At 38.2% G+C, this 72,089-nt stretch overlaps 3 protein-coding genes across 3 annotated transcripts in view; 1 reads left to right on the top strand and 2 right to left on the bottom strand.

The window, feature by feature from the left end:
• LOC107779051 (uncharacterized) overlaps nucleotides 1–8,824 on the bottom strand; it is a 10,361-nt gene extending 1,537 nt beyond the window's left edge. The window contains exons 1-13 of the mRNA XM_075231263.1: nucleotides 8,530–8,824; nucleotides 6,835–7,438; nucleotides 6,415–6,727; nucleotides 5,985–6,131; nucleotides 5,769–5,857; nucleotides 5,570–5,662; nucleotides 4,261–4,387; nucleotides 3,191–3,255; nucleotides 2,850–3,024; nucleotides 2,266–2,460; nucleotides 2,137–2,184; nucleotides 713–850; nucleotides 401–483 (exon numbers count right to left, since the gene is read on the bottom strand). Of these exons, the coding sequence (XP_075087364.1) occupies nucleotides 401–483; nucleotides 713–850; nucleotides 2,137–2,184; nucleotides 2,266–2,460; nucleotides 2,850–3,024; nucleotides 3,191–3,255; nucleotides 4,261–4,387; nucleotides 5,570–5,662; nucleotides 5,769–5,857; nucleotides 5,985–6,131; nucleotides 6,415–6,727; nucleotides 6,835–7,424 (2,063 nt within the window). The 5' untranslated portion in view covers nucleotides 7,425–7,438; nucleotides 8,530–8,824. The remainder of the gene's footprint in view (nucleotides 1–400; nucleotides 484–712; nucleotides 851–2,136; nucleotides 2,185–2,265; nucleotides 2,461–2,849; nucleotides 3,025–3,190; nucleotides 3,256–4,260; nucleotides 4,388–5,569; nucleotides 5,663–5,768; nucleotides 5,858–5,984; nucleotides 6,132–6,414; nucleotides 6,728–6,834; nucleotides 7,439–8,529) is intronic.
• An 11,065-nt stretch (nucleotides 8,825–19,889) lies between these two features.
• Nucleotides 19,890–21,301, top strand: LOC107779050 (epi-neemfruitin B synthase L1AT-like). Its single transcript, XM_016599396.2, has one exon. It carries the CDS (start codon nucleotides 19,890–19,892, stop codon nucleotides 21,234–21,236), a length of 1,347 nt encoding a protein of 448 aa, XP_016454882.1. The 3' UTR covers nucleotides 21,237–21,301.
• Nucleotides 21,302–55,016: 33,715 nt separating this feature from the next.
• On the bottom strand, nucleotides 55,017–56,518 carry LOC142169929 (acetyl-CoA-benzylalcohol acetyltransferase-like). Its single transcript, XM_075231872.1, has one exon. It carries the CDS (start codon nucleotides 56,319–56,321, stop codon nucleotides 55,089–55,091), a length of 1,233 nt encoding a protein of 410 aa, XP_075087973.1. The 5' UTR covers nucleotides 56,322–56,518; the 3' UTR covers nucleotides 55,017–55,088.
• Between the last annotated feature and the right edge of the window lie 15,571 nt (nucleotides 56,519–72,089).

Genomic DNA, 72,089 nt, shown 5'->3' with positions numbered 1-72,089 from the left:
CATTAATGAGAGAAAAATATAAACATGATTAATCATTACTTCCACTTATGATATGGTAATGTTGCATGGCTCATGAATAATATTCTGCCAATTCATCTTAAAAGATAATAACATAGATGTCATTCAAATTTGCAACATGAGAATCACTCTGGGGGAAGGCATAAATTTCTGCTCGCATCACTGCATGGTTGTGACCAGGTAGATTAAACAATAAGAAAAGGGAACATCATTTCCCCAACTTCGACCTCTATTTAAAATGGTTTTTACACAAGTATATTCAAGATACTTATAAGTGCAACCAAAACTGTGAGATGTATGAAAAAGAAAATGTCAAAGCCCAAAAGTGATCATCAAGCAAATTGTTTTGATAAGGATCACCAAGCGAAACACTGCTATTCACCTGTCAAGTATTCGCCAATGGTCGCCAATTTTGGCATCGACATCATCAATTTCCTTCTCAAGATTTTGAAGCATGGAATCAACCTGAAACACATTAGCCAATAAATAACTAATTTCAAGTCAGCTGCAAGAAAACATCCTTGTCCTCTGTTAGTTTCCCTTGATTATCTTCTCCCTCCCTCTGTATAATTGAAACCTAGTGCATATTTCTCAATTTCTAGGCTACCTTATCTGATGCTTTATTCAATTTATTTTGGGCTATAGAGGACAAAATATATGCCTTCACCGACTTAATTTAGGAAGAATGTCTCACCTTATCTATGAGTGCAGATGAAACCTCATCATGTTCAGCAGCATGATCATTCTCATCATGAGCAGCTCTATATGCCTTGATAGCATCCAATTCACCACCTGTACCCTCTTTATCTACCATGCTATTATAAAGTTGGATCTGACAAGAAAAGGAATCCTCCATGAGTCACAGATTCTTGTTGAAGAATTACCTGACCTTACAGCGAACCAAAGATATACTCGCTATATGCATCGCACATAAAGAAAAATACCAAAAAAACATCAACAGCAAAGAGAGTCAGGGAGCCCACAGGTGGGATTTCTTTCTTTTATTTTATTTGGATTTATTTTTCGTTTGGAGGAGACGGGTAGAGGGCGAGACAGAGGATGATAGCTGGAGAAGAGGGACGCCCAATTAATTATCTGTTAATAATTGAATGTTCTGCTGCTTAAGCATGTCAAATATTGTGCAAAACCTAATTGAGGTAGCATAATCTTAACATATCAACATTAAAGTTATGCTTCAATATATGAATTTTCTGGATTTATTAGGAAGACGGATGTAGTAGTTTGCTTCTTTTTGGCTTCTATCTGAGTGATGTACAAGTTTGTACCATCTTGATACATTATCAATAAAATCTTACCTTATCAGCAAAACAAAAAAAAGTTAAGTGGAAAATTAGCCAATGCTACAATCATCAAAATTACTACTCCCTCTGTCCCAATTTATGTGGCACTTCCCGAGATTCAAACTATGTGAGCTTTGACTATCATTTTAAGATATACTTTTGCATCAAATTGACATGAAAGAAATTGCAACTTATGGTGCTTTTCGTATAGTTTTTGAATATCTAAATTTCAATTTTAAAATATTGCGTTAATCTAATCCAGTTTAGCTTCAAAGATTAGTCAAATTGACTCTCGATAAAAGTGTCACATAAATTGGGACGGAGGGAATACTTATCTCTTTTACCAAGAGGAAGAGGAAAAGGAAAAAGAAAGCAGGTTAAGGAGCAATTTGTATCTTTGCCCAGAAATTATAATTTCAGTATAAACAATAACCAATACTCCCTCCATTGGAAAGTGAACAATCACCTTTACCTTTGTTTCCCATTTAAAAAAAACATAGTTCAACTAAAACCAAAAGAGAAATTTAGCAGGACAAAATCAAGATCCACATGACGTCCATCAATAAAATTAATCAATATTCATTAACAGATAAAGGAAGGTCAACATGATTAAAAGCTATAGAAAAGCAAGGGATAATATTTTAGGGAGTGAATATTGAAACAAGGAGAAGAAAAAAAGAAGCAGCAGCAAGTACATAATAAAATGCAACATAACAAAGAATCATTAAGAGCTATAGCTAGTATTAACACAAGTAAGAGCTTTATTTTCCTTTTCTTGGTCTGATTGCTCGTACAGTTTAGCTTCAGAATGGCATACCTCTTTACTTACAAGCCTCAGGAACTCTTCACGCTCTTGGCTAACAGACTGCATAAAATAAAGTTATAAGAGATTGATAGAAAAGACCAGGTACTAAACAGTCCAAAACTTTTTCGAGCCCATCCTTACAGAAGCAGAAGCTAGAACAGCCAAGGCACGGCTAATTTTACATAGCTGCTCTTGTTTGTCAATTGCTCTTGCTCGAGCTTGCTCTTGTGCTTCTGTAGCAGTTGGAATAGTCATCTCTTTCAATGCCACATCCTCTTTACTACAGACAGATTCCTTCCTTCTGGTTTTCTCTTCTTCTTCTTTCTCTTCCTCCTCCTGCAGACAATTACAATTACCTCTAAGGAGAAGACTACTGATGTTTACACAACTTGACATAGAATACACATGCCATAAGAGGCAGATTTATTTCCTGATGGATACCATAGTCAAAAAATAGAAAGGATCTTTACACAAATAGCCGGTTGGATTTACTGTTTACATTTCCTAGCCGGTATACATAGATTATACACTGATTATACATGGATTATACATCTGCCGGATATTTTACGTGGTTGGATGGGCAGCTATTTAGGTTAATTCAAAATATAGAATCCCAGTTAAGAGAACAAAGAAGAACCACAAAATCCAGCTTTGGGGAGGGGGGGGGGGAGCAAAAGATAAGCAGCATCGGACACTGTTCATTTCACAATAAGAATAAAATTAACCTTGATAAGCTCCTCCTGCATTTCAAGAAATTCCAATTTCCTCCTCCTTTCCGATAGCGAATCTTCAGATGGCAGGGAAGTGATGCCCACAGTATCCACAACCTCATCTGGTAGCGAAGACAGTGTAGCTCCAACAGCCTCCTCTGGCTTCAACCTTCCAGAAACAGTGAAAGCTCTGCTCACAGAATGGGAGGAAAAGCAGGTCATGTGTGCTGAAAGGTGAACAAACTATGTAGTTGCAAGTTGAATAATCTTCAAGAAAATGTGTAATCTGGGAATGCATATACTAGTTTGCAGGTGCTAAATTTCAGAGAGATTGAGAGAGGGAGAGACTAAGATACCTGGAAAGGATAAGAAGTGAAGAAGGCACTGAATGATTAAGTGACAAATCCAACCAATCTCGGAGCTGCACATAAGAACAACAATATTAGAACAAAGTATTGTATGTATTCAATGATTAACTTTGACGTTCATTCCCCCTAAAGTACGTATATATTCTTCTCTTCAAGTTTTCCTGTAACTGGAAGGAACTAAAGACATTTCTTCTTCTTATTGTCAATTTCTGCGAGGGGTTAAAAATGAATATGTGGAAGTTATAACATAAACTTCTCCTCCCCTTTACCCTCATACTTTCTTATAAAACAATGGAAATGGACCTTGGCGTCACCCTTTTACTTCTCCACCTGCCCATCAGCTTTTGTGTCTATGAAGAAATCGGTACAGCTAATTGAGTGCTTCTACAAACTTATTTCTTCAAATCCATTTGAGATCAGAAGGATCATAACCACTTAATTCCATGTCGTATAATGTCCTTCACATTCAAAGTCTAGATCAAACAGACGATTCCCCCGTCACTATAAACCAGCTAACTTTAGAACGGAAAAGTGATAGTCCCTTCATCCCTGTTTATTTGGCACTCTGTCCCTTTTGTCTGTGATTGAAACATTTTCATATTTAGAATTATATTTGAGCCTTACATTCCCATTTTGCCCTGATTGAAATAATCTATGAGAATTGGCATGACTTGATGCAGATCCTGCTGCATAGAAATATAATGTGCTACTAAGAGTACTTTTGATATTTTATGTATATTTGGTTCATGTGTCAAACGCCTTCTTTCTTTCTTAAACTTGTGTCTACTCAAATATCCTAAAAAAATTGAGATCAGTACTTTTCATTGATAACGAACATTTTCAACAAGAAAATCACTAAAATAATGAAGTCAACATTGAATATCTTAGCAAAGATAGTCCGAAGAGCAGATATTGCAAGAGCAATCCAATCCTACATCTATAATTTAGCTGAAAATGTTGCTGCAATTCGGCAAAAAGTATTGACAGGATATCCACATAATATCAAATTGAACAAATACTTTTTTATTGATTTTTTTGCACAAACGTTGACCAAGAACCTGTTGGCGCATTTCTTCAACGGAAAGTAAACCAAGCATGCCTCGCTCTCTACAATCTTCACGAAGTTCAGCTTCTGAAAGAGACTCCACTCCTTCAGCTTGAATCAATTTGTCATCATTTTTAATCCTATGAAAATGATAGGATCTCAAGTGTCACATATATCTTACTAGATGCAACTGTATGAGAACTAAACTAGTCACTTCGAAAGTAGATAGCATGTCTATGTATGACATGTTAATGAACATGTATACGTGTTCCTTGAGAATTTGCTTGGCTGTTAAATCTCCAAGAACATGTGTTACTTCACCTTTTCCCAGGCAACTACTGTTTGTTAGAGAGAATTATTACTGACAGAGACAGACTGGTAAAATTGCAATGTTTGTGCTACTGATTAATGTAGATTCTTGTTAGAAGAGTAAAGACAGCTTTTTCCATCAACAACAACAACAACAACAACCCAGTATAATCCCACGTGTGAGGTTTGGGGAGGGAAGTATGTACGCAGACCTTACTCCTACCCCGGAGGGTAGAGAGGCTGTTTCCGAAAGACCCTCGGCACAAGGAGATGAAAAAGAGGCAATGGAACAATAACAACCACATACGTCAAGAAGACAGTGCCAGCAACCTAAGAATCAAAACAAATAAATGGAAAAAGCAATACCAATAATCAGAATAATGGACCGCTTTTTCCATCAACAACAAAACAAAAAGACATTTTGGGATCTTTTAGGGGTCACAAAGGCAGTGAAAATTTTTGTTGCCCTCAGCAAATAACTAGTCGATCACATTATATTTTTTTCAATAAAATGAATATATTTGCAATTATTTTCTTGCAGAGTCTCTGCAGATTTAAGCTTGTCTGAGCTACATAACTTGTCAATAGCAAAGGAAAAGCAAATTAAACAAACTGTCACCTCTTCCCAGTGAGTGTTCAAAAGTCAAAAGGAACTGAACATACATCCACGTGAAAGATCATTTTCTTATTTCTGTTGACAAATTAAACAGACTGATATACCAAGTTCCTCTTGCTGATGCAATTTTTCCAGACAATGCCTCAAACACCTTACTCAGAGTCCGAACACCATCAGCAAAAGAATTTCATGTCATACTAGAGATTCAAAAAGTGACTCACTACTGAGCAAGGTTAGTGAAACTTGTACCTCCACAAACGTCAAGAACAAGTCAAAATATGACCTACTTCCACAAACTGTTATTGACTAAATAGAAACTTACATTCAAGAAAATCTATAAGAGTCTCTAACATATATTTTCTTAAAACAATATCCTACATGGAAAGAAGTGGCATACCTTTGCAATCTCTTCCGAAGCATAAAACGCAAATAAGCATCTGTACCATAAGGACTGATCCCCATATACTTGCACATACTTACTAATCGAGGCCTGAGAATAGAGAAGATTCAATTCCTTCCATATTCAGAGATTAGATTATATATCACGTTGATTAGATAGAACTGTAGAGTATAGAAGAATTAGTTATAATACCAACCTGCTTATATTATCTAGGGTAAGCTCATCATTGAACAGCTTGGCAAAGCCTAAAATTTCCTCATTCGTGACTCCTGCACCTCTTCTAACCTGCATGAAGTCCCATATTTAGACAAGCAGAATGCTATTGATCTTCATTGGCACTTTCTATTTCCATATTTTTAGCCTCTGGACGCATGTAGGGGATAGCGATGGTTGTATATCAAGAGTGAGTCACCTTGATCAGAAATTCATCAAGATCTTCAGCTGTTTTCTTTAGTTCTCCACTCCGAGAGTTTTGGACCTCTTTAGCCATTTCCTTGACGGTGTCTTGAAGAAATTTTGCATATTCTATCCTCGCAATCAACCTTCTCTTTAATGCTTCCTATAAATGAAGCATTCCAAGCAAGTAAATTGATAATCTAAAGGAGGATAAACTCTTAGCTTAAGCAAATGCAAAAGTAACAGTCTGAGATTGTTAAAGCCACTGCAATTTGTTTGAGCACAAAAATTATTTAACCAGTACAAATTACGAAACCTAGATGGAGATATCAAGGCCTAGAATTACGTACCAGTATGAAGATACGACATCACACGAGTAAAAAAATTACAGACTACTTAGCCAATAACATAGATTTTACTTTACACTCAGAAAGAAAATATTTGACCTGTTCTTTCATTTTGTCTTGAAAAGTAGATGGCAACATGTTTGGAAACAGCTTTAAGAATACAGGCAGTAAAAATTCCATGAAGGGGACAATGACGAAAACAGCAAATGGAACCAGCCTGAATATATCAGCTGTAGTCCGTGTGAGCTGTTGCCTCTCTCTTCTAGAAAGACTCTTTCCACTAGCTAGCTTTATCAACAGTCTTGAACTGATCCTCGTATCAGCCCAGAGGAGCTTAGAACCTAGCCAATAATGCTGCAGAGTAGATATAAACTCATGTCTCCAGTGAGCAAGCTTTTTGGCCCAATCTTCCCTGAATAAAGACCACAAAAAAAGAAAAAAGGAAGCATGCACTAAGCACTATCAGAGACACTTCTTGTTTAACCAAAAATAAATCTTTAGGTTCTAACAAATCCTAACCTACTCATCGAGGCCACCACCCTCAAAGCAGGACCAATCCCCAAAATTGTCGCCCATACTCTCTGTATAATAGATTTAGCAACCTTCTGAGATTCTTGCAGCTGTTTCGCTTTTGCTTTGGCCTTTGCAGTACTTAGTCCCACAACAGCTTGATCACATTCCTCGGGAGATGCTTCACTTTTCTTTTTGGCAATCAACTCTTCCTCATCATCACTTCCCAGATCAGGTTGCTTTGCTGTTGCTGTAGAAGCACAACGTATAGAGTACGGCGACAACCTCACACCAACTGAAGAAATAACATTGACTCTTCTATTTACATGGCCAAATACTGTAGCATTAAAATATTTTGGCTGGACGAATTCTAAGCCCGAAAATCTCGAAAATCCATCATTTATTGCAGAAAAATCGTCACTATCCTTTCTTTGATCTGAACCTTGATATATAGAAGTCACAGTTGAGCTAAAACCGCGGGAATCCAAATAATGAGCAGATTGCCCATTCCCCGCCTGAAGAATTCTAATAGACCGAGCAGAGACATTCAAATAGTCAGAAAGAAGCCTCCTCCTCCGTAGAATTGCTCTAGAAGCCATTACTTGCCTCTACACTGAAAAATAAAAACCATCATGTTCCAAAAGTGACATACAAGTTATTCAAATTAGATAAAACACCAGCAATGAAACTGCAAATCTTACGCGATTAATTGCATATTATAGGACAATGTTCGTTTCTTCCATTTCTTGTAAATATATAAAATTGCCTAGAACACCACCAGTAAAACTGCAAAATACTCTATAGAAAATATATATTTACACACACACACACATTGATCCTTCTAGAAGGTTCCATGGCATGCCTTCAAGTGTGTATATATGTATAGCATCCAAGGTTGTGGTTTAGTGGTCAATAAAACTGAAATTGTAAACTAGAGTTCAAATCCTAGCAGAAGCAGCAAAAAGTATTTAAAAAAAATAATGATTTCTTCACATCCGTCTATACTAGGCTAGATGGATTTACTCAATATTTGTGTTGGTGGAAGGACCAGGTAGCTGGTGGATTAGCCGAAATGCGTGCAAATTGGCAGTGACATCACTACTACACACATACAATATATAAGCATGTGTTTTTTTGTGTGTATTAAAATACACCAGCATTAAAACATCATACTATATTAATTGACTATTATAATACAATGTTTTTCTCCTTTTATTTCATCTTAATATATATAATGCAAATTTGTACTAACATTTAGAAAGGAAAAAAATTTGCAAAACTTAAGTAAAGCTAAAATTAAATTACATAGGACACAAGCATCAAAAAACCTAATATACTCAATTAATCTTCTATTACAAGACAATCATTTCTCCTTTCATTTCTACTTAACATATACTATGAAAATTTCAGCTAAATTACATAAAACACCAGCGGTAAACACTGAAAACACACTCAATTGATCGCCTATTAGTATATATGTTTTTTTCTTAACATCGCAATTTTCTGCTAATATTTAACAAAACACAAAAACTTGCAAAACACGAAAATCTATAAACAAAACTGTTTTTCACAAAATTAATACTCCAAAATGAAACGACGATTCGCGAAATTAAAAATAGAAAATAAAAAGAGGAAGAATAAAATTGAAGAATTGTCCGCAGCTGAAAACATTCAAACTAGTGATGAAATAGCTTTGATACTTACAAATTTCGCCTCGGTGATGCGCAGAGAAAATAGTTTTGCTGAGAAATTCACACTGTCAACGTGTATATATATGTATGAAGAATTAAAAATGATTATTGGATTTTATTAAATGTATCTAGAGAGAGAGAGAGAGAGAGAGAGAGAGAGAGAGAGAGAGAGCCAAAAAGTTGAAGCTTGGGTCAGAATTTATACATGAAGGTCTCAGCCTCTCAGGAGAAAGGAGGAGCTGAGATTTTGGGGGAAATGGGGGGTTTTAGGAATCAGGTGTAGTGCAGGTACACATTATTCGGTGTACAAGCAACATTATGGACCAGTTGATTTTCTTTTTCTGTTTTTGCTTCTTCGTCTTGTCCAGTTATATTTTAGCACGTTTTCAGAAAATAACTTCTTCTTCAAATTTTTTTTTTTTTTTATAAGGTTGAAATAACTTCTACTTCAAGTTGGGGAAGTTAAAAGTAAGCTGGAAATAACAATTTGTTTCTAGATAAAGATTTCCATGAAATTTTGATTTAAAATGAAATTGTGTTTGGATAATACTTACTTATTGAATAAAAACATTTGGAATAAAGTTGATGGTCGAAGGTAATTTTCAAAAACATGAAATACAACTTATACCCATAATTTTAAATTAATTATTAAAAATTACCAAGCTTTATATATTTCATTATTAATCATTACCGAGTTACCAAACCTGGTCATTTGAACAACGGAATTTTGATGAAGCCTTTAAAGTTTAAAATAGTGCTTGCTAATATTAAAATACTTTTAACATCGTCCAACCATCCAGCGGTTAATCTAAAATGTTAATTTAGTGAGTTCAATTTTTAAATTCTTACAACTGAATTTTATTGTGCTTTTGAAATTATGAATTCATATTCAATATTTGTCAAAATTTTAATGATTTTATGTAATGGCTACTCTAACTATCATCTAACCTGTCTTCAACAACAAAAATAAAAGCGAATTGAAATATATTGGTGAAGATTAAGGGTCGTTTCTATAATGCCATCACTAATTATCAGCTAACGACTTTAGCATTTACTTGTAATAGTAGGAGTCTGAATATGCCGGAAAGGGGGAAAAAAAACAATTAATTGAATGCTATAGTAAATTTAGTAAGCATTTGGACATAAAATTGTAATTTTTTAAAAAAATAGTAATATTTAAAGTTAATTGAAAAATGATATTTGGACTCATTTTCGAAATTTTTTCAAAAACTTGCAAAATTTCATGAACAAATAACATTATTAAAAAAAAGATTTAAAAAAATAAAAAAAAGAATCATGGACAAACGGAGCCTTATAGCATGTTTGGCCAAGCTTTGTTTTGGGCCAAAAATGCCAAAAGCACTTTTGGCCAAAAATTGAGGTGTTTGGCCAAGCTTTTGGGAAAAAAAAGTGCTTTTGAGGAGAAACAGAAGTAGTTTTTGAAAAGCAGAAAAAAGTAGCTTCTCTCCGAAAGTACTTTTCTGAGAAACACTTTAGAGAAAAATACACTTAAAAGTAGTTTTCAAAAGTGAGAAAAATACACTTAAAAGTAGTTTTCAAAAGTTTGGTCAAACACTAATTACTGCTTAAAAGTATTTTTCAAATTAGTTACCCAAACACAAACCACTTTTCACCAAAAGCATTTTTTTAAAAGTACTTTTGAGAAAAGCACTTCTCAAAATAAATTGATTTTAGAAATTTGGCCGCTATTAGTCTTTCGTAAAATATTGAAATTAGTGTTGTTTCAAAAGTTTATTCCTTAAACCATTCAATGGTTCAGCGTGTTCAATCTATCGTTTCACACATCATTTCATTGTTGTTGAGTACATCCAATGCAAGACTGACTACATTAAATGGTTCTGAGTTTTTTTTTTTTTAATAACAAGTTCAGTCAAATAAAATAAAAGGTTTAAAAACTTACTCTTGCTAGGTATTTATACCCATCAATGAATATATAACATATGTCTTCACATACAGTACTATCACTAAATCATATAGCTTAACCATGATCAATAAGTATAATTAATCGTCATAACACTCCCAACCAAAAAAAGAATTTCATTTTAGCTAACACCTCACCATCATTTAGATCCTAGGAATATGAATCCGGCAGAACACAAGTTGGAAATTTGTCATCCTCCAGCAGATATATATTGTCATATTGCCTGGAAAATCATTTAACAAAGAAGCATCATCAAAACTTAAAATATTTATATTGGGAGAATAATAAGCAACAATGCTCAGGACGTTAATGGTGTTGCCATGAGCAACGATTAAAGCTCAATTTTTGAAATCTTTCTATTGCCAACCAAATTCTCAGCTGATCAAATGTACTCAGAGACATAGCACCAACCTAAAAACAAAAACAAATATTTTTCTTAAATAGTAGTAGTATAAGTTATGTACAAATGGTAGAATTATTTTCTGAACTTCTGTTTCCAAATATTTTAAACAATCTTAACTTCCCCTACTACAAATAAAACTTAAGGCAATCAAAACAAAGATAAATGCCCTGTGACCTGTGAACAATATCATCAGGTACCTTATACATGATGTTATGAATAGATTAACAAGGAGCATAATTTTATTTTTTTGTCTTGGTTACTCAAACCGTAAAGAGAGGAGTCCTGTCTATTCATATGTGAAAGCAAAGAGACGCAAAATAATAGAATTCATGGAGATCTTCAGAATTGGTGGGAATGTCCAATTCATCTTTTGTTTTTATGGAGGCTAGTTTTTATGTCCTCTTGTATGTATTCTCCTTTAGATAACCCTTTTGGTAGCAAAGTAAGAGGGTTTCTTCTCATGATCCAATCAAAGTCATGCATCCTAGTTGAGTAGTTGGTGCAATGAGAGCAGCTTGTCTCATTTTCCCTGGCTATATTTCACTTTTTCTTTCTCTTTCTTGAAGCATCGTCAATCGTCCTGGTTGGGCCATCAGAAACTCTAATCAGCACAGCATTCTGAGAATTATATATGTTCCTTTCGAACTGCCATTGTTGCATGATCCACCTCTAGAGCTTTATTCTCATACTCCAAATGTAGTACCCTATCTGTTGCAGCGTTATGTTCGACAGATGCTTGCAAATGACTACAAGTGCATGATGCCTCTAGTCGTTCAAATGCCATAGAGCAGCAAATTTCTGTTGTCACTGCATTATCCTTTTTGCTGAATTGAGAAGTGTTAGGAACTTTGAGTCACTCGTTGCATCCTTCTCCATCTCCGTCCTTGATTCTCATACTCCAGGTAAATTCTCCAACATGTTGCAATCCCTCGATTGGATACCTCGAATAGGCAATAATCATTTGGGTTCTTCCCTTCTTTACTTGCAGAAGCATCCCAAAATACTTTAAATGGTATGTATACGATACTTAGAAAAGAAGCAACTCATATGGCCTAATGCAACAACGCAAGTGATGTTTTCTTTCGCGGTCTGATAATTTGCAGTACATAGCTGATGCATGAAATGGATTATTAACATGGCAACATATCAAAAAACCCATGAATTTATCAGTATACCAAGATGAGTTCAGATTAATTGAGAACTCATCAACAAACGATTCTGGAGTTCTTCTGCCTAGGGGAAAAGAAATGTGAATATGTTCCCTTTGGTGGAAGTGGCACTGCAACAGAAATAATAATAATAATTATTATTATTCAATTGACAAGAATCAACATCTATAAATGTGAAGGGAGAGATAAGAACCTGGATAAATGTCCGGAGAAAATGACCTATGAACTTCAATAAATTTAGGTTAGTTGAGGCAGGTTTGCGTTCAGTGTTTTCAGAAAATGAGATCCTTTGCAACTTAACATACGTAATGAGTAGATCTATGATGGTCTTCAAGGCTAAATGATCATCTGGATGTGGGCACACTAAATTTGGGGGTAGCTTTCCTGGCAGTTCATTAAGCCTCTTACAGAAATTTCACGTTCAGGCATGTAAGGCTTAAAGAGTTTGTTGATCTTTTGGGTAAACAAGAAATATTGCTTTCACTTAAATCCAAGTATTCCAAAGAGTGCAAAGATCCTATAAACTTTCCAACCAACGATCTTCCGAACCTACAAATTCTATAAATTTTTGAATCCGTAAACTCTATAATTTCTAAACCCGCAAACTTCCAAACACATAAACCTCCGAACTCATAACTTTGTAACTCGTAAAATTTCGAACTTGTAAACTGAAAAATAGAAAACCAGAACTGAAAATATTAAAAAATATATCTTTTTTGCCGCGCGGGCGAAGGGGATTGGGGGGTCTGTAGGGGTGCTGCAGAAATTTTTTTTACAGAAAAAATTAAAAAACAAATTTCGGGGAGGGGTTAGCAGGGTGGATGGTGACGGAAAAAAAAATGAAATCTGAAAAAAACTTTTTGGAGGAGAGGGGGTGGGAGAGGTGGGGTAGGGGAGAGAAGGGGGAGGGGGTTGGAGTTATATTTTGGAAAACTTTTTCCTAACTTTTTCTAGAAAAATTATTTTTCTCCAATTTCAGAAAAATGTAATATCTAAGAAAATATTTTTTAAACTATTTTGTGCAACCAAACAGTTAAAAATGAAAAAATATTCAGTGCCATACCAAACACACCCTTTGTTTCTTCTCGTTCTTCTACTTTTCTTTATTTCTTTAAATCTTCATTCTTCATCTTTGCATTCCCCCTTTCTCTTGGTCGCCATTATTATTATTATTAATTATATATTTACTTCCTTTTTGTTTTTTCTAGATCTTTATTTGAACATGATTTTAATTATTTCTCTTTGAATCCTTCTAATATATTTTTTTTCTTTGGTTTTCAATTTTTTTAGAATGATAGTATCAATAGAGATAACAATAATCTTGCTATATGTAAATTGACACGGTATATTTGTTTACTTTAAATTTTAATTTTATTTATGTTTTTTAATCATATTATTTAAGAATTTGAAACAAGAAAATCTAATCGCATTGGACAAAACATATTCAGATTGATGATTACCTATTTATTTATGCAGAAAAAGCCTTGTACAACTAATTAAATTAATTCAAAATACCTTGAACTGACCCGGACCGAATTAATTCAAAATGAATCGAACCGACCGGAACTGAATTAATTTAAAACAGATCGAACCGACTAATGTACCCTAATTTAATTTATTTCTGTCACGACCAAAAATCACGTGACCTGCACCCGACATACTACCCAACTCGAGCGAACCAAACCATGTGATGTACCCAAATCATATGCCTGAAAACCAATTTAACTGAGGAAGCTCCTTGAAAATAATATACTTGTTCAAGTAAAATGATAAAATATTTTTCAATTTCAAAATCACACATGACGCATTCCATGATAATAACAATTAGACTAAGTAAAATAAATATTTTTTCATGTATGTCGTGTACAACCCCATTACTATAACTTTTCACAAGTATCTATGGAGCCTCTAAAGAATAGAATTAAATACTTAGGCTAATATCCAACTAGCATAAATTAAGAAAACAACATTATAGTTACCACGAAATAGGAGTGGTATCTCACCATATACCTCAGGAAGAGAGTCATCTTAGGCATGACCACATGCCACGTATCATACATCATATTGAAACATATAAAGTAAGTGGGACCCTAGAGGGGGGCCCTAAGGGCTAAATACACCGTAGCGGTACTCAATAAGTATCATAGACTCTCTCTAACTTAAGTTCTTAGGACAAACTTTATAAAAATAATGCATCAATATTTGATATAAAATGATAAGAAATTTTATCAATTCATGATCCTTGTCATTTTAATAAAAGCCAAGTGAAATATAACCCACAATTATAAACTTTTAAAATATTTATGATAACTGATGATAGGCTATAATTACGTATTTTAGTCACTTATTACACTCTAATTTACTGCACTTTAATTGAGTTTGAGCTTTAATCGCTAGTGTTTTACACTAATTATGTGTTTTATGCCTTGTAGGAGTGATTCCGAGCTATGTAGATGTTATGGAATGAATTCAAGTGATTTGGAGCTTTGAAGCCTGAGTAAAAGCCCAAGGAATTAAGTTGGGATCGTGTCCGGGGATCAAATTTGATAGTTAAGAATGAACGAAGAATCGAGTAGGCATATTATGTACTGTCTAGTAAAATGCACATAACCTTTCGCTCAGAACTCCATTTGGTCTCCACAATATATGGTTGGAAAGCTAATGCAAAGGTCTACAATTTTTATGTTTTACGTTTTTCCAAATTCCACACATAACAGGGTGAAAAATGCAGTCGAATCCGCGGCCACGGATTTGGCCCCGGATATGAGGCAGAACACTGGGTAAAATCCGCGGCCAAATCCGCGGTTGAATCCGCGGCCGCGGACGTCCTGACCTGGAAAAGTGTCCTTTTTCTCGTAGGAGAAGGTATAATTATTTGGGGCCGACCCTACTTGGTATATATACATGGAAAACGGTATTTTGAGGACCTTTGACATACCTTTGACATATTTTTGACACAAATTAGACCTAAGGAGACTGGGGATTCGACCTAAGGAGGCAAGAACATATTAGGAGCAAGGCGGAGAATTCTTCTACAAGTTTCTCTCTTCCTTCTTCCTATTTTTATTATTGGTTATGAATTCTAATATTGTAGTTATGCATACTATTATGAATAGCTAATTTGTTATCTAGGGTTTTGATGGAACCTCTTGGAGGATGAATTCTTGTTATGTTTTAATATAATTTAACCTTTGAATTTGTCTATTTGTTCAACTACGTGCTTATTTCAGTTGATTTAATGGCCATCGATTGACTGTACCTATTTATTATGTGTTGCTTGAGAAAGGATACATATTTAGGTAGTTGTTGAACAACGTCACTCCTAACGTATGTGAGAAATTAATACAACGGGTTTAAAGGTAGGTTTAGAAATAACAAAGTCTTGACATGGTCATAATGAGCGGTTAGATAAATTCAACTAGCGTAATTCGAGAGAATATGTCTAGTAAATTATTGTAGTTGCTCGAGAGAGAATTATGGCACCTAAAGTGCTCACGATCAATAGAGAATACATAGGTGAAATTGTAGGGAACATAGCGGGAAGGATTCCAACATTTGAGAAAATCATAACTCTAGACCTCCTAAATTTAATCTCCAACCCTTAATATCTTTAGTTGTTAATTTACTGCTTTAGTTTATTAGTTAGATATAAGAATCTTAATCTGTATAACTTAAAAATTTATTCGGGCTTGTCTTCTTAGCGATATTGACAATTATGGCGAAATCTTAGTTCTCTGTGGGATTCGACTCTGTATTCTTAGATCGGATTATATTTGCAGCGACCGCTTATCCTTTTTAGGACTAGAGTTGGGCGTGATCAAATTTTGGCACCGTTGCCGGAGAACTAACGGTGTAGCTGTAGGTGTACATATTTCTAGGTTGCAAGTTTGAACTTTTATTTTTATTTTCTTGTATCTGATTATTTTTTTAATTTTTATTTTTGACTTAAGAGACATGGAATCTTGGAATTATGAGAGTTTTGATGTTGGTAATTCTACTTTTGATCATCCTTATGCATATTATAGAGGAAGCCACCCATTGCAAAATTATCAAAATATTTCCGAGAGCGAGTTATGTGCACCAACTCAATCTTATGTGTGGAATGTATGTGATATGTGTGGTGGTCAAGATGGTCACTTTCATGGTTGTGCTTATACTTCTTATCTTCCCCCAACCCCTTACTATGATAGTTTTTCTTTTTCTTGTGAAGTTAATAGGAACAAAAAACCCAAGGATGATGACCTGAAAGAGATCAAGGATATGCTAAAGTGCCTTGTGGAGCAAAATAATGAGAAACAACTTCCCATAAAAAGGCAAGATGATGCTATTCGCAACCTGGAGGCACAAGTGCGTCAATTAGTTGAAGCATTTAATGCTCAACCAGCTGATTTTGTGGATAGTGGCCAAAAGGAGCTTGTATTAGATGCAAAAATTGAGGTGCTAAGGGAGGAGGACAGAGTAGAATACCAACAATCAATTGAACTAGATTTTGAGGATGTCGATGTTGTAGAAGAGATACTAGAGTCAACCAAGGAAGTTTTGGATATAAATTTAGTTGACTCTAGCGTGATTGGTGTTGAGGATGTCGAAATCATTCCATTTGCTTTAAGTCATTGAAATCACTTTCGGCTCCTTAGGCCTAAACATAAGAGAATCATCCTTACCTTTCACTGGGAGTACTATACCATCACCGACATAAGAATGTCAACTAGGTTATGTACCTAGAGGCAAGTATTATATACCCTACTTGCTCAGGTCGTCTCATCGTAGTGCCATACGAATCGACTCAGTCATGCTAATAATAGCACAAAATAGTATCCTCTCGAGGGATAGCACTCTGTTATAGTCTATACCACAAAGTGGCCATCTACACCTACACCGGCACGTGCAGTTTCATGACGACGAACACAATATATCTGAAGTCAATCTCGGTGAACACAAGTAACTCCCAAAAAATTTGATACTTCAAAAATAGATTCATAGCATAGTAGCTTCAAATGATCTATTTTTATCAAATCATAACATTAAAAACAAATCTAAACCATTTGAACAAAATTTAAATAAACAACTTTTTAAATTTTAAAGCCTTTAGCAATTTAACTTCAATCTTTAAAAGATACAACAAGTGCTATTCTGCTCATCAATTTTCAAAAAAAATAAATACTTTCCATGAAAACTTATCTTTGGCACTTAAATATGTATACTCTTGTCAATACGTAAGTTTTGGTAAAAACTTATAACATTTACCTTGCGTGTCATTTTTCCAATAAGATTTAAAATAAAATTTTATAAAACAACATCACACTACATATGCAACATAATATTTTAGTACATGGAGACATCCGTACTTGTTTGTCCCCATAAGCACGAAAGCACATTTGCAAACAACTTAAGCATTAACTCAAAACAAGCTTTTAGAGAAAGTCCCTCAAGAAGAGTAAGTTTTAATCAACTTACCTCGCTTTTATTTTATTAACATTCACAAGCTTTCAGTCCTCTTCCATCATTCTAATGTTGATTAAAATGCTCAAACATCACCAACAAGTCGATATCTACAATTAGATATCCTATTTACATCAAAATATGACCTAAGATATTGATCAATATACATATATGGCTCATAAGTTGGCTACAAGCCTCCAACAACTCAATTCGCCAAATAGATTTACATACTAGACCATTCAACTTCATTCTTATATTTTAATACCCATTTGAAGTCATTAATGATACTACATCAATCGTCCAATGCCACCAAGTTACTATTCATCGTCTTTCATAATCAACACTTGCAAAATACACAATTCGGGTGATTACTTAGTTGATCACTTCCAACTTTTGCTAACAAACAATTCCATAGGTTCATTGTATTCATCAATTTCATCGCCAAGATTACTATTTATCTTCTCTCTTTTTTTCTCAAAAGTACTATTCATGCCATGAACTAGAGTTTTATTATTCAATCTTTCAACCATTAAAACTTGTAACAAATACTTCAAATACTTATAACTACTCATAATAAACGAGTTTGAAGTATTGGAATTGCCTCTAGTAGATCAATCTTGACAAATCACGACTTTGGTGATTTTTGTGTTCTTAAGGATTTGATGATGAAATCTTGTATTTGGATGCAAGAATGATATTAGAACTCATGTATATTTAGTAAGAATCAACCCAAAATATCATTAACAACTTACCTTTGTTCGTTGGACTTGATTTGAGCTTAAAATCGCCCCTTCACCTCAAGAACCCTAACCCCCAATACTCAAAATACTCTCTTCTCCCGATTTGTACTTATAGGCCCAGATTTCTGGGTTTTGAACGCGCCCCCGAATGCTTCGCATCCCCAGTTCACTCCTATTCGAAGCTCGGACGCGGACTCGGACGCTATGGTTGTACTTTACCGCCAGCCTTAGGTAAGTAGATCATAAATTCTTGTATGAATATCAAAATGACAAGCGGTTTGGAGCGTTAGAAACTAGACTCGAAGACCTTTCAATTGATAGGTTGTACTCTATATAACTTCTTATATACATATCTAGATTTGCTCATCTAAAGTTAAGTCTTGTGCGTACTCATTTGGAACTTTGGTTTATCATGAAATTTCCAACTTGACTTGGGCTTAGGGTTATTCCTAGACCCCATATCACTTATAATATACCCCATACACTTATTATCATATCCAATTAATATCCATCATATTAATAGTCCTCATCTGCACATAAAATAATATAATTAGCACACATCAACTTTCTTAATAGAGCTTAAACACTTTGAAATTTTTCGGGGTGCTACAATTTCGCTATTGGTAAGTTGCATTAAAATAATGGCGCTCATAGTCATCAAATCCTAGATCTGCCTCTGCTATTATATATCTACCAATCTTGTAAGCTCAAGTTCGTTACTGAAAAGGTATGTGCGCGCGCGCTTGAAAACTTTACTTATTTATTTTATTGTTCTATATATATACACACACACTAGATAATTCATTTTTGTTTTTTGTATTTTATAAATAAGCTTTAATTAAGTAATCATAAAGTTGTTGATCATTTGAGAAACTAACTAGGGGGAGAATCTTGAAATTTCGTAAATTCATGTTATATTCGCAAAGAGATCAAAGACAAATATTATCTTTTTCAAAGTCGCCGAAGTAATCACAAAATATTCTTCCTTTTCATAAAGATCAAATACATCCCAAAGAAGTCTGCATCATCCTATGTTCGAGAAATACAATGCTTAAACCCTCGAATAATGGAGAATATTTCAAAATGGAAAATCAAGAGAGCAAACAAAGTTATGCCCATAAAGATTCATCAATAATATTATATTTCATTTAAAAAACTAAGGGGAGAATATTTGTAACATACCGTAACTTTGCCATGCCATAAATACCAAAATCCAACCTTGTTTTTGGTGTGATTTTGCATTCTTGAAAATTAAAAACATACCAAACATAGAGGATTACTATTCTGATACAGAACCTACATACCAGGTGGTCCCTAGAATATATTATAGAAACTCATCAAACTGCTGATGTCCTATTACAGAAGTTTATTTATATCATTTGCAATTTTTCCTTAGTTAAAAGGCTTATTTTGGACTACTTTCAAATTCAAATCTAAATTTTTGGAACCAAATGTTAAAAACTACATATATCATAGTAATAACAAAATTAATTAGTATGCATATGCCTATATTATAGGAAATCCAAGATCCTGATTACATAATTTTGTCAAGATATTAATTCTTATTTGACCAACCTGGAATTTTCCCTATATAAAGTTATGGCATAAGCTACTGAAATATATCATTTTGAGCCTCCTTCACTCTTCTTTTCTTCCATTTACCAAATTCAATTAAACATGGAATTTGGCCTACAAGTTGAAATCATTTCCACAAAACTCATAAAACCATCTACACCAACTCCAAAACATCTTCAAAATTACAAATTATCGTTCTTTGATCAATTAGCTGAAAGGGAACATATGCCTCATGTACTTTTCTATCCTCGTGACAACAAGTCCATCATCGAATATGACAAGTTCGATGAAAAACTCGAACAATCCCTGTCCAGGATTTTAACTCATGTTTACCCTGCAGCCGGAAGGTTATCAAAAGATCAACTCTCAATAAATTGCCTAGATCAGGGCGTTACGTTTACTAAAGCCAAGGTCAGTTGTCAATTCGACGATTTCATCAATCAGGTAAAAAAGGATCTTAATCTCGCCCTGTTTTTAATTCCAAAAGGTATCAAAGATTTGAGTGACACTGATTTTGACATCACTTCACTTGTTGTTGCACAAGTAACAGAATTCCAATGTGGTGGTTTAGCACTATCTGTTAGTGCATCACATCCTGTAATGGACGGATATAGTAATTTTAAATTTGTTTATGAGTGGGCTAAAGTGTGTAAATTTGGAATTCCAGCTGAGGAAATTAATTTCCTAAGCTTTAATTTTGGTGATATTTTCCCAGCAAGAGATTTATCGAGTATTTTCCCACCTCGTATTTATCCGAAAAATTCGGATGAAAAATTCGTTGGTAAAAGGTTTTTTATTGATGAAATTACTATGTCAGGGCTCAGAGAAAATTTAACAAGTGCTATGGATTCAGGAGAATTGAGTTTTAAACCTTCAAGAGTTGAGATAATTACAGCAATTTTATGGAGGGCATTAATTCGTGTTTCTGAAGTAAAACATGGATATTTAAGGCCTTCTTTAGTGTATTTCCCAGTGAATTTGCGCGGTAAAATTTCGTTACCTCTAAAAGAGAACGCGTTTGGGAATTTTGTAATTGATGCTCCTATACTATTTGTACCGAGGGAGAATAAGATGGAGTTGCATGATTTTGTAACGTTGATTAGGAATTCAGTGCATAAAACTATTGCTGCTTGTGCTAAAAATTCAGCTGATGACATTGTCGTGGCCGTGGCGAATTCATATAAAGATTATTTTTTATCACAAAAATGGGGTACTGGCAATGATGAAGTTGATAAATGCATAATTTCGAGTTTGTGTAAGTTTCCTATACACGAAGCTGATTTTGGTTGGGGAAAGCCGAGTTTGATGCATTTCGGATTGCGAGATTATCATACTTGTTGGATGTATGATACAGAATGTGGAAGTATTTGTGTGCAAGTGGACTTGAAGGAATCTTACATGCACTTATTTGAATGTGACCATGATATCAAGACTTTCACTAAGTTTTAATTAGTTTTTCTAAGAGTTTTCTTTAGTTCTGAATGTTATTTTTTTTATCATCTTATCCAGTTTGAAACAGAGTATGTTTTTTCAATGAGTGATTTTCTTCCTCTAATCTCATTAATTTTAGTTTTCTTTAGATCTCAATGTTATTTTTTTGTCATCTTTAATCTCAATACGCGAAAATTACTTATCAAAGAATCGAAAAAGAGAACAATATATGAGATATTCAAGCATTGGAATCAAAATATAATATTCACTGTTTAAGTTGGCAGTGAAAACTACTTGCGGGGAAATCTTAGTAGTGCAGTTGATTGGCTGCCTAAATTTTCACTTTGTCGGTGAGGGTTCGAGTTGACATTTTGTAATTTCCTCCCCATTTCCCCTTCCCCTTCCCAACCCCCCCCCCAAAAAAAGAAGAAAGTACTTACAGAAAAAAAAGAGAACAATATAAGATATAATCAAGTTTTGGTATCTAAATAAATTATTCACATTTTAAGATGACTGTTAAAATTAAGATGACTGAATTTCAATATGCAATATTTTTTTTTGGGTAAATAAAAGATTTAATTACCAAAATGGGTATTGAATTACAAAGCATTTGGTGGCTGAGAGTTGGACATTAGTCCCAACACTTCAAGTCAGGCTCATGATCAAAATCAACTATGAACTAAACTACCAAGGCAAACTACTTACACTTTAAGTAGGGTAGAAGTCAATTTGCTAATCACGCCTTGCTACTTTGGGTTTCTGACTACCTCTAAAATACACCTCTTGGATTATATGTTTGGTCGTTGTTGGTTACTTTGAAATACTCTCATGTTCCATTCTCTCCATATAGAATAGACTGCAGCTGCAAAACACATTCTGTACACCTGACTTGAATACTTACCAAAGAAACAGAGAATGCTATATGATATATTCAAGCATCAAGATAAAATATAATATTCACATTTTAAGTTGATACTGAAATATACTTGGGAGAATCTTAATAGTGCAGTTGATTGATTGCCTAAAGTTTCACTTTATCGGTGAGGGTTCGAGTTTGAATCTTGTAATTCCCTCCCCATTTCCCCTTCCCCTCCCCCAACACACACACAAAACAAAAAAATACAGAAGAAAAAGAGAACAATATAAGATGCAATCAAGTTTTTGGAATCTAAATAAACCATTCACATTTTAAGTTGACTGTTAAAATTACTTGCCAAAATACAATATTAAAATATTCAAATTTCACGATCAAATTATACTAGTCACGTTTTAAGTAGATTATGAAAACTACTTACTAAGGAAAAAGGAAACAATATGAGATATTCAACTTTTCGATTTTATGTATTATTCACGTCTTAAGTTGAATGTAAAAACTAGGCCCAATGGTCTCGGAGCCACTTAAACTTGCACTGGTTTGTCATCCCGGCAAATAATCTTATATTTTCCCCATTTGAACACTTTTACTTGACCAAATGAGCATTAATAAATACCTTCGACTGTGCGTGTGTATTAATCACATTGACTTGGATGAACATGTCAAATACTTAGCCTTTTATTATTTGACACATGTAATTTATGAGGCCCACCTTTTTTAAAAACTAATTTTGCCAACTTTATAATTTTTTAGTCAATTTTGAAAACTTCTATCTTCCCATTTATCGTAAAGCTTTCCACCACGAGTGCTTTAACTCCGCCGCCTCCCTCTCTAATTGTAATGACACGGTCGGCCGTTTTGAGAGTTATAACCCCGATTTTCTATTAACTTCTTCTCCCATATCTATTTCTGCTATTGTGACTTGCCGGGAGGTTTCGTTTTGGTTTTTGGAGTATTTTGGAACACTTAGTCCCTAAATGGAGGTTTAAGCCTTAGGATATGGACCGTAGTCGGAACTGTATGAAGACGACTCCGAAATGGAGTTCTGTCGGTTCCATTAGCTCCGTTGGATGATTTTGGACTTAGGGGCGTGTCCGGATTGTATTTTGGAGTTATGTAGCTGATTTAGGCTTGAAATGGCGAAATGTCGAATTTTTGGAGATTTTGACTAGTAGTGGACTTTTTGATATCGGGGTCGGATTCCAATTTTGGAAGTTGGAGTAGGTCTATAGGGTTAATATTGACCTGTGTGCAAAATTTGGGGTCAATCAGACGTGGTTTGGTTGGTTTTGGCATCAGTTGTCGGATTTGGAAGTTTCAAGTTCTTTTAATTTGGATCGGAGGATGGTTCGTGATTTTAGCGTTGTTTGATGTGGTTTTGGGGCTCGACTATGTTCGTATGGTATTTTAGAGTTGGTTGGTATGTTTGGTTGAGGTCTCGGGAGCCTCGGGTGAGTTTCGGGTGCTTAACGGATCAAAAGTTGGGTTGATGTTGTTGCTGAAGTCTTTATGCATCTTGTGTTTTCGCACCTGCGGCGGGGAGACCGCAGGTGCAGGATCGCATGTGCAGCGCACAAAGCGCAGAAGCGGAGATTGGAGGCGTGGCCAGGGATCGCAGTTGCGAGGGAATTTCCGCATCTGCGATGCCCGCAAATGCGTTATAGGAACCGCAGAAGCGGACAGTGCTCCACAGGCGCGCGCACGCAGTTGAGGCCCCCTTGCCGCAGATGCAGTCCCATCCCCCTTTAGTGATTTTTGCACCTGCTATAGATTTCCCGTAGGTGGGGTACCGTAGGTTCGGTTGAAGGCTCGCATAAGCGAGTTTACTGGGCAGAAAAGAGGAATTCAAGGGTTGATTACCCATTTCAATTTTGGGAGTTTGAGAGCTCGGTGTGAGGCGATTTTTCGAGATTTTTTCAAAGAGATTATTGGGGTAAGTGGTTCTAACTCGGATTGGACTATATTTCATGAATCTATTGCTATTTTTATCATCTAATTAGGGATTTGAGTTGGAAAATTGGGGAAAAAATGGTAGCATAGACTAAAATTTCGAGTTTTGGAAGGTGATTTGAGGTCGTATAGTAATTCTTGTATGGTTAGACTCATGAGTGAATGGGTGTTTGTATTTTATGACTTTTACCCGATTCTGAGACGTGGGCCCGTGGAGACCTTTTGGGGTAATTTTCTAATTTTTTGCTTTAGCTTTGATTTTATTAATTAGATTAATTTCTTATAGTTGTATTTATGGTATGAATTTGATTTTGGCTAGATTTGGGCCATTCAGAGTCAGATATTCGTGGAAAAATGCATTGTTAACGATTGATTGAGCTTGGTTCGAGGTAAGTGGCTTGCCTAAGCTTGTGTGGGGGAGATCCCCTTAGGATTCAGTACTATTGTGATATGTGAGCGCCGTGTACGTGAGGTGACGAGTACGTACACGGGCTATTTGTTGAAAAATTCAATTTATTTTACTGAGTAGCGATTTGTTTCCTTTAATTTGAGACTACGAGGCGGTTCCTCGGGAGTTCTCCCTGTATATTTATTTTGGGACTACGAGACGGTATCTCGGGAGATCTCCTGCTATTTACCCCTGTGTGTTCTGCGTTGCTACTTTGCTATGTTCTCTTTGTTTAAATTCTAGTCTCTTATTATATTGTACATTCTCCTACTTTATTTATTATATACCAGTGGGCCTAACCTGACCTCATCACTACTCGACCGAGGTTAGGCTTGGTACTTACTGGGTACCGTTGTGGTGTACTCATGCTACTCTTCTACACATGTGTTTGTGTGCAGATCCAGGTACTACTTATCAGCCCCACTATTAGCTGAGAGTGCTTGCTGATGTATGGAGACTTCAAGGTATATCTGCCGCATCCGCAGACCTTGGAGTCCCCCTTCTATTCTCTCCTATGACATTTATCTTTCGTACTTCTTTTGTTAGACTATGGTGTATAGAGATAATAGTTTTCTTCTGTAGCTTTTGACTTACGATGTTCTGGGTTTTGGGAAGACTGTGTATTATAGAGTATTGGTTATTGTACATGTCGGGTGGCATTGTTACTAGTTATTCAGTTATCCACTATTGTTAGTTGCCAAGTTTTACTTTCGGTTTTGTTATATTTCCGCAATTTGTTAGGCTTACCTAGTCGTAGAGACTAGGTGCCGTCTCGACGTTATACGGAGGGAGTTTGGGTCGTGACAAGTTGGTATCAGAGCTCTAGGTTCATAGGTATCGTGAGGCACAAGCCGGTTTATTAGAGTCTTGCGGATCGGTACAGAGACGTCTTTACTTATCTTCGGGAGGCTATGGAACGGCTACGAAAAATTATACTTCTTTGATTCCTTGTCGTGCGAAATTTCTTGACATCAAAATTCTAAACTTCTGTATTCTATTCTCTCACAGATTGTGAGGGCACGTACATACGGATCTGATGATTAGTCACCCGTGCCCCCTACTAGAGCCGCGAGAGGCCGGGGCTGGGGTAGAGTTCGAGGACGTCCAAGCGGTGCAGCCAGAGCACCCGCACGAGCTGCTACAGAGGAGCCCCCAGTAGCTTTAGCTGGAGGGCAGATACCTGAGATACCTGTTGCTGTACTAGCCCTCCAGGAGACTCTAGCCCAGTTTCTGAGCATGTTCAACACCTTAGCTTAGGCTGGATTGATTCCATTTGCTCCTGCCACATCTCAGTCTGGGGGAGGGGCATAAACTCCCGTAGCCCGCACTCCTGAGCAGAGGGTCCAGGTTGACCAGGCCCCAGAGTTCATCCCTATGCAGCCGGTAGCTCCGGTTCAGCACGAGACTAGGACAACCGCTTCTGAGGCGGAGCAGTTCAGACTTGAGAGTTACAAGAAGTACCACCCACTTACCTTCAGCGGATTGGCTACTGATGATGCTCAGGGTTTTTTGGAGGAGTGTCATTGTATTCTCCATACTATGGGCGTAGCGGAGATGTGTGGGGTTTCTTTTACCACCTTCCATCTTAGAGGAGCAACCTATCAGTGGTGGCGTGCTTATGAGTTGAGTAGCCCGGATAAGGCAGCTTCACTTACATGGACTCAGTTCACGGACATGTTTTTGAGAGAGTATGTCCCTCAGAGCCTCAGGGACTCATGGCGAGCGGAGTTTGAGCAGCTACGCTAGGGTGCTATGACTGTGTCAGAGTATGCAGTCCGCTTCAATGATTTGGCCTGACATGCACCTGCTTTGGTTGCCACAGTTCGAGAGAGGGTTCTTCGGTTTATTGAGAGACTCCACCCAGTATCAAGATTAGTTTAGTCAGGGAGCTGGAGATGGATATTTCTTACCAGCAATTTGTGAGTATTTCTAGGAGATTGGAGGGCATGCTCGCTCGGGATAGAGAGGAGAGAGAGGCCAAGAGGTCTCAAGAGACTGGTTCTTATTCTGGTGTCCGTGCCTCGACATCTCTCCATGGTAGGTGTTGTGAGAGTCGCCCCATTCATTCAGCTCTTCCAGCCGCAAGTGGTATTCCGGTCCCTTCTAGACCCCAGGAGTCTTATTATGCACCGCTAGTATCTAGTGTGCCTCCTGCTCGGGGTGCTTTTAGTGGCCAGTCCAGCAGACCTGGCCCGAGCCAGTCATAGTAGTCACGCTCTCCGAGAGCTTGTTTTGAGTATGGCGACATTCGTCATATGGTGAGGGATTGCCCCAGATTTAGGAGGGGTGCACCTCCACAGACTTCTCAGCCACCACGTGCTCCACCGGGTCCTCAGGCTATGATTCCAGCACTAGATACCGCCCCACCTCCTTAGCTAGATCAAGGTGGAGGCCGGGGAGGATGAGGTCGCCCTAGAGGGGGAGGCCAGGCCAGATATTATGCTCTTCCGGCTCATACATAGGCAATTACTTCTGACTCTGTCATTACAAGTATTGTTCCGATCTGTCATAGAGATGCGTCAGTATTATTTGACCCAGGTTCTACATATTCCTATGTGTACTCTTATTTTGCCCCATATTTGGGCATATCTAGGGATTCTTTGAGTTCCCCTATTTATGTGTCTACTCCCGTGGGAGATTCTCTTGTTGTGGACCGCATGTATCGGTCGTGTTTGATTGCTCTTAGTGGTTTTGAGACCATAGCCGATTTATTATTACTAAGCATGGTAGACTTTGATGTTATCTTGGGCATGGACTGGTTGTCGCCCCATTCTGCTATTCTTGATTGTCACGCTAAGACTGTGACGCTAGCTATGCCAGGTTTGAGAGGAGAGGTACCTTAGAGTATACTCCCAGCAAATTTATTTCATTTCTTAAAGCTCAACGAATGGTTGAGAAGGGGTGTGACACGCATCTAGCTTATGTGAGAGATGTCAGTATTGATACCCCAATAGTTGAGTCAGTCCCAGTAGTGAGGGACTTTCTAGATGTATTTCCAGCTGATCTTCGGGTCATGCCGCCCGACAGAGATATTGATTTTGGCATTGATTTGTTGCCGGTCACTCATCCCATCTCTATTCCTTTGATCGTATTGCTCCTACTAAGTTGAAGGAGTTGAAGGAACCGTTACAAGTATTGCTTGATAAGGGCTTCATTTGGCCCAGTGTGTCACCTTGGGGTGCTCTTGTCTTATTTATGAAGAAGAAGGATGGTTCTATGCGGATGTGTATTGATTACCGCTAGTTGAACAAAGTTATAGTGAAGAATAGGTATCCATTGCCTCGTATTGATGATTTATTTGATCAACTACAGGGTGCCAGGGTGTTTTCCAAGATTGACTTGCGTTCAAGCTATCATCAGGTGAAGATTTGGGAGCCAGATATCCCAAAGACTACTTTCAGGACTCGGTATGGTCACTAAGAGTTCCTTGTGATGTCATTTGGGCTGACCAATGCCCCAACAGCTTTTATGCACTTGATGCATAGTGTGTTCCGGCCCTATCTTGAATCATTCATCGTTGTATTTATTGATGACATTCTGGTGTACTCCCAGACTCGGGAGGATCATGAGCAGCACGTGATGACTGTGCTTTAGACCCTGAGAGAAAAGAGGTTATATGCAAAATTTTCAAAGTGTGAGTTCTGGCTAGACTCAGTGGCATTCTTAGGTCATGTAGTATTGAGTGATGGGATTCAGGTGGATCCGAAGAAGGTGGAAGCAGTGCAGAGTTGGCCTAGACCGTTATCAACTACGGAGATCCGGAGTTTTCTTGGTTTGGTGGGGTATTACCGTCGTTTTGTAGAGGGATTCTCATCTATTGCAGCACCTATGACCAGGCTGATCCAGAAGGGTGCTCCGTTCAGGTGGACAGAGGAGTGTGAGGAGAGCTTTCAGAAGCTCAAGACAGCTTTGACTACAACCCCAGTATTGGTATTGCCTACAAGTTCGGGGTCTTATACTGTATATTGTGATGTATCGCAGATTGGTCTCGGTGCGGTTTTGATGCAGGGCGGTAGGGTGATTGCCTATGCGTCCAGACAACTGAAGGTGCATGAGAAGAACTATCCTGTCCACGACCTTAAGTTAGCAGCTATTGTTCATGCCCTGAAGATTTGGTGGCACTATTTGTATGATGTTCCTTGTGAGATTTACACCTATCATCGGAGTTTGCAACATCTGTTCAAGCAAAAGGATCTTAACTTGCATCAGCGGAGGTGGTTGGAGCTACTTAAGGATTATGATATCACCATTTTGTACCACCCGGGAAAGGCCAATGTGGTGGCTGATGCTTTATGTCGCGGGGCGGAGAGCTTGGGGAGTTTAGCATATCTTCCAGCAGCAGAGAGACCCTTACCATTCGATGTTTAGGCCTTAGCCAGCCAGTTTGTGAGATTGGATATTTTTGAGCCAAGTCGAGTGTTGGCTTGTGTGGTCTCTCGGTCTTCTCTTTATGATCGTATCAGGGAGCGTCAGTATGATGACCCCCACCTGCTTGTCCTTAAGGACACGGTTCAGCACGGTGATTCTAAGGAGGTCACTATTGGGGATGATGGCGTATTGAGGATGCAGGGCAGGCTATGTGTGCCTAATGTAGATGGTTTGTGTGAGTTGATTCTACAGGAGGCTCATAGCTCGCGGTACTCTATTCATCCGGGTGCCGCAAAGATGTATCAGGACTTGAAACAACATTACTGGTGGATGAGGATGAAGAAGGACATAGTGGAGTATGTGGCTCGGTGCCTAAATTGCCAGCAGGTGAAGTATGAGCATCAGCGACCGGGTAGGTTGCTTCAGAAGTTAGAGATTCCGGAGTGGAAATGGGAGCGGATCGCTATGGATTTAGTTGTTGGACTCCCACAGACTCAGCAGAGGTTTGATGCGGTTTGGGTGATTGTGGATAGGCTGACCAAGTCAGCTCATTTCATTCCTCTGATGACTACATATTCTTCCGAGCAGCTGGCTCGAATCTACATCCGTGAGATCGTCAGGCTTCATGGCGTACCGGTATCTATTATCTCTGACAGGGGTACACAGTTTACATCACGTTTCTGGAGAACCATACAGCATGTGTTGGGTACTAGAGTGGAGCTGAGCACAACATTTCACCCTCAGACGGACGGACAGTCCGAGCGCACTATTCAGATATTAGAGGATATGCTCTGTGCATGAGTGATAGAGTTTGGAGGGTCATGAGATTAGTTCTTTCCACTTGTGGAATTTGCCTACAACAACAGTTATCAGTCGAGCATCGAGATGGCACCGTATGAGGCTCTGTATGGTAGGCAATGTCAGTCCCCAGTGGGTTGGTTCGAGCCGGGCGAGGCTAGATTATTGGGTACAGACTTGGTCCAGGATGCCCTCGATAAGGTGAAGGTGATTCAAGATCAACTTCGCACAGCCCAGTCCAGATAGAAGAGTTATGAGGATCGGAAGGTTCGCGATGTAGCATTCATAGTTGGAGAGAGGGTCTTGCTTTGGGTATCGCCTATGAAGGGCATTATGAGGTTCGGAAAGAAGGGAAAGCTGAGCCCGAGGTACATTGGTCCTTTTGAGGTGTTACGACATGTTAGGGAGGTTGATTATGAGGTTTCCTTACCTCCCAGCCTAGCAGGAGTTCATCCGGTATTCCACGTTTCTATACTCCGGAAGTATCACGGTGATCCGGCTCATGTATTGGATTTCAGGTCAGTCCAGTTGGACAAGGACGTATCTTATGTTGAGGAGCCAGTGGCTATTTTGGATAGGCAGGTCAGAAAGCTAAGGTCAAAGAACATTACTTTAGTAAAGGTTCAGTGGAGGGGTCAGCTGGTCGATGAGGCGACTTGGGAGACCGAGCATGGTATGCACAACCATTATCCTCATCTTTTCACCACTTCAGGTATGTCTTTATGCTCGTTCGAGGATGAACGATTGTTTTAAGAGGTGAAGGATGTAATGAACCGGCTGGTCATTTTGAGAGTTATAGCCCCGACCCCCTATTAACTGCTTCTCCCATATCTATTTCTGCTATTGTGACTTGCCGGGAGGTTTCGTTTTGGTTTTTGGAGTGTTTTGGGACACTTAGTCCCAAAATGGAGGATTAAGCCTTAGGATATGGACCGTAGTTGGAACTGTGTGAAGATGACCCTGGAATGGAGTTTCGTCGGTTCCTTTAGCTCCGTTGGGTGATTTTGGACTTAGGGACGTGTCCGGATTGTGTTTTGGAGGTCTGTAGCTGATTTAGGCTTGAAATGGCGAAATGTTCCTACGAGAAGGTTAGGGAGAAGGAAGTCATCGACTTCATTTGGATCCACATCATATGTCGGCTCGGGATGCCATCCGAAATTGTGTGTGACAACGGGAAACAGTTCATCGAAAGCAAAGTAACCAAATTTCTCGAAGATCATAAGATCAAAAGAATCCTAGAGACAACTTATCATGCTAGCGGAAACGGGCAAGCCGAATTGACCAACAAAACCATCATCCAAAATCTAAAGAAGAGGCTAACCGCCGCCAAAGGAAAATGGAAGGAGATACTACCCGAAGTCCTGATTCCGGGGCTAAACCATTCTCATTGGTTTATGGCACCGAAGCCCTGATTCCGGTCGAAGTCGTGGAGCCAAGTATCAGATACCGATATGCAACAAAGGAGTCGAATGACGAGGCCATGAATACGAGCTTGGCATTATTGGACGAAAGGCGCGAAGCCGCCCTTGTAAAGTTGAATCCTTCTCCTTACTCCAAGTGTGCTCTTGCCCAAAATAGTGGCTCACCCTTAAAAGCACGTTTCAGGATGTATTTATAGCGACTAGGGTTTGTATGGGGAGAATTTTCCTTCTCTTAATTCAGATTGGAAAAGCTGATTTTTCTGCTCCGGTCCTGGTCTGTCGAAGTTAACCTCGCTTCGCTGTCCGGGACTTTTCTGGTATCTTCTGCTCTGGTCCCGGTCTAGCGAAGTGAACCTCACTTGGTTTTCTAGGACTTTTCTCTTCATCTCTTTTTTCACCAATTTTTCTCCTATTTGATCCTTTTCCGCATAAGTTTGTTCCTATACATAAGAAACATGTAATGAGTATATTTTCTGTAACGACCCAGCCAGTCGTTTTTGAGAGTTGTGGCATCGTTTCGCCATTTACTGCTCATTTTGTACTTTATAGCTGTTATGTGACTTGTCGGGGTAGTTGGTTCAAGTCCGGAGAGATTTTGGAATGAATTGAGACACTTAGAGCCCGTTTAGAAATATTTCCCTTTCACTTTTTTTCGAAATCAGCGTTTTGTTCATAAAATTTTTAATTTTCACTTGAAGATGCCTTTTGGAAGTTTTCAAAATTTTGAAAAACTCCAAAAAGCTATTTTTAAAAATTTTCACTTAGATTACTCACAAAACTTCAAAAACAACCCAAAATTATATTCATGTCAAAACACAACTCTAATTTTCAAATACCATTTTCACATTTTTTTTAAATTTTACAATTCTTATGTCCAAACGCCCACTTAGTCTCAAGGTTGAAAGCATAAGTTGAAAAGGTTGACCGGATGTTGACTTATGTGTAAACGACCTCGGAATAGAATTTTGATGATTCCAATAGCTTTGTATGGTAATTTTAGACTAAGGAGCGTGTTCGGAAAATTATTTGGAAGTATGTAGTTAAATTAGGCTTGAAATGGCTAAAATAGAAATTTAAGTTTGAAAGTTTGACCGGGGAGTTAACTTTTTGATATCGGGGTCGGAATCCAATTCTGAAAATTTGAATAGGTCCATTATGTCATTTATTTGTGTGCAAAATTTGGGGTCAATCAGACTTGATTTGATTGGTTTAACAATTCTAAATTTAGTTCTGAAGGTATGAAACCCTGGATTATATGTTATGTGATTGGTTTTGAGGTGACGCACATGCTAGATGATGTGCGTGTGGGCGTGCACCATAGGAATTGTGACTTGATAAAATTCCATGGAACTGTGTAGTTGAATACTATGTTGTTATCCGTATATTTCCCATGTATTAGAGAAATCAAACTATAAATCATATTTAACCATACGTTGACACTGTGGGACCCACAGAGGTCGTGTACATGTTGAATTATCTGCTAATTGTTGTTTTTAACTCAGTCATGATTTTACTTGCATATTATATCCCAGTCTCTATTGTTCATTAATGATGTATTATATCATTGCTGTTTGGGCTGCTTATCATTATTTCTGAGAGCCCGAGAGACTAGAGAGATTGATGACTGAGTGAGTACGAGGGCCTGATTGTGTGGATATTTATGGGATCGGGCTGCACGTCGTAACATGTTTCATTGTTATATGCCATGATTGGCTTGTTATAGCGCTTGGGCTGAAGGAGCCCCTCCGGAATCTGTACACACCCCCAATGAGTGCAGGTACCTACTGAGTGCGAGTGCTGAGTGCTGAGTAATTGAGAAGAATGAGTGAGTGTGAGGAAAGAGTGATTGTGAAGTTGGAGTGAATGGGAAGACTGAGTGATAGTTGCTTTGAGAGGATGCGTTGATTTCATTATTGCTGCACTTCAGCTGTCATATATCACTGTTTTGGAAATTCTGAAAGACATTATCTTCTGTTCCAATAGAATTTGATATGAAATTATTGTTTGAGTTTTAAATGTTGAACTTGAAAGCATGCCTTCCCTCTTATGTTGGAAATTACTGTAATTGGACTTAGCTGTGAAGCTCGTCACTACTTTCAGTTCTTTATTTAGTTTTGTTACTTGCTGAATTGGTGTTACTCATACTACACCATGCATTTTGTGTGCAGATCCAAGTGTTCCCGGACACAGTGGGTGTTGATTTCTTCACACAGCTGATTTTCCGGAGATTCTGAGGTAGCTGCTTTATATCTGCAGACCTGGACTCTCTTCCTTTCAATTTTTGTACTGTTCTATATTTTCAAACAATGTTTTTATCAGTCAGACTTTGTTACCATTTAGATGCTCATGTACTCAGTGACATCAGGATTTGGGAGTGTATTTATATCCACTATTTGTGATATTTTCTCTTAAACTTAATTATTATATTTTCAGTATTTAAAATGAAATTGTGGGTTATTGAAGTTGTCGGCTTGCCTAGTATTGAGATAAGCGTCATCACGACATGTGTGATTTTTGGTCGTGACAGTACCTCCCTAAGAGCATAATCATAAGCTTGAAGGAAAACTTGGGGTTCAATCCATAAGCTCGAGGTGGAGGCAAAAAGTGATTCGCGTCGTGCCGCGACATTAAATCAAGCACTTGCTGGGAGGGAACCCAACTTTATTGCTTTCTTTTATTTTTATTTTTATTTTTATTTTTATTTTTTATTATTGTATTATTCTTGTAGTGTTGTTTTTTTTAATTTATTTCTCTAGGAGAATGGGAAACAAGGCCATTGGAAGAAAGCATAAGCAAGTGAGATGGTTAGAACTAAGTGTGGGGTGCCGCATAAAGAATCAAGTCTGGGAGAAGTCTGGGTAGCCTACCAGGGAGTTTCTTTTACTCTCTTATATTTATGGGTGTGCATTGGGGACAATGCACAATTTTAAGTGTGGGGTGAAGTGACTGTTTGGGTATTCCTATGCTATTTTAGTTGTGTTGTTTTATGTGTGTTGAAAAAAAATAAAAAAATAAAAAATTAGGTAGAAATAATCCCTTTTGTTTTTTCTTATGGCCACGGTTCTTTTCCAAGGGATGACTTTTGAACTGGGTAGCAATTGTTTTCTTGTAGGTAGAATTTTCAAAACGTTTTGGGCTTTTCCTGATGATGAACTTTCTAGACAGTTTTCTTGAGGGTTTAAAGTCCAAAGAAAAAAAATGATTTTCGTTTTTTTTTCTTCATTTTGAAATGATAATGGAATAGGGAGAACTTGAGTATCAATGCTTTTTGACATATTTTATATTGGGGCTTAGAGGTGGAGCATTTGAACTAAGTACTTTCTTTATGATCTTTGTAATTACATGCCTTGAAAATATGTGTGGCTTTCTTTTGACACTGAGGCTCATCTTTTGACTCTTGTGATTAATTCTCATGTACTTCAATTTTATGATGACTGTACTAGTTGCTTTAACTTGAGAGTCAGGTCCGAGCCGTCCTTAGTGAGTCGTATGCATTGTGTGAGGTGAGATTGGTGTATTTCTATGATATCCTTGCTAGCCTAGAACTTTCCTCAAAACGAAATGATTAAGTCTTGTAAGTTTGGGAAGTGATATAGGCTTTCATTGATTGACCATTTGTCACGAACCAAAAATCACGTCTGTCGTGATGGCGCCTATCTCAATACTAGGCAAGCTGACAACACCAATAACCTATATTCTTTTTAAATGCTGAAAACATAATAATTAAGTTTAAGAGAAAATCCCACAAATACTGGAAATAAATACACTCCCAAAACCCGGTGTCACTGAGTACATGAGCATCTATACATCACTAGTCTGAAAAATACGGTCTATAATAGTATGAGACCAAATACAGTAAACAAACGATAGGGAAGGAGAGACAAGGTCTGCAAAACACGGCAGCTACCTTGGAATCTCTAGAAAATCAACTGTGCGAAGGAATCAATACCCACTGTGTTCGGGATCACCTGAATCTGCACACGAAGTACAGGGTGTAGTATGAGTACAACCAACTCAGTAAGTAACAATACTAAATAAGAACTAAATATAGTGACGAGTTTCACCGATAAGTCCAAATACAGTACTTTCCAACATAAAAAGTAGGCATGCTTTCAAGTTCAACATTTAAAACTCCACAGTAATTTTATATCAATTTTGACTAAAACAAAAATAATGTCTTTCAGAAATTTCTAAAACAGTGATATATGACAGCTGGAATGCAGCAATAATGAAATCAATGCATTCTCTTAGAGCAACAGTCACTCAGTCCTCCCATTCACTCCAACCTCACAATCACTCTTTTCTCACAGTCACTCTTTCCTCTCAATCACTCAGCACTCTCCACTCGTACTCAGTAGGTACCTGCGCTCACTGGGGGTGTGTACAGACTACGGAGGGGCTCCTTCATCCCAAGCGCTATATTAAGCCAATCATTGCATAAATTAATAAAATATGATGCGGCATGAAACCCGATCCCATAAATATCCTCACAATTAGGCCCTCGGCCTCACTCAGTCATCAACCTCTCCAGTCTCCCGGGCTCTCGAAAATCATGATAAGCCGCCCAAACATCAATGATATGATGCATCAATAATGAATAATAGAGACTGGGATGTAATATGCAAGCAAAACCGTGACTGAGTACAAAAAAGTAATTTAACAAATGATTCAACATATACACGACCTTTGTGCGTCCCAACAGTGTCAACACATGGTTTGATCATAATTTATAGTTCAATTTTCTAATATATGAAAAAATGTACGGATATCAACAGATTATTCAACTACACAATTCCATGAAATTGACTAAGTCACAATACCTACGGTGCACGCCCACACGCCTGTCACCTAGCATGTGCATCACCTCAAACCGTCTAATTCTTTATTCTGCAATGCCTTTGCCTCGCGAATCGGCCTCTAAATGCCTCGAATCTAGCCACAAATGATTCGATTCAGTCAAAACAAATTATAGGAATCAATTCCATATGAAAATACTAATTTTCCAACAAAATACGAAATTGCACTCAAATGTCGCCCGTAGGGCCCACATCTCGGAACCCGACAAAAATTACAAACTATGAACGCCCATCCAACCACAAGTCCAACCCTACAAATTTCACCAAATTCCGACATCAACTCGACCCTCAAATCTTCCATTAAATTCTTTGAAGATTTCTACCATTTTCAGCCCAACCTTTACCCATTTGAACTGAACAATCTTTCCACAAACCTTATTGGTACGTGCATGTATAAATAATACTCTCACACCCAATAATCATACTCTCAATCACCTATCTTTACCCAAACTCAAAATTGAAGACTAGGGTTAGAAATTGTTAACTCTTTGAAGCTCTAGCAAGATCCTTGTGAAATCTTCAAACCTTGAACAAGAATTGATGGACAAATGACTAGGTCTTCACTTTCTCTCTCTAATATGCTCTCACCTCTCTCTAAAATATCAAATGAAACCCTTCAAAATGACCCCTAATAGTGTTTTATAAGAACGGGTCCGGGTTTATAAAACAAGAGAAATGAAGCTCCGAAACACACTCTGCGGTCGCATATGCGATCGCATAATGCTCCTGCGGCCCACGAAATGGCTTCTCGGAACTGGGAACTCGTGGGCTCCTGCGGCCCGCATAATGCTCCTCCTGCGGCCCGTAAAATTCTCAAATACGTAAGCCTAGTTCGGCACCATGAAACCTTAATTTCCTTAGCAAAATTTTTCTAGGCTCGTTACACATAAGTCAACATCCAGTCAACCTTTTCAACTTAAATTCTAAACCTTGGAACTAAGTGTTCCCAATCATTCCAAAACCTCACCAGACCTGAACCAATTACCCCCGGCAAGTCAAATAATAACCGTACAACATAATTTGAGCAGTAAATGGGGAGACGATGTTGTAATACTCGAAACGACAGGCCGGGTTGTTACATTCTCCCCCTCTTAAACAAATGTTCGTCCTCAAACAGGTTTAGAATTATACGTAGAGTCTCAAATAGGTATGGATATTTGCTCTGCGTCTCCCACTCAGTCTCCCAAGTAGCTTCTATGATTGGCTGGCCTCTCCACTACACATTAACTGAAATTATGTTCTTTGATCTTAGCTCTCGAACCTGCCGGTCTAAAATGGCCACCGGCTCCACATCATAAGTCAAATTACCATCCAACTGCACTGTGCTGAAATTCAAAACTTGAGACGGATCCTCGACATACTTCCGGAGAATAGATACATGAAACATTGGATGAACACCCGATAGATTAGGTGGCAAGGCAAGTTCATAAGCCACCTCTCCAATCTTCTTAAGTACCTCGAACAGCCCAGTATACCGAGGGATCATATTACCCTTCTTCCCGAACCTCAACACACCCTTCATGGGCGAAATCTTGAGCAGAACCTTCTCCCTAACCATGTAAGCAACATCACATACCTTCCTATTGGCATAACTCTTCTATCTAGACTGCGCCGTGCAAAGCCACTCCTGAATCAATTTAACCTTCTCCAAAGCCTCCTAAATTAAATAAGTACCCAATAGCCTAGCCTCACCCACCTCAAACCAACCCACCGGAGACCAACACGGGTCTCTCATATAAAGCCTCATACCGAGCCATCTAAATGCTCTATTGGTAGATGTTATTGTAAGCAAAGTCTGCCAGTGGCAGAAATTGATCCCAAGAACCCCTAAAATAAATGACACAAACGCGTAGCATATCCTCCTGTCACGACCCAAATCTCCCTCTCTATGATGTCGTGATGGCACCTAGTCTTAGAAACTAGGTAAGCCTAACATTTACTGAAATAATAACAATAATAATTAACGACTGACAAATACGAAATATGAATCTCTATACAATACTTACAATCCCAAAACTCGGTAGTACAAGTCATAAGCTCTACTGAGTTACTAGAAAGCCTATAAATACAACTGCTTTCAAATAGAGATAAAACAGTGCAAGTACAATATCAGAAGGTGACTCCGAAGCCTGCGAACGCAGCAACAGGTTTACCTTGAGTCTCCACAGCAAGATCCGTACTGCTAGCGATCGATCAACTGACTCCACATTACCTGGCTCTGCACAAAAATGTGCAGAAGTGTAGTATGAGTATACCACAGTCGGTACCTAGTAAGTATCAATATTAACCTCGGTAGAGTAGTGACAAGGTACAGTCAAGACACTCACTAGTCAAATAACCTGTGCAATATAGCGTACAAAATAATAGGGAACAAATAGCAGCAAGCCCTTCAAATATAAATCCTTCACATATAATTCTTTTGAATAAATACCCTACGAATATATTTCTTCAAATAAATAATTCTTATGTAAAAATCATAAAATACGGGTCTCAGCCCCCTTTCATATTCTCATGGTACCTCGTGCCAATATTTCTATCACAACAAGACGGACAACTCTCGTGTCAAATATATCAATACATAAAATCTGCACGATCAATTTATTTTCAATAAAGTAAGATTACTATTTTTAAACCAAGTAAATATTCAACAAAGAAATGAGTTTATTTTTGAAATAGTTTGAGTAAGGAAAGTGACATTTCAGTTTAACAAAAAGCATAAGATAAGCTACTAATTTGGCTATAAAACTTATTAAATTAAAATATAATAGTAATTCTTTTATTTAAAGCAACTCAATCATTAAGAACAAGTACAAACCAGAAATACAAATCTTCAGAGTCTCGTACGAAAAAGCCAAAGAAAACATAATACTACAATAAATACAAAACACTTAATATTAAGTCAAATAATACATCACGGAGAACACAGGAATTTACATATTATAGAAAAATAAAATAACCAAAGGCAAGTGCAGCCATAGAGAAATATCAATAAAAGGGCACTCCCGAAGTACCGCCTCGTAGTCCCAAATCATGAATAAAATTTTAACAACAATACTTCCAGGCCATCACACGTCATCACAAATCAATCCCCGACATAGCCCACCTTGTCTCGCCACGTGCGCAATAATAAAGTAAATGTCTGCCTTATCTCGTCGCACGCGCATAATAATATTTCCACCTTGTCTCGCCACATGCGCAAACCCACAAATATATATATAGCCCACATTGTCACGCCGCATGTGCATATATCAATAGTAATAATAGCAGAACATAAACCTCAGGCAAACACCCGAACAAACCTCCCTACAATATCACGACATCTCATAAATCAACATCACATTATTTTCCACAATAAAGAACCCATTGCTCGACCATAATGTGCACAAAATCTTAACGAAAATATCCGGGAGTGAACCACTCAACAGAATAATATTTCAAAATGTAACACTTTGCCTCCTTTTAAAATTATTAAATAAATTATTTGCAAATAAAAAATCCATAATGAAATTATCTCCAGAAAATATCAACTCAACAAAAACACGATATTCATATAACAATCAAGGTGGCAATCACATCAAATCATCATATAAAAATAAATTCGACAACAAAGATTGAGGCACTGCAAATAGAGGATTTAACAAATGCCAACAATTATCCATTTTACTACATAAAATACTTAAGACTTTAAACCAATAAGATTTGCACATATAAGCTCGAGTACATACTCGTTACCTCGCGTACACGGTTCTTTTTTGTTTTTCACATTTCACAAATGGCACTGAAGACTCGATGCCTAAGGGGTAATTCCCCCACTCAAGGTTAGGCAAGATACTTACCTTTTTGAAGTTATGCCGATATTCCAAAATTGCCTTCTTGCTTGAATTGACCTGCAGATAGCTCAAATCTATCCAAATTAATTGTATAACTTCATTAAAATTCATCGAAATTAATTCCGGATAATAAACCGTCGACTTAAAATTTTATTCTGAAAAGTCAACCAAAAGTCAACGCGGGGCCCCGCCGCTTGGAACTTGACAGAATTTTCACGGAATACGAAAATCCATTCCGATACGAGTTCAACCATACCAATTTTATCGAATTCCAATAACAAATCGTCCTCCAAATCTTAATTTTCTTTTTTGAAAAGTTTAACAAAAATGCCAATTTCCCCAATTAAAACTCGAATTAAATGATGAATATAACAATCGATTTATGAAATATAATTACTTTCGGATATAGAACACTTACCCCAGTCGAAGTCATGAAGAAATCCTCAAAATCGCCCAAAAACCGATCTCCAAAAATCCCAATCTAAAATGAAGAAATAACAGATTTTCAATCCTTAAGTTTCTGCCCAGGTTCGGATTTGCGGACAAATTGTTCGCAATTATGAGTGAACAGTATTTTCGCAATTGCGAATGAACAGTGTTTTTTCAATTACGATAAATGATTTGCAATTGCGAATGAACAGTACCTCACCAGAAACCAGTAAACTTCTCTGAAATGATCCGAAACCACCCTGAAACTCATCCGGAATATCCCGGACATAAACCATATATGAATTTCAATCATAAAATATGCTACGGACCTGCTCGCGCACTCAAAACATTGAAAAGAGGTCGTCTTGACCCGATATTGACCATGGTCAAACTCCCAAATTTCTTAACTTTACTAGTCTCTCATCCAATGATCCAAAAATACACCAAGCCCCTCGGGACCCCGACAAATCATAACAACAAGTCCCAAAACATGATAAAAACTTAGTTGAGGCTTCAAATCACATCAAACAATGCCGAAACAACGAATCGCGCCTCGAATCGAATTATGAGTTATGAAATTTCCAAATTCTATAATTTGCGCCGAAGCGTATCAAATCAATCCGGAGTGACTTCAAATTTTTTACACAAGTCATAAATGACATAATGGATCTGTTCCAATTTCCGGAATCAAATTTCGACCCCGATATCAATAAAGTCAACTCTCGGTCAAACTTTCTAAAAATCTTTCATTTTTCAACTTTCGCCAAAAAGCGTTAAATTGTCCTATGGACTTCCAAATCTAAATCTGGACACATGCCTAAGTCCAAAATCACCATACGAAACTATTGACATCATCAAAATTCTATTCCGGAGTCGTTTACTCAAAAGTCAAACTCTGGTGAACTCTTTTCATTTTAAGCTTCAAAATGAGAATTGTTCTTCTAATTAAATTCTGAATCTTCCAAAAATCAAACTCGACCACACACGCGGGTCATAATACATATTACGAAGCTGCTCGAGACCTTAAATCGCTGAACGGGGCGTTAATTCTTAAAACGACAAATTGGGTCGTTACATTTACTGAAATGATAACAATATTAATTAACGACTGACAAATACGAAATATGAATCTCTATACAATACTTACAATCCCAAAACTCGGTAGTATAAGTCATAAGCTCTACTGAGTTACTAGAAAGCCTATAAATATATCTGTTTTGAAATAGAGATAAAACAGTGCAAGTACAATATCAGAAGGTGACTCTAAAGCCTGCGAACGCAGCAACATGTTTACCTTGAGTCTCCACAGCAAGATCCGTACTGCTAGCGATCGATCAACTGACTCCGCATTACCTGGATCTGCAAAACAATGTGTAGAAGTATAGTATGAGTACACCACAGTCGGTACCTAGTAAGTATCAAGACTAACTTCGGTGGAGTAGTGACGAGATACAGTCAAGACACTCACTTGTCCAATAACCTGTGCAATATAGCATACAAAATAATAGGGAACAAATAGCAGTGATAGCCACAATAACCAACTAGTGATATAAACAGCAAGACAGCAAGAACACCATAATTATTACTCAGACGATAAGAAACACAAGTACAACCAATTAAACAAGTCCTTCAAATATAAATCATTCACATATAATTCTTTCGAATAAATACCCTACAAATATATTTCTTCAAATAAATAATCCTTATGTAAAAATCATAAAATACGGGTCTCAGCCCCCTTTCATATTCTCACGGCAACTCGTGCCCATATCTCTATCACAAACACACGGACAACTCTCGTTCCAAATATATCAATACATAAAATCTGCACGATCAATTTATTTTCAATAAAGTAAGATTACAACTTTTAAACCAAGTAAATATTCAACAAAGAAATGAGTTTATTTTTTGAAATAGTTTGAGTGGGGAAAGTGACATTTCAGTTAATAAAGCATAAGATAAGCTACTGATTTGGATATAAAACTGATTAAATTAAAACATAATAGTAATTCTTTTATTTAAAACAACTCAATCATTAAGAACAAGTACAAAACAGAAATACAAATCCTCAGAGTCTCCTACGAAAAAGCCAAAGCCAACATAATACGACAATAAATACAAAACACTTAATATTAAGTCAAATAATACATCACGTAGAACACAGGAATTTACATATTATGGAAAAATAAAATAACCAAAGGAAAGTGCAGCCATAGAGAAATATCAACAAAAGGGCTCTCCCGAGGTACCGCCTCCTAGTCCCAAAAGAAAAATAAAATTTCAACAACAATGCCCCCAGGCCAACACACGTCATCACAAATCAATCCTTGACATAGCCCACCTTGTCTCGCCACGTGCACAATAATAAAGTAAATGCCCGCCTTATCTCGCCGCATGCGCATAATAATATTTTCACCTTGTCTCGCCACATGCGCAAACCCATATATATATATATATATATATATATATATATATATATATATATATATATATATATATATATATATATAGTCCGCCTTGTCATGCCGCATGTGCATATATCAATAGTAACAATAGCACGGCATAAACTTCGTGCAAACACCCGAACAAACCTCCCAACATTATCACGACATCTCATAAATTGCACTACCAGCGCTTAAATATTACAATTTGCCACAGAAATCAACAACACATTATTTTCCACAATAAAGAATCCATGGCTCGACCATAATGTGCACAAAATCTTAACAAAAATATCCGGGAGTAAACCACTCAACAGAATAATATTTTAAAATTTAACACTTTGCCTCCTTTTAAAATTATTAAATAAATTATTTGCAAATGAATAATCCATAATGAAATTATCTCAAGAAAATATCAACTCAACAAAAACACGGTATTCTTATAACAATCAAGGTGGCAATCATACCAAATCATCATATAAAAACAAATTCGACAACAAGGATTGAGGCACTGCAAATAGAGGATTTAATAAATGCCAACAATTATCCATTTTACTACATAAAATGCTTAAGACTTTAAACCAATAAGATTTGCACATATAAGCCCGAGTACGTACTCGTCACCTCGCGTACACGTTTTGTTTTTTCACATTTCACAAATGGCATATAAGACTCGATGCCTAAAGGGTAATTCCCCCACTCAAGGTTAAGCAAGATACTTACCTTTTTGAAGTTATGCCGATATTCCAAAATCGCCTTCTTGCTTGAATTGACCTCCGGATAGCTCAAATCTATCCAAAGTAATTGTATAACTTCATTAAAATTCATCGAAAATAATTCCGGATAATAAAACTTCGACTTAAAATTTTATTCTAAAAAGTCAACCAAAAGTCAATGCGGGGCCCGCCTCTCGGAACCCGACAGAATATTCACGGAATCCGAACACCCATACCGATACGAGTTCAACCATACAAATTTTATCGAATTTCAATAATAAATCATCCTCCAAATCTTAAATTTTCATTTTCGAAAAAGTTTTACAAAAATTCCAATTTGCTCAATTAAAACTCGAATTAAACGATGCATATAACCATAGATTCATGAAATATAATCACTTTCGGATATAGAAGACTTGCCCCAGTCGAAGTCGTGAAGAAATCCTCAAAATCGCCGAAAAATCGAGCTTCAAAAATCCCAATCGAAAATGAAGAAATGACAGATTTTCAATCCTTAAGTTTCTGCCCAGGTTCGCATTTGCGGACAAATTGTTCGCAATTGCGAGTGAACACTATTTTCGCAATTGCGATAAATGGTTCGCAATTGCGAATGAACAGTATTTTCGCAATTGCGAATGAACGGTGTTTTCGCAATTGCGATAAATGGTTCGCAATTGCGAATGAACAGTACCTCACCAGAAACTAGCAAACTTCTCTGAAATGATCCGAAACCACCCTGAAACTCATCCGGAACCTCCCGGACACAAACCATATATGAATTTAAATCATAAAATATGCTACAGACCTGCTCGCACACTCAAAGCACTGAAAAGAGGTCGTCTTGACCCGATATTGACCGTGGTCAAACTCCCAAATTTTTTAACTTTACTAATCTCTCAAACAATGATCCAAAAATACACCCAAGCCCCTCGGGACCCCGTCAAATCATACCAACAAGTCCCAAAACATGATACAAACTTAGTCGAGGCTTCAAATTATATCAAACAATGCCGAAACAATGAATCACGCCTTAAATCGAATTATGAGTTATGAAATTTTCAAATTCTATAATTTGCGCCGAAGCGTATCAAAACAATCCGGAATGACTTCAAATTTTGCACACAACTAATAAATGACCTAGTGGATCTGTTCCAATTTATGGAATCGAGTTTTGACCCCGATATCAATAATGTCAACTCCCGGTCAAACTTTCTAAAAATCTTTCATTTTCCAACTTTCGCCAAAATGCGTCAAATTGTCCTATGGACTTCCAAATCCAAATCCGGGTACGCCTAAGTCCGAAATCACCATACGAAGCTATTGACATCATCAAAATTTTATTCCAGAGTCGTTTCCTCAAAAGTCAAACTCCGGTCAACTTCTTTCATTTTAAGCTTCAAAATGAGAATTGTGCTTCTAATTAAATTATGAATCTTCCAAAAATCAAAGTCGACCACACACGCGGGTCATAATACATATTATGAAGCTGTTCGAGACCTTAAGTCGCAGAACAAGGCGTTAATTCTTAAAATGACAAGTTGGGTCGTTACACCTCCAATATCTGAATAGTGTGCTCGGACTGTCCGTCCGTCTAAGGGTCAAATGTTGTACTCAGCTGAACCTGTGTACCTAATTCTCGCTGCACTGCTCTCCAAAACTGTGATGTGAATTGTGTGCCCCGATCTGAAATGATGGACACTGGCACACCGTGTAGGCGAACAATCTCACGGATATAAATCTCAACCAGCCGCTCCGAAGAATAAGTAGTACCGATTGGAATAAAATGTGCGAACTTGGCCAGTCGATCTACAATCACCCAAACAGCATCGAACTTCCTCACAGTCTGTAGGAGCCCAACTATGAAGTCCATGGTAATACACTCCCACTTCCACTCCGGAATTTCAAGTCTCTGAAGTAATCCACCCGGTCCTTGATGCTCGTACTTCACTTGTTGACAATTTAAACATCGAACTACAAACCCAACCATATCTTTCTTCATTCTCCTCCACCAATAGTGCTACCTCAAATCCTGATACATCTTTGCGGTACCTGGATAAATGTAGTACCGCAAACTTTGAGCTTCCTGGAGAATCAACTCACACAAACCATCTATATTAGGCACACATGGCCTGCCCTGCATCCGTAACCCCAGGAATTAAATGAGATGACTTGGTCAATCTATCCCCAATCACCCAAACTGTATCGAACTTCCTCTAAGTCTGTGGGAGCCCAACAACAAAATCCATAGTGATCTGCTCCCATTTCCATTCTGGAATCTCTAACTTCTGAAGCAATCCACCTGGTTGTTGATCCTCATACTTCACCTGCTGACAATTTAGGCACCGAGCTACATATTTCACTATGTCTTTCTTCATCCGCCTCCACCAATAGAGTAGTATCAAGTCCTAATACATCTTCGTGACACCTGGGTGAATGGAGTACCGCGAATTGTGAGCCTCCTGAGAATCAACTCACGCAAACCATCTACATTAGGCATACATAGCCTACCCTGCATCCGTAATACACCGTCATCCCTAATAGTGACTTCCTTGGCATCACCGTGCTGAACCGTGTCATTAAGGACAAGTAGATGGGGATTATCATACTAACGCTCTCTGATACGATCATAAAGAGAAGACTGAGAAACCGCACAAGCCAAAACTCGGATCGAGTCGGAAATATCCGATCTGACAAACCGGTTGGCCAAGGCCTGAACATCCAAGGCTAAAGGCCTTTATACTACCGGTAAGTATGATAAGCTGCCCAAACTCTCCGCCTTACGACTCAAGGCATCAGCCAACACATTGGCCTTTCCGGGATGATAGAGAATGGTGATAATATAATCCTTAAGAAACTCCAACCACCTCCACTGCCACAAATGCAGATCCTTCTATTTAAACAGATGCTGCATACTCCGATAATCGGTATAAACCTCATAATGGACGCCGTACAAATAATGCCGCAAAATCTTTAAGGCATGAACAATAGTTGCTAACTCAAGGTCGTGGACCGGATAATTCTTCTCATGTACCATTAACTGTTTGGACGCACAGGCAATCACCCTACCGTCTTGCATCAGCACTGCGCTGAGACCAATACGCGACGCGTCACAATACACAGTATAAAATCCTGAACCTGTAGGCAACACCAATATTGGGGTTGTAGTTAAAGTTGTCTTGAGCTTCTGAAAGCTCCCTTCACATACATCCGACCACCTGAATGGGGCACCTTTCTAGGTCAATTTAGTCAAAGGCGATGCAATAGACGAGAAACCCTTCATAAAGCCACGATAATAACCGGCCAAGCCGAGAAAACTTCGAATCTCAGTAGCTGAAGATGGCATGGGCAGACTTTGAACTGCCTCTATTTTCTTCGGATCCACCTTAATCCCTTCACTAGACACTATGTGCCCCAAGAATGCCACCGAACTAATCTAGAACTCTCACTTAGAGAATTTAGCATAAAGTTTCTCCTCTCTCAGCCTTTGTAATACAATACCCAAGTGTTGTGCATGCTCCTCTTAGCTACGTGAGTACACAAGGAAATCATCAATAAATACTATGACAAATGAATCAAGATATGGCTGGAATACACTATTCATCAAATGCATAAATGTTGTTGGGGCGTTGGTCAGACCAAAAGACATCACGAGAAATTCATAGTGACCGTAACAGGTCCTAAACGTCGCCTTTAGAATATCTGAATCCCGAATTTTCAACTGGTGATACCCTGATCTCAAATCAATTTTTGAGAATACCCTCGCTTCCTGAAGCTTGTCAAATAAATCATCAATACGCGGCAAAGGATACTTATTCTTGATTGTAACTTTGTTCAACTGCCTGTAGTCGATGCACATCCACATAGTACCATCTTTCTTTTTCACAAAAAGAATTGGTGCACCCCAAGGTGGCACACTAGGCCTAATAAACCCCTTATCAAGGAGTTCTTGAAGTTGCTCTTTCAATTCTTTCAGCTCAGCTGGTGCCATACGATATGGAGGAATAGAAATGGGTTGAGTGCCCGGCACCAAGTCAATACCGAAATCAATATCCCTGTTGGGTGGAACACCCGACAGGTCTGCAGGAAATACATCTATAAAGTCTCGCACTACCGGTACAGAATCAACAGTAGGAATGTCTGCATCAACATCTCTCACAAAGGCCAAATAGGAAAAACAACCCTTCCAACTATACGTTGGGCCTTCAAATAAGAGATTAACCTGCTGGGAACATAGTTTAGATAATCTCTCCATTCAACCTTCGGCAACCCCGGCATCGCCAATGTCACAGTTTATGTGTGATAGTACATAATAGTATGATATGGAGACAACCAATCCATACCCAAGATTACATCGAAATCAACCATACTAAGCAATAAGAGATCAACTCTAGTCTCAAGACCCCCAATTGTTACCACACATGACCGATACACACGGTCCATAATAATAGTATCTCCCACCAGCATAGATACACGAACAGGTGAAACTAAGAACTCACGGGACATATCCAGATAATGAGAAAAGTACGATGATACATACGAATAAGTGAAACCAGGGTCAAATAATATAAAATCTTACTTGTGGCACAATAAGACAATAACTGTGATCACTGCATCTGAAGCAACAACATCTGGCCTAACCGCCACCTGATCGGCCCCCCTTCTTGGGCGACCCCTAGCTGACTGAGCCCCACCCCGAGCTGGCTGGGCGGGTGGCAAAGTAACTGGTTCTGAAGTCGTAGTATGACTCCTCTGCTACACTGGACCTCCCGGGAGACGAGGGCACTACCTCCACATATGTCCAAACTCCCCGCACTCAATGCAATTCCCCGGTACTGGTGGTGGTGAGGACTGAATCGGGCTTCGAGAACCAAAATAACCACTAGAAGCACCCGATGCAAATGAACCCTAAACTGAAGGGACACAGGACGAACTCTAGGCTAGAAGGGCGCTGAGAGATGACTGACCCTGATGAGAACTGTATGAACTATGGCTGGATGATGCACCAAGGTGAACTGGACGACCCGTCTGAGTGTGCCTGTAAGGACGAACCCTGTCGTGGTAAAACTGCCCCCTAAAGGAACACCACTGAAACCGCCCGGTCCACGAGGCCTCTTGGCCTCCTTCTCTCCACGCTCCTGGCTACGGACCATCTCTATCTGCCGAGCAATGTCAACCATCTCGTTAAAAGTAGCACCAGATACCCTCTCCCTAGTCATAAGTAACTGCAGCTGATATGTGAGGCCATCAATGAACCTCCTAATCCTTTCCCTATCAGTGGGAACCAACCAAATTGCGTGACGAGCCAACTCAGAAAATCTCATCTCGTACTGCATCACAAACATGCCATCCTGATGTAACTGCTCAAACTGTCTACGCATCTCCTCTCTGCGAGACTGGGGCATGAACTTCTATAAAAAGAGAACAAAGAACTACTGCAACGTAAGTGGTGATGCACCGACCGGCCTATGCCTCTCAGAAGCCTCCTACCATCTAAAGGCAGCCCCAGAAAACTAAAATGTAGTGAACGAGACCACACTGGTCTCCAGAATACGCGTTGTCTGAAGCATCCGCTGGCACTTATCCAGAAAACCCTAAGCATCTTATGACTCAACACCACTAAATGATGGAGGTCGAAGCCTCCCGAATCTCTCAAGTCTCCTCTGCTCATCATCATCCATAACAGGAACTATCGGGGCTTGAGCAGCTGCAACCGGCTGGGCTGGTAGTGCCCCAGGAATCTAAAGTCCCTGCACTACATGTTTTGGAGTACGGACAACAAGGGTATGAGTACCTCCCCCGGCCTGACAAGAAACCACCTGAGCAAGGTATGTGAAAATTGTCAATATCTTAACCAAAACCTCCTGTAGACCTGGAATCTCAATGGGCACAACTGGTGCCTGAGTTGGTCCCACCGGCTCAACTACATCTGGAATCTGCTCCTAAGCTGGAGCAACTGGTGGTGCTACAGGTGCTGCTCCAACTGCTGTACGAGCGAAACCCCGACCTCTACCTCGGCCCCGGCCTCTACCACGGCCCCGGCCTATCGCGGGCCTAACCGGTGGCACAGGTGGCTGACCGTCCGATTTGGTAGTACGTGTTCTTACCATCTGTGAGAGAATAGAATAATAGAATTTTAGTTTCCGAAATCAACAAGTTCGCACGACCGAATACAAGAAAGTGAAATTTTCCTAAGGGTTCGACAGCCTCTCGAAGATAAGTTCAAACTTCTCTGTACCGATCCGTAAGACTCTACTAAATCTGCTCATGACTCGTGAGACCTATGTAACCTAGGCTCTGATACCAACTTGTCACGACCCAAAAATCATGCCTATCGTGATGGCGCCTATCTCAATACTAGGCAAGCCGACAACACTAATAACCCATAATTTCTTTTAAACTGAAAACATAATAATTAAGTTTAAAAGAAAATCCCACAAATAATATAAATAAATACACTCTCAAAACCTGGTGTCACTAGTATATAAGCATCTATACATCACTAGTTTGGAAAACACGGTCTATAATAGTCTGAGACCAAATACAACAAACAAAAGATAGGGAAGGAGAGACAAGGTCTGCGAAACACAGAAGCTACGTTGGAATCTCCGAAAAATCAACTGTGCGAAGGAATCAACAATCACTGTGTCCGGGCACACCTAGATCTGCACACGAAGTGCAGGGTGTAGTATGAGTACAACTAACTTAGTAAGTAACAATACTAAATAAATAACTGAAGATAATGACAAGCTTCACAACTAAGTCCAAATACAATACTTTCCAACATAAAAAAGGTAGGCATGCTTTCAAGTTCAACATTTAAAGCTCCACGGTAATTGCTAAATTGAATGCAGCAATAATGAAATCAATACATCCTCTCAGAGAAATAGTCACTCAGTGCTTCATTAACTCCAACCTCACAATCACTCTTTCCTCTCAATCACTCAGCACTCGGCACTCGCACTCAGTAGGTATTTGCGCTCACTAGTGGGTATGTACAGACTCTGAGGGGCTCCTTCAACCCAAGCGCTATAGCAAGCCAATCATGGCATAAATCAATAAAATATGTTGCGGCGTGCAGCCCAATCCCATAAATATCCTCACAATTAGGCCCTCGGCCTCACTCAGTCATCAACCTCTCCAGTGTCTCGGGCTCTTGAAAATCATGATAAGCAGCCCAAACAGCAATGATATGATGCATCAATTATGAATAATAGAGACTATGATGTCATATGCAAGTAAAACCTTTGTGTGTCCCAACAGTGTCAACACATGGTTTGATCATGATTTATAGTTCAATTTCTCTAATACGTGAAAAATTGTACGGATATCAACAGATTATTCAACTACACAGTTCCATGGAATTGTCCAAGTCACAATTCTTACGGTGCACGCCCACACGCCTATCACCTAGCATGTGCGTCATCTCAAAACCAATCACATAACACATAATTTGGGGTTTCATACCCTCAGGACCAAATTTAGGACTGTTACTTACCTCAAACCGTCTAATTCTTTATTCTGCAATGCCTTTGCCTCGCAAATCGGCCTCCAAACGCCTCAAATCTAGCCACAAATGATTCAATTTGGTCAAAACAAATTATAGGAATCAATTTCATATGAAAATACTAATTTTCCATCAAAATCCGAAATTGCACTCAAAAATCGCATGTCTCAGAACCCGACAAAAATTACAAACTATGAACGCCCATCGAACCACGAGTCCAACCATACAAGTTTCACCAAATCCCGATATCAACTCGACCTTTAATTCTTCAATTAAAGTGTTTGAAGATTTCTACCATTTTCAACCCAATCTTTACTTATTTGAACCGAACAATCTTTCCACAAACCTTATTGGTACGTGCATGTATATATAATACTCTCACACCCAAGAATCGTACTCTCAATCACCCATCTTTACCCAAACTCAAAATTGAAGACTATGGTTAGAAATTCTTACTTCTTTGAAGCCCTAGCAAGATCGTTATGAAATTTTCAAACCTTGAACAAGAATTGATGGACAAATGATTAGGTCTTCACTTTCTCTCTCTAAGATGCTCTCAACTCTCTCAAAAATATCAAATGAAACCCTTCAAAATGACCCCTAATAGTGTTTTATAAGAACGGGGTTGGGTTTATAAAACAAGAGAAATGAAGCTCTGAAACACACTCTGCGGTCGCATATGCGACCGCATAATGCACATGCGGTCACTAACATGTATTTGTCAGCCTTTTGGATTTGTTTGGGTTGAAAACTTTGTGCTTTGGACTATTGAAATTTCAGATGTCAAAGCTTTGATCAGCAGGAGCAATTGAATCTTTCCAAATTGAGGGCTTTTGTGATTTTGCTGAGAAGGGCAAATCTTGGTTTGAGTTAAGAGGTTTTTATTTACCAGATGAATGTTAGTATCAAGAAATTGTAAGTAGTGATAAGCAATTGAGTGTAAAGAAAGATTGAATCTTTTGGTGGGTGAGAGAAATGGAGAAAAATGAGGGAGAGGATTGGAGGGAGATGGTGAGGAGAATGCTTCCACCAGGAGTTGATGGGGCTAATATGGAATACTCAATAGCAAGTGAGTATACTGGTCCTCTATTGTCATATGAGGTTCCTAAAGTAGAGCCCCTTGATGTCAATTCTGGTGCAATTCCAACAGCATCACCTCTTTCAGAATCAAGAAGAAGATCAGTGAGTCGTGATGTTGCCCCCATTATAGAACCTATTCCTTTGCCAGTATCTCGTATTGCTGGTGTAACAAGTCCCCCTAGTCAGAGTCCTAGGTTGTCGAATAGTTCCGAGTCCCAGGTGTCTGTCTTGCAGGACCCTGATTCTTCTTCGGGTTCCCCCTCGGCATCCCCAGGTTCAGTGCTGAATCACCAGGGGAATGCTGCAAGGCATTCAGGGAGAAGAGCCCCGGTAGTTACCTTCAATACAGTCGATAGATCTGAAAGAAAAGTGGTGGAACTGGGTATTTTCTGCCCGGGTGTGCGGTCACTATGCGTCCCGCAGACCTGTTCTGCGATTATATAATGTACCGCAAAATAGTTCTGCGGTCACATAATCGACCGCAAATTTGCACTTATACATGTCGAGCTTCTGCCCACTATGTGGCCTGCAGAGTGATTCTGCAGCCACAAAGTGGACCGCAGAATTGCATCTTTCTTCCAAAAATTTTTCTTTAACTCCCTCGCGCATTGTTCAATCCAAAAGGTCCGAGCCGCATAAAATTCTCAAACACGTAAGCCTAATTCGGCACCACAAAACCTAAATTTCCTTAGCAAAACTTTTCCGGGGTCGTTACACATCAGTCAACATCTGGTGAACCTTTTCAACTTAAGTGCTAAATTCCAAATCATTCCAAAACCTCATCGGACCCGAACCAATTACCCCCGACTAGTTAAATAACAACCGTAAAGCATAATTTGAGCAATAAATGGGGAGACGCGATTGTAATACTTGAAACGACCGGCCGACTCGTTACACCATATAGTTTATTTGTCTACCAATGCTAATACTATCCATAGTCACCCCTTTTGAGCCTGTAGACCTGTTCTTTGGCAACCATATTACAAGCCGAATCTCCTTTGTTGTTAATCAAATCTTGTTAAACCTTTACCTCCGAAAGCACTTAAGTAGCTAGAAGAGTAAAGAAACAGATTGGGTAGCTTTTGGGTGGAACAATAAAAAGACCGACAAGGTGCACTTTTGTACAAACAAAAAAAGGTACTAGCCAAAAATACCAAATTAAGGAGAGTGAAAAAAAAAAGAATAACTGGAAAAAAAAAGAAAAAAAAATAACACCTCCGTATCTCTAAAATAAACTCACTTATTTGTTAAATTCTTACTTGGTTTAAAAATTGTAAGCTTACGTTATTGAAAATAAATTGATCGTGCACATTTTATGTATTGATATATTTGGCACGAGAGTTGTCCGTGCGGTTGTGATAGAGATATGGGCACGATATGCCGTGAGAATATGAAAGGGAGGCTGAGACCCGTATTTTTGAATATGATATAAGATATTTAATTGAAAGGATTTTCTTCCAAAGAGTTTTATTCAAAAAACTAGTAGATGAAAGGTGTATATTTTGAAGGACTTGATTAATTGGTTGTGATTGTGTTCATTGTTCATTTGGGCAATATTTATGTTGTTCTTGCTGTGTTGCTGTTTACATCACTAGTTGATTATTGTTGTTATCACTGCTATTGTTTTCTATTATTTTTGTATACTATATTGCATAGGTTATTAGACTAGTGAGTGTCTGTACCTCGTCACTACTCCACCGAGGTTAGTCTTGATACTTACTAGGCATCGCTGTGGTGTACTGATACTACACTTCTATATATTTTTGTGCAGAGCCAGGTAAATTTGGAGTTAGTTGACCGTTAGCTAGCTGTACGGATCTTGCTGTGGAGACTTAAGGTAAACCTGTTGGTGCGTTAGCAGGCTTCAGAGTCACCTTCTAATATTGTACTTGCACTGTTTTATCTCTACTTCAAAACAACTGTATTTGTAGGCTTTCTAATAACTCAGTAGAGCTTATGACTTGTACTACCGGTTTTGGGATTGTAAGTATTGTATAGAGAATTCTACTTCGCATTTGTCAGTCGTTAATTAATATTATTATTATTTCAGTAAATGTTAGGCTTACCGTGTCCCTAATACTAGGTGCCATCACGACATCCTACGGAGGGAGATTTGGGTCGTGACAGTTTCGTAGTGCAAGAATGGGGAGGAAATAATGAAGTTGACATGTTCACAAGTTCAAGTTTGTGTAGGTTTTCTATACAAGAAGCTGATTTTGGTTGGGGAAAACCATGTTTAATGCATTTTGGTTCAAGGCATAATCAGTATTGTTGGTTGTATGATGCAGAATGTGGCAATGGGAATTGTGTGCAGGTGGATTTGAAGGAAAATAACATGCACTTATTTGAATGTGACAGCGATATCAAGGCTTTCTTTAAGTTTTAGGTTCTTATAAGAGTTTGGGGCATTGAATTTTGAATATCAATTCCTAAAAACAAAAAATAAAAATAAAATTGGGGCTTTTTTGATTGAAACCTTTTGTACTATCTATTTATTTTGTGTGCAAAGGACAAAAGTACAATAGCTTGTTCTTAGTAGACTAAGGGTTTTTAGGTCTAAAGTTGTATACTACTGCTATGGTCTCTTTGTAAGCTGGTCAGGAGATCTTAATCTTTGTACGTGATATAGGATTTGAATTTTGGAATAAGAATTGGAATACTCATAACCTCCTAAAATTTATTTTAATTTTATAAACTTCTTTTTTCATCTCAATACCTCTTTGGCCGAACAATAATAAAAAGATTTCACATCATAATTGTTTTCAATAGACCATCCCTCAAGAAAAGCGTTTTAAAAAACAGTTTAAAAAAGAAAAAAAAACGAGTAAAATGTTGTGGTGAAAATACTGTAAAAAGAAAAGAAAAAGTAGAAAAAGTAGTAAAGATACCCAAATAAAAGTAGAAATAACAATAATAAATTTGAAGAATAAAACAGTAATAGGATAATAATAATGATACTGACAAGCACAGGGTTGAGCAAATAAGGTGCTCTAAACTCTAACCAAGTTTTCCCACGGAAGGATAAATCGCTCCACTGCCTACTAACCCTCAACCGTAACCCATAAAATAATTGACGAAAATAATATTTTTTTATTAAGAACCAAATTCACGTCGTCCTGGATCAACAAATCACTTATAGAAGCTTTAACAAAAACCTAAATCTTGGTAAAAGCAAGGAAATCTTGGTCACGTTCAATGAAGTCCATGTAATTTTCCTTCAAATCCATTTGCACAGCAATACTAGTGCCACATTGTGTAGAATACAACCAAAACACTTGATTATGTCTTGATCCAAAATGCATTAAACTTGGATTCCCCCATCCAAAATCAGCTTCTTGCATATGAAATCTGCACAAACTCGAGCACGTAAATTCCTCAAAATCATCGTTAGCTCCCCATTCTCGTCCTCCATAACTTTCGTTATATAAATTAGCCACCATGTCAACAACATCGTCAGCTGAAGCTACGTCACAATAATTAATAATTTTCTGCACTTTCTCTCTAATCAATATTATAAAGTCTTGCAACGCCATATCAGTCACTTTTGGTTCAAATGTTATTGGAATTTCAATTATGAAATTCCCAAAAGGGTTATATGCTTCAGGATATTTAAGCTTACCGCGTAAATTCAATGGAAATGACATTAATGATGGCTTCCATTTCCCTGATATTGCCTGTGAAGCGTGAAGCAGAGCCCTCCATAAAATTGCTGTGATCATCTCAACTCGTGAAGGTTTAAAACTTAAAACACCTGAATTGTTACAATTTGTTAATTTGTCTCTGAGTTTTAATAAAGAGACTTCATCTATAACAAACTTTTTGGCCACCAATTTAGTGTCTAGACGTTTTCCTGGGAAAATAGCAGATGGCTTAAACATCTTGGATATATCTCTTGGTCCAAAAATGTTAACCAAATTAAAGCTCATGAAATTGATGTTTTCAGCTGAAATTCCCAATTTACACACTTTTGACCCCTCGTAAATGAACGTAAAACTTGTCCATCCATCGATAGCAGGGTGTGCAGTACTCATAGATAACGCGAATCCACCACATTGAAAAATTGTAATTTGCACAACCATAAGTGGTATGGTAAACAAATTAGTCGCGTCCACGTTCTTAATTCCTTGTGGCCAAAAATGCAATTGAAGGTCGAAATTGGTACGTGCTTGTTGGAGAAAATCATCCATTTGATAATTGACATTGGCTTTTATGAATGTTATACCTTGATCTTGACAATTGATTGAACGTTTACTTTCAGAAAATCTACCAGCAACTGGATAAACGTGAGTCAAAATCCTAGAAAGTGATTCTTCGAGTTGTTGTACCATATAATTAAGGGTGTAGGAAGAGTTGATGGGGTTGTGTGGATAAAAAAGAACAAGAGGCATATGTGTTTTCTCAGCTATTTGGTCAAAGAAAGATAACTTAACATTTTGAAGGTGATTAGGAGTTGGGGAGGATGGTTTTATAAGCTTCTTGGAAATGATTTCAACTTGAATTTGGTCACTCAAAAGTAACACAAAAGCTACCCATTTTTGATGTGATAAAAATATATGGAATTAAGGGAAAGAGAGAGAGAGAACTGTAAAAGGTTGAAGACAATTTTGATATCAGAAGTTCCAGGTCCTATTTATATTCGGAAAATTCTGAAAAATCTTCAAAAGATGGGAAATTTTCATAACATTACCAAACATGGAACTGCTAATGCCAGAGGCGGATCCAGGATTTAAATCCTATGGGTTCAATTTTAAGATTTTTAACATTGAACCCATTATATTTTTAAAGTTATGAGTTCATATCTACTATTTTTGCAATTTTAATGAATTTTTACATATAAATTTTTACTCCGCGTCGAAAGTTATGGGTTCAGTTGAACCCGTAGGTAGTACACTACATCCGCTTCTGGCTAATGCACTATTGCAGAAGTTTATTTATATCATTTGCAATTTTTACTTAGTTAAAAGGCTTATTTTGAACTACTTTCCTTACCAAACATGAAACTGCTACTTTTTGTTGTGATAAACGTGTTTATAGGGCACCCTATAAATATAATATTAAACAGTTGGTAGGTGGGGAGCTAAAGTAAGGCAAGGGCATTCAATTGAATTTACTTCAGTGAAAAATTGAAATATTGTGCAAATAGAGTAAAAATGCGTACAAGCCTCTCTATAACATCTTTATATAACAGTCGTTCACTATATAAGTCAAATTTTCCTCAGGATCGATTTTTTAAGTTATATATTACATTTTTATAACAGGTTTTTACTTATAACAACAACAGTCATATTTATAGCAGAACGCTCTTTGTAAAATTATCCCTTTATAATAGTCATATAGAATCATTAAGATTACAAATAATAGTTATAAAAATATGCACACAACCATTTCCATTAAACAAAGTTTCTATATTGCATAAGATATAAGATTTGAAGATTTGTACATATTATCTTTTCCATGGGACAAATTCCAAAATATATTTAGATAGAAAATTTAACTGTTAATCTCTTAGATTGTCATCAAAGGAAAGTTATTGGATACCATTTTTCTGAAAATTTGTACATGAAAATTCGCCAATTCAAGTGTTATATCGCTAGTAAGAGAATAAATCTACAAAACAAGCTAGAGTTACAAAGTTCTTCCATCAATCTTGAAAGAATTTATTTTTCTTAGTAGCTTTAAAATGTCTGCCTTAGAGTTTAAATCTTTATACATTTAGTTATGAATTTATTAATAATGTATTAGCTTTCTTCAAATATTAACTAGTGAAATATACATATCTTTTGAGATTTTAAATTTGAATAATTTTTTTTATCTTTTGTATATAACATTAAAAAAGAAAAAATAATTGATTTTTGGATAATGTTTATCTATAACAGCCAAAATATATTTAAACGTCAAATGTTGTTTATAGGTGTATAACAACTATTTACTATAAAAGCCAAAAAATATTGGAACAAACGGGACTGTTATAGAGAGGGTTGACTGTATAAATTTTCCCTTTTTACACAATCAAGGGTTGACTGTTATAGAGAGGGTTGATTTCTACAAACGAGCCTCTTTTTTTTTTTTTAAAAAAAAGGATTTGTAATAAAAAATTAAGACAAGTTACATGTTATAACAAACAACAGTGACATGATAGTGTAAAATTCCTTATACCAACGATTTATATAATTTAAACTCTATATATAAACAGTTAAATTTTCTTGGCATAAGAAATTGTTTAATTAATTAGGTAAGGATGTTAAAAATTGCTTCAAATCACAAGTTCAAATCACAAATATAACATGAATTTATTTTTAAATCCCCCTCCGTAAAGGGGAAGGCACGAGATGTTGATGACATATTATTCAAGTACCTCTAACTTCTTCAGTACTTTAATTTGTTTCCCTTTTTCCATTATCACCAAAAGGAAATCATGAAAGTTGAAATCTTGACAACAAAGTTGATAAAACCATCTTCACCAACACCAAATACAGATGTATTCAATTTCCTGCCCAGCTGGAGATTTAAAATTGTCTATTGGAACTTCAAGTTAATAGAATTCTGAAACACTTTAATATGGCGTCAGAGTCATACTCGTCCCTATTATTGGTTTATCCATTATTGGACGCCTATGTTATATTGTCCACGCACGAGATATTTGCTCTTGACTTTCGGGGAGGGTGTTATATGATCACACACTTTGACACTTATATCTCCAACAACAAAAAAATGCTCCAATCTGGAATCGATCGCTTTGATTTTCAAAATGTGTAATTATCCAATGCTTGTCTTTCTAAGGATTGATTTTTGTTGTCATAGTTCATATTCATATTCAAGTTGGAAAAGTTTCATATTGTGGAAACTGAGTGAAGACAAAAGTCCATATATATCCTAAATTTGCTCTTCTGAGTTGATAATAGTTTCCTGAGATCCCCTGCTGATTATTTTGGGTTTGTCTACATCTAGAAAGACAAAGTATCACATGTCAGACTGTTAAAATATGTTTATATAGTGTGAAAAAATAAAAATATAACCAATGAAATTGTATTGTTAGGGATGCCTGGAATAACAGCTTATGGAGGTTTTTATGAGCTATGCTCCCAAAAGAAAGGAGAAACTGTGTATGTTTCTGCTGCATCTGGAGCAGTAGGTCAGCTCGTCGGACAATTCGCGAAGCTGTTGGGTTGCTATGTTGTTGGAAGTGCTGGAAGCAAAGAAAAGGTAACCTCTCTTTCAAGATTCATACTTCACCACAATGGTTGATCTGTTCAATGTTATTAATTTCAAAGATAGTCCGGATCTTGATGATATTCATGTTAACTAATTTCAACCGGCTTTTGTTGCCCCGCCATGCCTCTTAACGAGGGATCAGGAGGAAAATTCTCTTTCCATTGCTAGTCATCTCTATTTTAGTTTATGATATTTTTGCTTAGTAAATGTATGACCTGTAGTTTATTGTCAACAACATCATTTTCCAAATGAGATGTTTGAGATTAGTTGATTAAAGTATCAATATCTGGACAGCAAGAAGCTGGAGTATCGCTCACAATAGTACAGTCAGACATCTCTATAATAGCATCACTACATAACAGCCATTCACTATAAAAGCCAAGTTTTTCTCTGAACTGATTCTTTATGTTATGTTATAATATATGTCCTCTATAACTGCACTTCACTATAGCATCCAAAAAATGTCAGAACAAACGCGGCTGTTATAGAGCGGTTTGGCTGTATATGATATTGCTTGAAGTCTGTTATTACTACTATTAGGTAATATTTGCGCGAAGATGATCATATAAGTCTAGGCATGGAGTAGTACTTCTGCTTTATCTCAACTTTTCATTGTTTTTCATGTTCTTTAGGTTGAAATATTGAAGAACAAATTTGGGTTTGAAGAAACATTTAACTATAAAGAGGAATAGAATCTATCTGCAGCTTTGAAGAGGTAAGTCTCATGTTTTTTCTTTCTTCTAATGTAGTCTCAATTTCGCCTGAAAAATGGAGTAACTAGCAGCAAAAACCTCTGTATCCCTATAATTGAAGTATTAACATGTGAGCTATTAGTTAGTCGGTTATAGTTGTGGGGCCCAATAGTTAAGTAATTAGTTAAGTTAGTACAAAATTAAATTGTATATAAAGTTGTAATCATTCATTTTACAAATGAGAATTCATTTTGCTCTCCTGCAATTCCTCTCTTTCTCTCGAGTTCATCCATTCATTCTCAAACCAAATCACAAAGTGCTTGGATAAATCTGGAAACTGAGTTCAGATTCACCAAGCTCACATGGTATCAGAGCAGTGAAGAGCTGTAATTCCACAAATTTTGTTTAATTTGGCTGAAATTTCATCGTCGTCTTCCTCGCGAAGCTGTGATTAACGATCGTCAATGGCGGCCGAAAATATCGATCACACATATCCTTTGTTTGTTCATCCCTCATACACTCCTAGTTCGATTTTGATTCCTATAAAGCTCACAGGTTCAGAAAATTATGGACTATGGCATCATTCAATGCGAATTGCTTTGTAAGTTAAGAGGAAGCTAGGGTTTGTGCTTGGGACGTGCAAAAAGGATTTGTTCCAAGCTGAATTACATGAGGACTGGGAAACATGTAATGCAATCGTGCTTTCCTGGGTCATGAACACTGTCTGTCCGGATCTACTTAGCGGCATTATCTACGCATCTAATGCATATTTGGTATGGGAGGATTTGAGAGAGAGACTCGACAAAGTGAATCGTGTAAGGATATTTCAATTGCATAGGGAAATTGCTACTATTTCGCAAGGAACAGATTCAGTCTCTACATATTTCACTAGGTTGAAGGAATTGTGGGCTGAGTACGATGCAATGGTGCCTATTCCTAATTCGAAAGAGTGTGTTGAACACCTTCAGCAGCAAAGGGTAATGCAGTTTTTAAGTGGTCTCAATGAGACATATGATCAAGCAAGGCGTCAGATCTTAATAAAGACTGTGGAGCCAACATTGAACCAAGCTTATGCATTGATTATAGAGGATGGGAGTCAGAATTCTAGTGCACATCCAGTCTTGCCAAATAGAGGAGATCCAATTTCTATGCAAACATGTAGAGGGCAGATGATTGTGCAGAATAACATGGGACAGTACAAAGGAAAGAAGCCATTTGTGAAATTTGATTACTGCAACAAACCTGGGCACTCTAAGGAAAATTTCTACAAACTAGTTGGCTATTCAACTGATTTGAAAAACAAGAAACCATATGCAGCTAACATGACAACTGGTGGCTTGAAGAGTGACAAATCAGCACATCAGGATGAGGGAAGAAGTAGATATGATGGATTAAAGGTAGGACCATACTTCACTGAGGATCAATATAAACAGATTTTGAGCATGCTGAACAAGGAGACTTCAGATCATCAGATTAACATGGCAGGTATTGCAACCTCCTTAATGGCAAGCTTTACTTGTAAAGAATGGATAATTGATTCTGGAGCAACGCATCACATAACTGGTGAGCTAGATATGTTAAATACTAAGAATAAAGTAAACAAATGTGACAGTGATCAAGTACATTTGCCTACAGGAGAGAAGTCTAATATAACACATATTGGAGATGTTGTTATATGTGATGAGTTGAAGCTGGAAGATATTTTGTTTGTACCTGAATTTAAGTTTAACCTAATCTCAGTGTCCAAACAAACTAGGCAGCTGTGTTGTTCAGTGAATTTCTTTCCTGACTTCTGTTCATTTCAGAATCTCTACAATGGCAAGGTGAGGGGGATTGGTAGAGAAAGAGGTGGTCTGTACATATTGAAGAAGAACTTTAAAGGATACTTAGAGAAATTCATCAAAGGGATAAGGAAATTTGCATCAACTACAACCACACAGAGTAATAAAGAAGATGGAGTCTTATGGCATAAAAGGCTAGGCCATGCTTCAGTTAGTACTATGAAGAATTTGGATCTATTTCATATCAAATCTGTAGATGTAGTAGTGAATAATGATTGTCCTGTATGCCCACTAGCCAAGCAAAGTAGGCTAGTATTTCCTAGAAGTATGAGTATAAGTGAGAATCCTTTATCTCTTTTGCATATAGATGTTTGGGGACCATATAGGTTTCCCACGTATGATAGAAAACATTTTTTCCTAACTGTTGTGGATGATAATACAAGGTATACTTGGGTGCATTTACTTCAATTGAAAAGTGATGTTGTTGTGCTGTTGAAGAAATTTCTTGCCATGTTGCACACCCAGTTTCAGTCCAAAGTTAAGGTAGTTATAACAGATAATGGCACAAAGTTCTTTAATAAATACATGAATGAATTGTTTGATGCCTATGGGATAGTTCATCAAAGCAGCTATGTATACACTCCATAGAAGGATGGAGTTGTGGAGAGAAAACACAGGCACATTCTAGATACAGCTAGGGCATTGAAGTTTCAAGCAAGTATTCCTACAAAGTTCTGGGGTGAATGTATCAAAATAACTGTGTATGTGATAAACAGACTGCCTACTGAGTTGTTGAGTGAGAAAACTCCATATGAGCTCGTTCATAACAAGCCACCCTCATTGTATCACCTTAGAGTGTTTGGATGTCTTTGCTATGCCACTAATTTGGTTAAGGAAAACAAATTTTCACCAAGAGCAAAGGCAACTGTATTCCTTGGCTATGCAGAAACACAAAAGGCTACAGGGTAATGGATTTAAATACTAATTATTTCTTTGTTTGCAGAGATGCTATTTTCAAGGATAATATCTTTCCATTTGCCAAACATTGTTCCACAACTCACAATGCAGAAGGACATACAACAACTGTAGATCAAATATCAGGCCTGGAATAATTTGAGCCTTTACAGAACTCCTATGGCAATATGCATCTGCAGTCAGAAGGAATTGCAAGCAGTGATTTAGAGGAGTCTGTTGAGGGGAATGGTGTTGACAATAATGCAGGGGCTGACACTGCAGAACATGAAGGAAATGGTGATATACAAGACTCACCAGCAGCAAATACATATGATGATGCAAATGCAGATTACAACAATGCACCAACAAGTAGCAGTGCAGTTCTAGAACAACACTTAATGCAGGAAGATGAAGTGAATCCTCCAGCAACTCTTGAACAAGAGTCAACTGATGCGATTGTTACAACCCAAATTCGCATACCATAGATCACGCCGTAAGTTAGTCGACGTAAATCCAAGAAGAGATTATCTTTGAGATGATAAGAAGTTAATCCTATTGGTCTTAAATGATACAAGGGTGTATAAGAGTGGTTAACAAGTATTTGAAGTTAAACGAATCAAGGATGTTGTAACCCGTATTTTCGGGTAACACTAGAGGTGATTAATTTTCCCAAAAGGTCTTGTTTTAATGTATTTGAATTATATAATATCCGCATCATAAGTCTTGAAGTCAAGCGAGTTATGAAACAAAAGTCGATAAAAGTTGTCGCAACTTAGGTTTATAATTTTACTTAAACTTTAGGTCAAATGTTACTACATTTTTCTCCCAATGTGCTTGGAATTATGGGGTGATCTACCTATCAAATTGAATATCTATGAGTCTAGTTTCCAACGCATTAAACTGTTCGTCGATACGATCTCGGAATAGAGAGATATTCGTGTTTTTGCAAGAGTGCGCCAAGCTACTCTCTATGGGGCCCACAAAGGCGGTTTAAGACATATGGACATATATAAGATACCTCAACCCCGTTTTAAGTCATTATTTTTCAGTATATTCAGACCTTATAACCCTAAAAATAGTCTCTCAAGGTTCTCTCATGATCCAAGACCCAAACAAAGGGCAAACAACACAAATCAAATGTCGGAAATCCCGTGGCGCTAGTAAGTTTCTTGTTCTTCTTGTTATTGCTGATTTTTGTGTTGTTCCAGCTCGTGTGGGAGGTTGTTTTAAGTGTTTTATGTCCTGTAAATATGCCTTCAAGTTTTTAATATCAACCCTAGGTGATTTCAAGTCTTCTAAAGTAATTCTAGTGCCGAAAAACCCGAATTAATTGTTAGTTTCGCTTCCTTGTTCTTGTGGCAGAATTGAAGGGATATTTCGTGGAAAATTAAGGTCAAATTGGAGTTTTTCTTTCTGTTTAAAGGTAAGGAACCTCTTACTCTATATATATTTAAGATTATCCAAGTTGCAGCTAAGTCGTTGAAGCTAGAACTTGTGAAATATATATCGAAAGGCTTGGTAGTAATGTTGTTGGTTGGTGGACTGTTTTGGAGGCTCAATATGATTATTAATGATGTTGTTTGGGCTGTTTGGTGATTGTATTGACTTGTGGGAAGTCATATAAATAGGGGAGGTGCTGTCCGTTTCATCGTAAAATAGGTTGTGGTCGATACATAATAGTTACGACACTTAAACGATAATGATAGTGTCATTTGTCTTATTGTAGACTAAGGAGTCGTGACATTTGCATAGCTTGAGGTTGGGCAGTATATACAAGGTATGTGAGGCTATCCCCTTCATTCTTTTGCACGACTCCGATTGTACATAATGTAATGAACGAGCTCCCAAAGATACTCTACTCTTAGAAGCTAGCAGTACTTACATTGCTTCCCTTCTTATGAAACGATTGATATTGATGTTACTTCTCTTATTCTTATATTATCAATGTTGTTGGTAGTTCCTGATTCTTATAAGATTCTTGATGAAGAGTTAATCCTAATAACGTGTACGAAGGATACCAACCTTATGTCACTCCGAAAGGTTCAAAATGTGATTCCAATGAGTCCAGCATGCATCATATATATGTATCTATTTTACTCTACCGAGCCGCGCTATAGTCGGCCGGGTACGGCACCTATTGTGCAACCACTGATCAGTTGGGTTTTACCGAGCTCCACGTGGCCGGGTACGATTCTACCGAGCCCTATGATGGCCGGGTACGTTTTACCGAGCCTATTATGGCCGGGTACGATATGATGATGGTGATGCCCACAAAGGCGTATGTTTTAAAAGTTTATGTATATATATATGTATGTATCATGTATTTCATGTCAGTAGCCCTCAGAGGTACCCAGATGTCACAGGTTGTATATTCTCTATCCCTGTTTACATTACTGTTCTTACTTATGCTTTCTTACCTCACATACTCAGTACTTTATTCGTACTGACGTCCTTTTTATTTGTGGACGCTGCATGTCGTGCTGCAGGTCCTGATAGACAGGTAGACGTAGCTCCCCCACCACAGTAGGATGTCCAGTTCAACGGTTATTGGCGAGATCCCTTCTCCGGACTTGCCGTGGTCTTGGTATGCATTTTTGTTATAGACATTATGGGTATGTCGGGGCCCTGTTCCGGTAATGTTGTAGCACTTATGTTCCTTTAGAGGCTCATAGACAGGTGTCGACTTATGTATGGTTTAGAATGCCTTTTCGGCTGATTTTTGTTGTATAGTCTTTCATGGCATCATGATAGCTCGTACCTTATATATAGTTTCTTGACAGTCTTGTCGTCCCATGTTATGTATGTTCATGACATTATCTTTCATTGTTGGATGTTCATGATCCATGTCTACTATTTATATTGATCTTGTTGGCCCTTAAAGATAATAAGGAAGGTTAGATAAAATGTACGTTGGTGCTCGGCAAGTATGGCCCGGGTGCTAGTCATGACCCTCCAGTTGGGTCATGACAGCGATGACCCAAAATATCATCTTTAAATTTAATAATTAATTATGTATTCTAAGACCTCAAAAGGCACTATTTATCATTCCTCTACTTGCGTGCGCAGTCCGTAAAATTTTTCGGAAAGTTTTTATGTGAAAAATGGATTAAAATATAAATTAGAGCTTTAAAACTCAGCTGAGATGACTTTGGTCAACATTTTGAGAAAACGGACTCGGATCAGTATTTGATAGTTCCGGTAAGTCCGTATCGTGATTTAAGACTTGGGCGTATGCCCGGAATCAAATTCCGAGGTCCCTAGCCCGAGATATGGAATTTTGATGAAAAACTAAAAGTTTAAGTTCAAATAGTGATCGGATGTCGAATTATGTGCAAACGATCCCGGAATAGAATTTTTATGATTCCAACAGCTCCGTATGATTATTTTGGAGTTAGGAGAGTGATTAGAATTTTATTTGGAAGTCCGTAGTGAAATTAGGCTTGAAATGGCTAAAACAAGAATTTAAGTTTCGAAGTTTGACCGGGGAGTTGACTTTTTGATACCGGAGTTCGAATCTAGTTCTAAAAATGTTCATAACTCCGTTATGTCATTTATGACTTGTGCGCAAAATATGAGGTCAATCGGACTTGATTTGATAGGTTTCGATATCGAATGTAAAAGTTGGAAATTCTAAGTTTCATCAAGCTTGAATTGGAACATGATTCATGATTTTAGCGTTGTTTTATGTGATTTGAGGTTTCAAATAAGTTTGTATGATATTTTAGGAATTGTTGGTATATTTGGTTGAGGTCCCGAGGGCCTCGGGTGAGTTTCGGATGGTTAACGGATCAAAAGTTGGACTAAAACTGCTCCTGCAATTTTTCCTCTTCTGTTGGATATTCTGGGCTGTGATCGAGCCCAGATATCGAGCCCAGGTATCGAACCCAGTTATCGAGCCCATGTATCGAGCCCAGGGTTGATGAGGCTCAGGCTTGAGCTTGTGATCGAAGCCACGATCGAAGGTCCAGCTTGAGGGCCATGGTGGAAGGCAAGGCTCGAGGGCGAGGATCGAGACCCAAGATCGAGGGTCACAATCGAAGACACAGGATCGATGCCATGATCGAGGCCATGACTGAGTCCCAGGCTCGAGGACATGATCGAGGCCATGACCGAAGCCCAGGCTCGAGGGCCACGATCGAAGCCACGATCGAGGCACAGTTCGAGGCCTAGTTCCGAAGGCTGCCTGGGCAGAATTATAAAAGAGGGCATTCGTCCCATTCGCCATTTTTAACAAACTGAAGCTTGAGCAGAGACGATTTTGGATAGATTTTCAAGGAAATATATTAGGGTAAGTGATTCTAACTTGGATTTGGTCTATATACACAAATATATCATTGTTTTCACCATTTAATTAGTGTTTTGAGATTGAAAGTTGGGAAAATATTTTGAAACAAAGTTTTGAGATTTCGGTATTGATTCGGAGTCAGATTTGAGTGAAACTGGTATGGTTGGACTCGTAATTGAATGGGTTATCGGATTTCGTAACTTTCGCCGGATTCCGAGATGTGGGCCCCATGGACAAAATTTTAATTAATTTCGAGATTTTTATTAAAAATATAGTACTTCCTTATAGAATTGATTCCTATAAATTTTAGTGATTGTATTAAATTAGTGTTTGGTTAGATTCGAGACAATCGAAGATGGATAATCTAGGAAAAGGCCTACTAGTAAATTAAATTGGAGCAAGACGAGGTAAGTCTCTTGTCTAATCTTGTGAGGGAGAAATTACCCCATAAGTAATTAAAATAATAATTGTTGCTAATTGTGGGGGGCTACGTACGCACGAGGTGGCGAGAGTCCGTGCGTAGCTACTATTAATGCTAAAGTCCGGGTAATTTAGGACTCAAAGCATGAATTACTTGTGTAAATTGTATTCTTTGTTTAATTAACATATATTGTGAATTGTTAGATAAAAATATTAAAGAATGGAAACCTCATATACTTGATTTTCTGTTAAAATAATTAATTGTTAAGAGAAATTGTTCATATTCTCGAATTGATCTTATAATAAATATACTCTCTTTCCGAAGGTACATAAGAAAATGTCCTCCTGCCTTGTGGAGCGGTCCGAATGCCTAGGCAGGATAGATGCATCTATGGATCGTGTCGCACGTCTCTCGGTAGTGTACACGAAAATCTGGATCAGGCCGTACGACCTCGGTAGAAATCGTGCTTGATAATAATAATAATTATATGATACTTGGACAGTTTATTGCAGTTTGTAAAGCTATTTGATAAATTGGAAATTTATTGAAATTGAATTGTAGCTTGTATAGCTATTTGATAAATTGGGACTTTTATTGAAATTTGAAGGATTTAATTAATAGATTGGAAATTGTTGCATTTGAAGATTTTGTTTTTATTTATTTTTGCTAATTGAATAAAAATTATTGCTAACTCTGTGAGTCATGCTGATTTGAATAATTATAATTTATTTCATTTATTATTGTTGACCCTTAGTGAGTGTCAAAGTCGGCCATCTCGTCTCTACCACTTCAAGATTAAGCTTGATACTTACTGGGTACACGTTGTTTACGTACTCATGCTACACTTGCTGCACTTTTTGTGCAGGATATGAGACAGATACTAGTGGAGGACCTATCATCGCACATCCTTGTTATCCAGGGGCGTAGTGGTGAGCTGACTTTCTGAGCCGTCCAGCAGCTACCAGTGCCTCTTCTTGTATTTTTAATTCTGTCTATTTTCATTTCAGACAGTATTTGGGATTTTGTATAATCTACTAGATGCTCAAACACTTGTGACACCAGGTCTTGGCACACACATTAGTAGAATTTGCTGTCTTATTATTTTTTTTGGATTTAAAATTTTATCGATATATGTTTAATTTATTAGTTAGCTTGCCTATCTGTAGTGTTGGGCGCCATCACGACCTATAGGTGAAATTGGGTCGTGACAACATGGTATCAGAGCACTAGGTTCACGTAGGTCTCACAAGTTATGAGCAGACCAAATAGAGTCTTGCGGATCGATACGGAGATGTTTGTACTTATCTTTGAGAGGCTATATGATGTTAGGAAACTACCTTCTTCATATTCCATCGTACAATTAATGTAGTGCTAAATATCCTTCTCTTATTCTATCACAGATGGTGAGAACGCGCTTTAATGAGGTTCCAGACTAGGGAAGAGCTACTCCCCCAGTTGCTAGAGGCCGAGGCAGAGGCCGAGGGAGGGCTCCAGCCCGTGGTAAAGGGCGAGGACGTCCCAGGACTGTTCCAGTTATGCCGCCAGTAGGTCCAGCAGAGAATCCCATTATTGAAGAACAAGGTGAGGTACCTGTGGTAGAGTTAGCTCCGGTGGATTTCACATCTGCACCGGGATTTCAGGATATCATTGGTCGTATGCTGCGGTTCATGGACAATATGACTCAGGCCGGTTTATTTTCGGCATACCCAGCCATATCTCAGGCAGGCTGGGGAGCACAGACCCCTATCGTACAGGCTCATGGACAGGCAACTGTTGTATATCAAACCCGAGGTGCACTTCCTATGGGTGGATCCCAGCCAGTGGCAGTAGCTACACCTGAGCCCAGGCCAACTGTAGCCGCTGATCCTCAGAAACTATTGGACAGATGGACTAGACTTCATCCTCCCGTCTTTGGGGGTGAGCGACATGAGGATCCCCAGGATTTCATTGATCGGTGCAAGGATAGATTGTACAACATGAGGATATTGGAGTCTCATGGGGTAGACTTTGCTACTTTTCAGCTAGAGGGAGAGCCCGTAGATGGTGGCAGTCTTATGTTCTTGGCAGACCAGCAGATTCTCCTCCCATAACTTGGGACAGGTTCACCCGTATCTTCCTGGACAGGTATATTCCACCCTCCCAGAGGGAAGAGTTGAGGTTTCAGTTTGAGCAGCTCCAGCAGGGTCAGATGTCAGTGACCGATTATGAGGCGAGGTATTCTGAGTTATCTCGCCATGCACTTATGATACTCCCTACTGAGGCGGAGAGAGTACGGAGGTTTGTTGCGGGTTTACATACTGGCATTCAGGCCACTATGTCTCGAGAGGTTGAGATGGGTACTTCTTATAAGCTAGTCGTGGCGATAGCCCACATGATTGAGGTTGTACGTCAGCGGAGCCGAGAGCAGGTTACGAGAGATAAGCGGTTTAGGTATTCTGGAGAGTTCAGAGCTGCTTCGTCTGGGGGCAGAGGTCAGTTCGTGAGAGGGCAGTCCAGCATGCCCCTATATCCAGCACCACCGCCTCCTCGAGGTGCTCCAGTGCGACCCTATCTCAGTGCTATACCAGAGAGTTCTTATCGCCCACCCGCTATCCAGGGTTCTTCTAGTGGGTATTCAGTTCCCCAGGGCTAGACTCTTAGTCAGCAGCCCATCGCACCGAAGAGTTATTTCGAGTGCGGGAATCCCAGTCACATACGGAGATTCTGCCCGACTGCGGGGTAGACCAGTGCAACAGGGTCAGCAGCCTATGATTGTCGTACCAGTTGCTCCACCAGTAGTTAGACCACCAAGAGGTGGAGGACAGGTGGGTAGGGGCCGTCCTAGAGGTGGAGGTCAACCAGGCGGAAGCCAGCCAGTTGGTGCTCCAGCTCGGTTCTATGCTTTTTCGGCCAGACCAGATGCAGAGGCCTCAGATGCCGTGATTACAGGTATTATTTCTGTTTGCGGCAAATATGCCTCAGTATTATTTGATCCAGGATCTACGTATTCATATGTGTCATCTCTATTTGCTCCATTCATGGGTGTTTCTCGTGAGTCCTTGAGTACTCCTATTTATGTGTCCACTCTTGTGAGCGATTCTGTCATTGTGAACCGTATCTACCGGTCCTGTATTATTACATTCTGTGGTTATTGAGATGACCGATTTCTTGAGATGATCGATTTTGAAATTATTCTGGGCATGGACTGGTTATCTCTATATCATGCTATTCTAGATTGCCATGCCAAGACTGTTACCTTGGCTATTCCAGCATTGCCTAAGCTGGAGTGGAAGAGTTCGTCTGTTAGTTCATTTAATCGAGTTATTTCTTTTATAAAGGCTCAACACATGGTTGATAAGGGTTGTTTGGCTTATATAGCCTATGTTCGGGATACTACTACAGAGACTCCGACTATTGATTCAGTGCCTGTCGTTCGGGGGTTCTCCGATGTATTTCCTTCAGATCTTCCAGGTATGCCACCTAATTGTGATATTGATTTCTGTATTGACTTGGCTCCAGATACCCAGCCTATATCTATCCCACCTTATTGCATGGCTCTGAAAGAATTGAAATAATAGCTTGAGGAGTTACTAGCCAAAGGGTTCGTAAAATCGACTGTATATCCTTGGGGTGCACCGGTATTATTTGTGAAGAAAAAGGATGGAACAATGCAGATATTATTGATTATCGCCAATTGAACAAAATCACTATTAAGAACAAGTACCCATTGTCGCGTATTGATGATCTATTTGATCAGTTGGAGAGTGCTAGGGTGTTCTCTAAGATCGACTTGAGGTCGGGGTACCATCAGTTGAAGATTCGGGATTCGGATGTTCCGAAGACTGCTTTCCGGACTAGATATGGTCATTATGAATTTCTGGTGATGTCCTTCGGTTTAACTAATGCCCCGACAACGTTTATGGATTTGATAAACAGGGTATTCAGACCATATATTGATTCGTTTGTCATTGTCTTCATTGATGATATTTTGATTTACTAGCGCAACAAGGAAAAACACGAGCAGCATATAAGAGTGGCGCTTCAGACACTGCAGGAACAATAGCTATATGTTAAGTTCTCCAAATGTGAATTCTGGCTAGAGTCTGTAGCATTCTTGGGGCATATTGTATCGGGCGAGGGCATTAAGGTTGATCCAAAAAAGATTGAGGCAGTTCAGAAATGGCATCGTCCCACTTCGGCGACTGAGATCAGGAGTTTTTTGGGTTTAGCAGGTTATTATTGTAGGTTCGTGGAAGGTTTTTCATCTATTGCATCACCTTTGACAAAAGTAACCTAGAAGGATGCTCCGTTCCGATGGTTCGATTATTGTGAGGTGAGCTTTCAGAAGCTCAAGATAGCATTGACTACACCACCAGTGTTAGTGTTGCCTTCCGGTTAGGGGATGTATATAGTGTATTGTGACGCTTCACGCGTTGACTTGGGTTGTGTATTCATGCAGGAAGGGCGAGTTATTGCATATGCTTCACGTCAGCTGAAACTCCACGAGAAGAATTATCCAGTGCATGATTTGGAGTTAGCTACGATTGTTCACGCTCTTAAGATTTGGAGGCATTATCTTTATGGGGTGTCTTGTGAAGTTTACACTGATCATCGCAGTTTGCAGCATTTGTTCAAGTAGAGGGACCTAAATTTGAAATAGCGCGGATAGCTTGAGTTACTAAAAGATTATGATATTACCATCATGTATCATCCGGGCAAAGCAAATGTAGTTGTAGACGCCTTGAGTAGAAAGGCGGAGAGTATGGGTAGTTTGGCTTCCATTTCAGTAGAGGAGAGGCCATTAGCTTTGGATATTCAATCCTTGGCTAACC

The sequence above is a fragment of the Nicotiana tabacum genome, chromosome 15, assembly GCF_000715075.1.
Source record: "Nicotiana tabacum cultivar K326 chromosome 15, ASM71507v2, whole genome shotgun sequence".
Taxonomy (NCBI): domain Eukaryota; kingdom Viridiplantae; phylum Streptophyta; class Magnoliopsida; order Solanales; family Solanaceae; genus Nicotiana; species Nicotiana tabacum.
Note: the sequence above shows the minus strand (reverse complement) of the source record. Positions and strands in the feature narration are given on the sequence as shown.

Bases quoted from the DNA above. Each gene is read 5' to 3' on its own strand.
- LOC107779050 (XM_016599396.2), top strand. From the start codon at position 19,890: ATGGAATTTGGCCTACAAGTTGAAATCATTTCCACAAAACTCATAAAA.
- LOC142169929 (XM_075231872.1), bottom strand. From the start codon at position 56,321: ATGCCTCTTGTTCTTTTTTATCCACACAACCCCATCAACTCTTCCTAC.